The sequence below is a fragment of the Neolamprologus brichardi genome, chromosome 7 (genome assembly GCF_056152115.1).
Source record: "Neolamprologus brichardi isolate AB-2024 chromosome 7, ASM5615211v1, whole genome shotgun sequence".
Classification (NCBI taxonomy): Eukaryota; Metazoa; Chordata; class Actinopteri; order Cichliformes; family Cichlidae; genus Neolamprologus; species Neolamprologus brichardi.
Window position 1 is genome coordinate 51,946,935 of NC_142110.1, and position 67,641 is coordinate 52,014,575.

The 67,641-nt window shown below is 40.6% G+C and overlaps 1 protein-coding gene across 1 annotated transcript; it reads right to left on the reverse strand.

Annotated features, from left to right (window-relative positions):
- Positions 1–6,217: 6,217 nt before the first annotated feature.
- Positions 6,218–59,036, reverse strand: si:dkey-34e4.1 (carboxyl-terminal PDZ ligand of neuronal nitric oxide synthase protein). Its single transcript, XM_006796800.2, has 11 exons — positions 58,525–59,036; positions 56,732–56,803; positions 30,705–30,797; positions 30,540–30,598; positions 29,072–29,180; positions 28,279–28,420; positions 26,761–26,933; positions 22,999–23,160; positions 21,822–22,026; positions 20,718–21,048; positions 6,218–8,640 (listed from the first exon to the last, which is right to left on the reverse strand). The coding sequence occupies exons 1-11, from the start codon at positions 58,627–58,629 to the stop codon at positions 8,076–8,078; spliced, it is 2,016 nt and encodes a 671-aa protein (XP_006796863.2). The 5' UTR covers positions 58,630–59,036; the 3' UTR covers positions 6,218–8,075.
- Positions 59,037–67,641: the final 8,605 nt, after the last annotated feature.

The window sequence follows — 67,641 nt, forward strand, 5'->3', positions numbered from 1 at the left end:
CCGGCACCATTTCAAAAGTACCGGTTTGGCACCGGTATCGGATAAAACCTAAACGATACCCATCCCTACCCAGGATGTGTTTCCAGTACCTGCTATAGCAAAACTAACTGACTGCTTGATATTTATTGTAAAAACATAACACTGTATTATTTTCCAGTAAGAGAGACAGTATGAGTAATTTAACCTACTCTCCAACAGTGAGATTAACTGAGTGGACTCGATTGCTGCCATGTTACAGGTGCAGTTTTCCTGATTAACCAAGCAACAGCTCCCGCAGAACACTCATCATCTAGCTTCCTTTGTTTGGACAACCTTTGTTAACTTAAAATCAAACATCACTTCCAAGTAGTGGTCATCGTAACTTATATTTAGCTTTGCAAAGGGGCCTGGCTTTATCAGCTTGCAGGAGTGCAAATAACAAAGGCTGCTTGGCTTTCAGACCATAGCTGACCTTTTCTGAGCATGCTGCAAATGTGATAGGTATTACTTCGCCTCTGCTTGACCTCATTACCAAAAAAGAGAGAGGGAGGAAAAACATCTGTTAAAGGAAATGGTTTGAAACTAGTGAGTATTTTATCGCCTCCAGGGTCTAGCTGTACAAAAAGCTCACCTAAAGCTTTCGCTCTGATATTCTGCACAGGCTCTTCAAGCAGCACACAGCAGCAGTTTTTTCCCGCTTAACATTCATGTGCTCAAAGCTGATAAAAAGAAATGACAAACAGTAAATGTAAGCTGTGCTACACACCTCCAGACAACCAAGAGACAAAATAATAAATGAATAAAATCTGCATTTTCTAAACTCCCGCGTATGGCTCTCTCATTGTAAAAATAAACCCAAAAAAAGATAACAGGGTTTTACCAGCATTAAGACGTAAGACCATCAACACGCACATTTCAAAAGGTGGACAGTCCAACAGCTTCATGACACTTGTGTTCCAGTGAGCTGTTGTGTGTCTCCACAGTCCCATCACTTTTTCTCTTGTTCCCAGCTCCATCTGTCTGCCTGTTTACATATCTGAAATGTCTGTCTTCCTAATAAAGCCATGACATAGTGAAAGAAGACTCTGGCTACAAAGGACCAGAGAGGAGTGCTCCAATGTGTCTGGTTTGGGCTTTATGTGAAAGCACATATGTTGTAATAAACAAGACCACAGATATCATTCTTGTGCTTGTCTGGATTGAATTTCATGATATTTTAAACTTATTCGTGATCATTAAATCCATTACAGTCACATATCTATTTAGGAAAAAGCCAAGAAATTCAACACTCAGCCTCTCCCTCACTGTGACCTCAGCTCTCCAGCGTATAGGGGGAACTTTGGAGTCACCATATTTAACTCAGCCTCTCCTGATCTCTGCTGCATTGGCTGAGGGCAGCTGGGTACTTTATTCACATGCTGTAGGACAGTCAAAAGTCAAATCCTCTTTGAAATTCAGCGTCAGTGCTCTCTCACTGCATCCTGTTGTTTGCTTGCTGTGATCGGCTCTACAAAAGCAAATTTGACTTAGAAATATATCAGACCTAGTATGTAGTGCCACGGTAAAAAAGCACAGGTTTTTTTTAGGCTTTTACTTTTTAACCATTTTTGTTTTACCTTATAGTTAATATACATTAGCTCTAAACAAACAATTTTATTGGACAACAGGCAAGAGATATGGAGTCCTGGTGTAACCTATATATTACTAAAAATATAACCCTTATACCAGGGGTGGGGAATTCCGGGCCTCAAGGGCCAGGTTTTAGATATCACCTTGAGTAAACACACCTGAATCAAATGATTAGTTCATTACCAGGCCTCTGGAGAACGTCAAGATATGTTGAGGAGGTAATTTAACCAGCCCTTAGTTACAAAGGCCCTTGAGGCCTGGAGTTCCCCCACCCCTGTCTTATACAATGCATACATATTACTTTTAAGATTAGGCTTGAAACTTTGACCTTTAACAAAGGTTGGATCACATGAGCCTGAACCATCCTGGAGCCAGGGTCACTACTTTGGCAGCTGCTGGCCTTTCTGTCTCTTAGCTGTTATAATTTTTCCCAGTATTTCTCCAGGTCAGCCTAGACTGTTGTTATTATCCCTGCCACAACCCAAGACTTACATGCTAGTTACTATAATAAAAAACATAAAGGTTTGGGTACAATGTTATCTGCTTACCTAACTGCTTCTCCAAACTTTCTAGGGGGCCCGTTTCCTGCTGTTCTTCTTTCGTCTTATCTTCCTCCCCTCACAACCAACCAACCAACAAACCAAGCAGATGGCTGCTGCTCCCTAATCCTGGTTCTAGCTGAGTTTTCTTCCTGTTAAAAAGGTGGTTTTCCTTCCCACTGTCACCAAACGGTGGTGAGGTTGTCTGATTGTTGGGGTTTTCTCCGTATTATTGTAGGGTCATTACCTTACAATATAAAGAGCCTTCAGAGGACTGCTATGATTTGGTGCAATTTAAACTGCTGGCAAGCAGGCCACCCGCAACCAGTGACCAATCATAAACTTGTATGCAGGACTGAGAATTTGCATCAGTTGTGTTTTCAAAAATGCTGTAAAAGAGATCACAAGGGCAGTGGAAGACAAGCAGCACACCATGCCCCTATTTCCTGTTACACTTAAAATATTTGACACTATAGAACAACAGTATAACCGGACAATCAAAAAAAGTTTACAGAACATAGTCTGATACCTGATTCAGTTGCACTTGGTAATGACGGGCACCTCAAACTTGACTCATTAATCAAAAACAAGACAAGGGTAAATTTCACAAAGTATTTCACTAAAGAAGCTAAAAGAAGGACCCATCCAAGGACCCAAGAAAACTGGAGCGGTGCTACATTAAAAGGGCGAGACAATTACTTCTGCCTGAAAGCATCTCTTCAAAAATATAAGAGCAAAAGTCATCTGCAGCCGACCTTGGAAGTAATCATCACAAATGTTACCAGGATGTGATAAAACGCAGGGATGTGTACATATTACACTGGTTTGGTTTGCATTGCCATTGTATGTTTACCTAAAAACACTACCCTGCCACAGCTACACTCCAACCAGTGTCGAAATCAATCAAGTTACTTTCTTTTGGATGTGCTTTGTGGTATAGATGGTGAAGCCAACCAAAGTCTTTCCCATACAACTCTTCTCTGCAATTTAATGCACAGTGTACATGTGTAGATTGAGTCCAAACGGTTCTCATATGTTCTCCTTTTTCCGATGTCGTCATTTAGGAACGCGTTGGGTACCCGAAAGCGTAAAATGTTGACGATTTGTCACCTGGTGTAAAATATTAAGCTTAGGAGTGAGAACGTGTTGATATTTTACAGCTTTTCCCATTGATAGAGAACTCTCCCATGGTCATTCATACCAGACCAAAGTAATTTTGTAACAGATAAAAAAAAACAATTACAGACATTTTTTCCCTCACTTTGTCTGAAAGGTGAAAAGTCACGTGACTGCAACCTTCTTTGTGCACGAGCTTAGTGATTTCACTATAAATAACAATAACAAAGAGGAAGTGAGACACTTTTCACATCCTGTGTATATAAAAATGGAGTCACTGAAACCTTTAAAAGGAAAAGAGTTTTACCCTGAAAACTTGTATCCTGCCCTCTGCTTTGAACTTCTTGCTAATGTGTTTGCTACATAATTATGACCCGAGAAAAACTGATGGTATCCAGCAAGGACTTTGATATTACAAATTTGCATTTAAAGAGAGATGACACTATCACACCCTCTATCTTCTCTGTTTACTTTTCTGAGCCTTCTGCCCTGTAAACACTAAATGCGGCTGAACATTTAAACATTAGATTAATTAAAATGCGCTGAATTGCTGTCTTCACATCCCTGTTGTGTTGATGTCAGAATTAAACTGTTGGGCTTCCTCATTCTTGGATGATTGCTTAAAAAAAAGGTAACAAGATCTGATTTGTTTCTTTATCTTTGTTTCTACTGGCAGCTGTTAAAAGCAGCAGGCTTTGCATAATGAGTCGGTCCCTGTGCCTGTGATCACCAGCATCACACACACACACACAGCTTTTATCACTGACCGGCTCGCTCCTGTCCATACACAGACTAATGACTTTTCAGCAGCATTAATGGGCATATAAAGAAGGAGGGACATCTACTTTAAACGGCTATGTAAAGCCGAGGAGCTGGGGCTTTGGCGTGAGGCTGCCTTCCAGCTTCTAAGGGCTACGTTAGATTGATCGCAGATCAGATGCAGTCTTGTATTGAATGGGCTTACTGAACAGGATGGAAACCACCTCTCTGGAGAGAAATAGGAGAGAGAGGAGGGACAAGCTGCACAAGCATCCTGCATTATTGATTATCCAGCGGGGGAATTCCATGTTGAAGGTGAGAATGAAGGCACGCAGGGACACTACACAGCTAATTTCTTATCTCCAGACTGTAGCAGAGGTGGTGTTTGCACTCCTTAGATCAGAGAGGTGCACAGGGAAATAACAGCATTGCCTTCTTTGCTACAGCTACATTACACTGAGGCCCTGAAGGCTTATAAGCCTGTCAGTCAGATGTTTGCACCCTGAAGCGACAGGGCACACTGTAGAAGCGAAGTTTGCAGGCTCGTGGACTAGAGAGAAGAAAAAGCTCACCTTCAAAAGGACACCTTGGGAGCACAACGCCTTGGAGGAAGGGACAGGAAGTGTCGTCAAGCCTTGAAAATGTTAAGTGTGTGGTAAAGAATTTGAGAGGCATGAATTCCTAATGTCAAATGGGACTGTAATGAGATATAATGAATGCATAGCCAAACAGGCCAGAAGAGCGGACGATCTGTCTGTTCTGCTTTCCATTCAAAGCGAGGAGACGAAACCAATAGCACAGTCTTTAATTGGAATCCAGCCGTGAGCTGCTACAGTAGTTCCTCAGAGCCGCACCTGTGCGCTGATATCTTACACCGCTGCGTTACTATTTGCAGTGTAATCTTCTCAAAGTGCCTTCAGCTCTGGCTGTGGTTCAAATGATGTTGACTGTACAGCGGTTACAGGAAATTACACTGAATGAAAAGGCGTGTGAACAAAGATCAGCAGCAGGTTCAAATATGTGCAACGACAGGAAATGTAAGCAGTACAGTAAGCACAAGTTTTCTTTGAACCCCCTCCTTCCATAGCACTCTTCTCCCCTTTCAATTCAATTCAATCCAATTTTATTTATATCAAATCACAACAGTCGCCTCAAGGCGCTTTATATTGTACAGTAGATACAGAGAAAAACCCAACAATCATATGACCACCTTTGAGCAAGCACTTTGGCGACAGTGGGAAGGAAAAACTCCCTTTTAACAGGAAGAAACCTCCGGCAGAACCAGGCTCAGGGAGGGGCGTCCATCTGCTGGGGTGAGAGAAGGAAGACAGGATAAAGACATGCTGTGGAAGAGAGACAGAGATTAATAACAGATATGATTCAATGCAGAGAGGTCTATTAACACATAGTGAGTGAGAAAGGTGACTGGAAAGGAAGAACTCACATCATGGGAATCCCCGGCAGCCTAAGTCTATTGCAGCATAACTAAGGGAGGATTCAGGGTCACCTGGTCCAGCCCTAACTATATGCTTTAGCAAAAAGGAAAGTTTTAAGCCTAATCTTAAAAGTAGAGATAGTGTCTGTCTCCCAAATCCAAACTGGAAGCTGGTTCCACAGAAGAGGGGCCTGAAAACTGAAGGCTCTCCCTCCCATTCTACTCTTAAATACTCTAGGAACAACAAGTAGGCCTGCAGTGTGAGAGGGGCAGTTTTGTAGGAATGGGGTCTAAAAGACACGTTGACGGTTTGGAGGAAGTGATTATTGAAGTTAACTCAGAAAGATCAATTGGAGAAAAAGAGTCTAACTTAACATCAATGGTACTAAAAGTAGCTGTAGATAATATTACATCTGTGGGATGATTATTGGTAATTTTTTCTCTAATGATAAAAATTTTATTTGTGAAGAAGTTCATGAAGTCATTACTAGTTAACGTTAAAGGGATGGTTGGCTCAAAAGAGCTTTTTGTCAGCCTGGCTACAGTCCTGAAGAGAAACCTGGGGTTGTTCTTATTTTCTTCAATCAGTGACGTAAGTGTCAGTAAGATAGGGCTTTCTTATAAAGCAACAAACTATTTCTCCAGGCTAAATGATGATCCTCTAAATTTGTGACACGCCATTTCCTCTCCAGCTTACGAGTCATCTGCTTTAGGCTACGTGTTTGAGAATTATACCACGGGGTCAGGTACTTCTGATTTTAGACCTTAGTTTTCACAGGAGCTACAGTATCCAGAGTCATACATAGTGAGGAGGTAAAATTATTAACACGATAATCGACCTCTGTTGGGGTAGCGTTCAGATAGCTGCTCTGCTCTATGAGCATTGAAGATGATAACAGTGGGTGGATTATATTCTTAAACTTAGTTACAGCGCTTTCAGAAAGACATCTACTGTGATGAAGTCTACTCCCCACTGCTGTGTAATCAATTATTGTAAATGTAAATGGTGTCCTATGTGCAGAAGCTAACAGGAAGTAAAGGTCTAAGACTTTAGTTCATTTCAGGTGATCCACAAATAGCCAGAAACAAAGTTTTTTTTCAGCTGTTTCTCTTTATTATTATTTTTCATCCTCATGTTATTGCTGTTAAGCTCCCTGCCACGTGTAATGTTGGGAAAAGCCTGATTTCTGTGTTTTGCCTGTACACCTGCAACTTTACACTCCCCCCATGTGACCTTGTGTGCTTTACCCCTCATTTCCATTTATATTCACTTTTACTCGCAGAAGGTGGCACTTTATTCGACACCATTAACAAGGCAACAGAAACCTTATAAACGTGAAGTTAAACAGATCCTGCTTTTCATCGTCCGTTGTTCCAATTATTATCTCTAGCATTTTCTTCAACATTTTATGATTTCATTTATAAAATGTCAGACATTTAAAGTAACTCAGTTTATTGAATTTTTCAATCTGGTTTGATCTATGGTGGTACATTTTGGCATTTTCATTTCAACTTCATACAATTATTTCTTTTATAACTAAACTGTTGGGATGAGAGTGCAGTTTGATTCACTTTAAACTACTCGAGGTCATTTTCTCTCAATTGAATGGCAACAATGTTCCCACCGTTTAGGTTAATTCACCCTGAAAACGAAAGCAGATTTGTTGGGTATTCAAGATTTGACAAAGATAGAAGCAAAGAAGAGATAATCCATCTGCCAAGCTGTCTTTCTCCAAGGTCCTCTCTGATTCCCCAATTATCTTCCCATTCAGTATCTTGTAACAGACTCCCCACTCAGACAGGCGCAATCCATTACTTTCACGGTCATTAGCTTCATGTCGAGTTTCTCAAAAAGAAAATGCTTTTAATTCAAAAATCCCCTTTGGTTTTAAAGGATTGCATCCAAAACAAATCAATTGAATACACGGAATACCTGCAGACATTCCACTCATTTTCCCAGCAGTGCTTTAAGGCCCACGAAATGCAAGTAAGAAAAAAAAACATTCTAAAACCCACTAACCTCTGAGAGTACAAAAATATAATGCACAGCACTACACAGCTGTGCGCAGACCCTAACACATCATTTTCCATTTTTACTGACTTTCTTGTTCTTTTCTTTCCACCCACCATTAACCGTCGGGTGCTCCTGCAGAAATCGAGGCTTCTCCCAACATCAAAATCACAAGCATTTGCATGGTCATCGTGTATCTTTAGTTTGTACCACAGTGAACCATCATACAAAATAATCTTTAACGTCGACTACTAGCAAAAATAAAACGTGTTCCCTCGTTGGCTTTGAATTCTACGCTAAATTGACTTTAACAGTGCAAGAGGTGCTACATGTATTCTGCTAAACATTCTAGTCACTAAAAAGTAAATTAGCTCATTATTTTATTACAAAAATACTAAATCTGTCCACAGGCTAATCATCTGTACAATAGAGTACTTTCCAGGAACTGGTATCAGCTACTGTGTGCCTGTACTGTGTCACAAGTGGGTGGAACGATTAAAGGCCCTGAAATAGAGCCCAGTGCAAACATAGGAGGGTCTGATAGTAAATATTAGATTAAAAGCTGATTGCAGAAGATGATAGAAGTTTTCCAGGAGATCAATAGCTCCTAGCTCCGCTGAGGGGCGTTAGGGTCTTCTTGGCTGCTCTCCAGCAGCTCATCCTCAGAAAAGCTGATGTGAAGGCAGGTATCATTCATCGGGGAGGAGAAGGGTAGCGGGTGGCCACAAGTGTCCGACTGTGAAGTGAGGGTGGGGGCTTCAGTGGGATACGACTCAGCGGCTGAGAGAACGGTTTCCCCCCTCTCCTCCACGGGACTGTTACAGCCGCTGGAGGCTGTTAAAAATGTCCCACGGTCCCCGAACAGGTCGTCGTCGTCACGCAGGGGCGACAGCAGGGACTTGGTTTCGGAGCGCACGCCCGAGTCCTCGCTGGTGGAGCAGGAGCTGCTCTCGCCGTTGCTCAGGGAGTGGAAGTCACCGGATGACAGCGAGCTGGGGGTGATGTCAGGGAACGAGACGCTGCTGCTGCGGCTGGGGGCTGCGTCGTTAGAGGTGACCTCTGCGGGCGTGGGCGCAGCTGCGACCTCTGACCCTGGAGACAATGTCCTGCTAGCTCTCTTGCGGTTCACGGAAGGTGGAGGAGGGTCGAGTTTGGGGATTATCTGCCTGCACCTGTCGGTGAGAAAACAGAGGCACCGGTTAGTGAAGCCTTCAACCGGCTAACATGTTTAGAAATTCACAGTAGATTCATGAGCACATTTTCTGTTGTTTTTTATTTTTTTGCTTATTTATATTCAGCATCATTTTCTATTTTATTAGTAGAAGAATGCACCTCGAGCCAGTTTTGCTCCATCAGTCACATTATACTCCATTAACCTGAGTGCACTGTGGTGTAAGCTGCTAATACACGACACAGTGACTCTGTCTCTGGCTCCCTGTTGTTCCGGCTGTCTAGGAACTTATCTACGTCCCACAGCTTCTCTGCTGGGGAAACGGAGGGACGGGCGAAGAAAAAGAGCCAAAGACTGCGGGAGGGTAAGCGTAAAGATGCAAGGAAAAAGCTGCAGGCTTTCCCCCAACACGCAAACCAGAAATAGCTACATTGCTCACTCTGATTTCACCACCATAACATCATGACAAGCACCAGTGCTCACAACCACACTCAATTATAGGCATTCTCTTGGAAAATGATTCCTGACAAACACCCGATAACAAGCCTCACTTCCTCCCCGACTCCTCCCATTTACATTATAACTGTGGCTGCTAACTTCGTTCCCCCGAGAAATCTGGTCCGTGGTTGAATCCTGGGCTGAGTAATGAACTTATGTGACCTAATGATGTATTTACCGTCTCCACACGAGGATGATGATGACAGCTACGGTAATGATGGGGAAAACATCTCCTGAGATAATTATCCGCCATTTCCTACACTAACAAATGGAGCAGCACAACGTAGCACAGGAAGGTAAAAGTCAACCTGAACTCCACTGACTCCAAAGGCACAGGGGGGTATCATTAGTTAGCCAGTGTAGCTGTGGGGATTGCAATGCAGATGAAGAAAAATGTAGCAATGAAAGGGCCGGCATTCAAAGGTTGTGGTTCCCTGAGAATGGAGCCGACTGCTTTAGGATCCCTCGACTTTTCCTCAAAGGACAGCATGTGGTAACTTTTTTATTTTCAGTTAAATGTATTGGAAACTGTTTTTATGGACTGACGCAAAATGTGGCACCTGCATCAACGGTGGCCACAGGCTGAGTTTTAATGAGGTTAGCAGGTTAACATTTGTGGTTTTTCATGAAATGATGTTAAGAAAGTTTTGGTGGAGACATTCATGTTTATACTCAAAGTAGCACACATAGTAAGCCCTAAAGGCAAATTAATCCACTTGATTCTTACTCATATTTAGCTTCTTTTTGGGCTGATAGGTTCACTGTTCACGCACAATCTGCTCAGTTAACGGTTTGACTCTGTAGCAGGTTTAAATGGTGTTATTTTTAAAGTGCTGCCAAGTTGTGGCTTGGATTCCAGCTGGATTGAGCATCAGGCTATTTTCTTTTCCTCTACTTTCTGTCACTATTTTAATTTAGCACTACTCTGGAAGACCAGGACATACAACTGGGATTAGGGTTGTCAACAGAACCGATACTGCTGATATCTTTCAATACCAAAATTCTGAAAATGTGACAGTACTTTTGTGTTTTTGCCTTAAGTACTGTAGCAGGCCTTTGTACTGAAGCTGTGAATCTTCTGGAACTGAACGAGATGAAATATGCCAGGAAGTGTTTTAGTTTATCTTCACTTGCTAAAGAAATAAAACACGAACACACACAAGCACAGGATAAACTACACTTGGAAGATTGTGACTAGTACAGCTGCTGTAATGGCTTTGCCACGCTCATTAATAACAAGGCTGGTATGGAAGTACTTAGTATTCGAGGTAGATGACCAACCAATTCGCCAAAGGCAAAATGTAAAAATGCTGTCATGTCATTGCAAGGGACGAGGAAATAGTTCCAATACTTTAGCGAACCACTTAAAACAATTGACATTCAACAGCATCCAAAGTTAAGTCAGCTATAGTGCTGATTGGCTAAATTAAAGTAAATTATTGCTTCAATAAATGCTTAAGCTAATATTAATGTATATAACATTACAACTTGTAATATTAACATTTTAAATGAATATGCTGCCAACACCATGTCTGTATTTTAAAGTTACAGTGTGTAAAATCTCACCACTAGATGTCAGTAGATTTCTTTACCCTTCCCAATTCAAGTGCACAATCCTAGCTATGGTGGCCACTGTTTATTTGTATTGAGTGTCAGTCTGCTAACCCTTTCTGCTGTGAGTGAAACTTCGACATTTAGCAAATAAGCTCTCATACATTATGAGAATGTAATCAAGTTGTTTATCAGAGCGAAAGCGTGATTTGTAACATAGATGAGCCTAACATTAGCTGGCATGACGTTAGCTCATAACCAGCTGTTGTTGTTGTATAAAACATGTATTATCCTTCACATCTTGAGTCTGAAGAGGTAATTTAAATTGTATTATTATGTAACATAAAAGCTTTCATTCCATATTATGTAGAGCTGCAGAGTATTAGTGATTAAACAGTAGATACTTTGACAAGAAAATACTGAAAATCGGTCACTGAACTTTAAAAATCCAATGCTCAGTTAGTCCCATTAGGTGTACAGAATACAAGATGAGCTAAGGACTGGGGTCAGACTTTTGACTGTGAAATGGCCCATAGTAGCCCACAGTGATCAAGTCGTCCAGTGCTCATTATCCTATAAAGTTGTACAAAGTAAAGTGATTATTATGAGAGTACCTGCAATGACAGTACAAACACAGTTCAAAAGAGAATATGAGTGCTTACTTCTGGTGTGTCATTTGATCAGCAATTAGATTCAGTTGATTTCACTGTGGATTTATCTTTTTTTCACAATGCAGCTGGAAAACTACTACTTCCACTACTTCTAAATTGAGGCAGGGCACAAAGACAAGCACAGTCACAATTCCCGGCTGATCTCAAGCTAACCAGCAGCAAATGACTCCTCAGCAATCTTCTACGCATCCAACTGGAATCTCATATAGGGTGTGATATTAAAGCTAGTTTCGTTGTTGTGCATCTGCCAGCTGCTTTGGATTCCACCCCAGCTCCTCCGTTAGTGCTGTGTGTGACTTAATAAATGTCATATTGGTCAGTGACTGCCACTCGGATCTGTGCTGCAGGTCTTGCTGCTGCTATGGGAGGAATGATCCCCGTTGGCCTTTCCACGTTTCATAAATGCTGATTAATGTAAATTAACTCTGATGTAAATACAGTTCTGTTTTGACTGTAGTGGTCCTGACTGAACTTTAATAATTACAAGATTTCTGATGGTTTCTTTCATAGCTGCTTGTCACACATGCAGCAGAACAGTACGTGAGACCTCTGGTGCTTTATGGCGGTGGATGGTCTTCTCAGATTCTCTCGGTAAATCAAAACATGCATGTGACAAAAACACACACTCACACTCTAAAATACCTCACAGAGCCGACTCTAACAGATCGAGTCTAAGACAGGTACATAAAGATGTGCCGCTCCTCCAGCCCTGCTCTGACAGTTTTACAGCTCAGGCCAAACCTCCACAGATAAAATAATACCACGTCTTGACAAGAACGTTTCCTCTCTTCTGGCAAAACCGGGAGAGACAAAACAATCCAACAAAAGGTGGAAAACAGAGACAAAAGTGCTGTGCATAAAACATTTGTGACTCATTGATTACCTCGATGCTAATGCGGCTTCTAAATTTGCAGAAGCACATTTGAATGTAAATAGAGGTTACGCAGTCATTAGCAGAGAAATCACTGGTGAGACCTACGCACGAGCCAGCGAACACCCACACTGTTCATCCACTGCATGCACAGCCTCATGCTTGTGCCACAGACACATGCTCCACATGCTGGTTACCATGAGTAATACTCACATAGAGGGAGGAGAAGGGGCAGAGAAGAGGAGGAAGAGGAAGAGAGGAAGGGGGCTTAGGCAGTGGCAGAGAGCTCCCCGGGCTCCCAGGGAGAAGCAGGTTGGTGCGGTAAACGATGAGAGGAATGGGGATGGGGACAGGGCGATGAAAGGCATGAGCTGGGGGGTTTAAGGCAGTGGCTGATGATATCTCATTAGGAAATGAGGGATGGTTAGAGGAAGAAGAGGATGAGCAGGAGCGGGTCCTCACACCTGTACCAAAGAGAGGCCACAATTAGACGACAGAGTCGGGGAGCTATGCATGTGGAAGGAATAACAGCTAAAAGATTTTGGATTTGAACATTTCCATCATTGGTACCCTCCGTGGTAATATCTAATACCACACAGTAGCAGACAGGAATGTAGATATTCGGTTGAGCAGCTTGGTGTGGAAGTATTTTCCCCCATTCTAAACTCAGCTTCAACAATTCAATAATAACTTCGGTGTTACATAAGGTGGAAACATGCACTTCCTTGACTAGAGCAAAGGTTTTTCCATCAGTCTGACTTGGTGCGTGGCGCTGAATACAGCTGCAAATGCCAGCAAGAGGTGAAAATCAGAGAGATAGCACATTCAAAATGCTTTGTGGAAAATATGCATTTTACAAAAGTCATCTTTAGCTGACCTGAAATCCAAAGGTAGCATTGCAAAGTACTGCATGACCTCAATTCCGTGTAAAATGTAAATAAATACACAAAGCAAAGCTCTGCAAATCTCACAAACCCATATTTTACTTGCAATATAATGTGGAAAACATAACCAATGTTTAAAATGAGAAAATGTACCAATTTAAACAAAAAATAGGGTCATTCTGACGTTGATAGTAGCAACACATCTTTAAAAAAAAGCTGTGAAGTTGGGAAGGGGCCATGGTCACCATTGTTTAGCAATAGTCTATAAACATCTGGGAACTGAAGAGACCAGGTGCTGGACTTTTGGGAGAGGGATGTTGTCCCATTCTTTTGTGATATATGAATCTAACTGCTCAACAGTCCTGGGTCTTCTTTGTCATCATTTTTATTTCATAATGGACCAAATGTTTTAAATTAGTAAAAAGTCTGGACAGCAGGCAGGGCAGCACCTGGACTTTTCAACTACAAAGCTGTGCTGTTTAATAGCTGCAGTAAGCGGTTTAGGATTGTCTATCTAAAATATGAAATGCCTTCCTTGCAAAACCTGTTTGCACCTTTCAGCACTCATGATGCTTTTGAGATGTGCAAACTGCAAATTATGCAGGCAATAATGCACCCCAATACAATCAGAGATGCAGTTTCTATTCTTTACTCCAGAGAATGCAGTGTCCATGTTTTCCATAATAATAATAATAATAATAATAATAATAATATAATAATAATAATCATTATGTGATCATGCATTTATTACTTCCAGGCTGGACTACTGCAATTCATTATTATCAGGATGTCCAAAAAACTCACTGAAAAGCCTTCAGTTAATCCAAAATGCTGCAGCAAGAGTCCTGACAGGGACTAGAAAGAGAGAGCATATTTCTCCTGTTTTGGCTTCCCTTCATTGGCTTCCTGTTAAATCCAGAATTGAATTCAAAATCCTGCTCCTCACATACAAGGTCTTAAATAATCAGGCCCCATCTTATCTTAATGACCTTGTAGTACCATATCACCCTATTAGAGCACTTCGCTCCCGCTCTGCAGGCCTACTTGTTGTTCCTAGAGTATTTAAGAGTAGAATGGGAGGGAGAGCCTTCAGTTTTCAGGCCCCTCTTCTGTGGAACCAGCTTCCAGTTTGGATTCGGGAGACAGACACTATCTCTACTTTTAAGATTAGGCTTAAAACTTTCCTTTTTGCTAAAGCATATAGTTAGGGCTGGACCAGGTGACCCTGAATCCTCCCTTAGTTATGCTGCAATAGATGTAGGCTGCCGGGGGATTCCCATGATGCATTGAGTTTTTCCTTTCCAGTCACCTTTCTCGCTCTCTATGTATTAACAGACCTCTCTGTGTTGAATCATATCTGTTATTAACCTCTGTCTCTCTTCCACAGCATGTCTTTTATCCTGTCTTCCTTCTCTCACCCCAACCGGTCGCAGCAGATGGCCGCCCCTCCCTGAGCCTGGTTCTGCCGGAGGTTTCTTCCTGTTAAAAGGGAGTTTTTCCTTCCCACTGTCGCCAAAGTGCTTGCTCATAGGGGGTCATATGATTGTTGGGTTTTTCTCTGTATCTATGAAGCGCCTTGAGGCGACTTTTGTTGTGATTTGGCGCTATATAAATAAAATTGAATTGAATTGAATTTAATTAATAATAATAATAATTTCAGTTTGTCCAACCGCAGAACAATTTTACACTTTAATTTAGTCTATTTGAAATGAGCGTTGGTTCAGAGAAGACAGCAGAATTTCTGGGCTGTGTTCACATATGGGCACTTTGTTGAATGTTAGAGCTTTAACCTCTATTTGTGGATGGCAAAATGAACTGTGTTTACAGACAAATACTTTTGGAAGTGTTCTTGAGCCCACGCAGTGACTTAAAAGACAGAATCATGCCTGTTTTTAATGCCTTGCTTCCTGAAGGCCAGAAGATATGGAAATCTAGTATTGATTTTTATCCTTCTTTCTTATGCACAGAGATTTCTCCAGATTTTCTTAGTGTTTTGACAATGTTATGTACTACTGATGATGCTTTTCTCAAATTCTTCACAATTTTACATTATTCTGAACTTTTCCACAATTTGTAGCACCAGGTTTTTGCAGACCAGTGAAACCACTGCCTGTAAAAACCATGTTACTGACCTGTTAACCTAGTTATTCCCCCCAACAGCTGTTTCTTTGTAGTGCTACTTAGTTTTCCAGCCTTTTTGGCTTTTGTCAAATTCAAAAAGCGCTAATACCATTTTACAGAATTTTGTTCGTTTATTTACATTTTCACAGCAATTCTAACATTTTTGGAATTTACTTAAAACTGAAAGGATTACAGTCATTCACTGTGATGGTAATTCTGGCACTGTAAGTTACAATACATGAAAACATGCAGTAATCTGTAAAAACTGGACAGAACACAAAACCTTGAGGCCTATCAATTGCCTTAGAACAGCAATGCAAGTCAACTACTTTAGGCATGCATAAATAATGTCATTCATAGCATATGCACCTACATTACCTCGCTTGAAAATAATTTGTGGTTAAATTAAAAACTTGCAGAGAAAACAAAAGCTGCTGGTGTAGCTACAGTAAAATATCTCCAAGCTGCTGTCGCTTTGCTGCTAGCTTTCTATATGCTACGTTAGCGATCCTGCTAGCAGCTAATGATGCATGGTTTGAACTGAAATGTGCCAGCTCTGACATCCAATCCAATCCAGTTTTTCGAGTCAGGACTGAACTGAGCTCACGACTGGACTCCATTAGATTGGATTGGTGCATTGCTACTTGGTGGCACATGATAAATCTGCAAAGTAGTGATTAATTTTCCTTCCAAAACTCAAAAATATCACAAAAACAAAATATCTTCTTAATAAAAAACTTTCCACAGACAAGTCTATTACTTGAGACATGGTTAGTAGATGGAGTACCAGTGCCTTTTCCCTGAATTTTTTACTACCAAAGATGTGTGACAGCCTTTTCACTGTCTGTTCTTGAACTAATAAATCTCACATGAAAATAAACAAACAGAGCGGAGAGAGGAGCAAAGGCTTTTTAAAACATTTATTTACAACCTAAGTACATATGACTAAATTTTTTAACCATTAAATAAAAAGGAACAAAGCAGTCAATCACGAAGAGAAAGAAGAAAAGAAGTAGGACGTGTAAACTCAAAGGGGACGCTGGGCCTTTGTAAAAGCATCTTGTTTTTCTACAGAAACTAACACTTAACCCCAGTCGAGGGTGTTGGTGAGATGTCCGTGTGGGACGTTTCAGTTTGTAGGTGGACGAACGTGAAAGTCTGCAAAACTTCAAAATTCCACTAATTTTTCTGAAAAGCAGAAACCTGCCAATTAGAGTGCCTGTCAAAGCTCATTCTTACAAACTTTCCAGCTTTGCAGACATCACATTCAGCCCAATCTCAGTCTGAAGGCACGAATGAATCTTGCTGAAAAACTGTCAAAAAACATTACAGTAACTGTTTGTGAAAAACAGCATGTAAATTCAGTGGACAGTATGGGTTCTGCCCAAATGCCTAAAACCATTATCCAGTACGCTCCCATCACATTCGTGAAATCAAATTATCAGCCGGCGAGGTCTGATAGTGCAGCTCGGAAACAGAGACCATGATGTGATGAAGCAGCAAAATGAAGAAAAGATGGAGGAGAAAGGGATATCATGAGATAGGTCAGGAAATGTGATTATGCAACATGCAGTCCTGTCGGAGAGAGTGGAAGAGAATGCAGTGTATACAGTGCAGTGTATGCCACGGGAAAGTATGACTCACTTGTGAATATAAGCTGGCTACTATATGTTTCTGTGTGAGCTCTGTGTGGGCAGGCTGCAGCTTTTAGCAGCATTGTGGCTCAAGGGATGTCAATCTTTGGTCTGTCTACCACTTTGGTCCAGGTAGAGATATCTCACTAACGTATGGATTGACTCAACATTTTGTACAAACGTCCGTGCACTCAGGAGTCTCCGCTCACTTTAGTCATCCTCTTACTCAGCTCAAAGTTGTGGCAACAAAGTGTATTTTAAGCCTACTATAACATCCTGTTTTGATCCCACTCGTGTTGTGTAAAGGTTGACTCACTACACGGCTGGCTATACACTGAACGCTATAAGCGGCAACACAAAGCACCGGGGACAGCTGGTAAACTGAAGAACACACATATGCATTTGTAGGATAATGCATGGTGATTTTGCATTAACAGTGCCAATAGATTCTGTCACTCTGCTTGACCAGTGCTAGATATGGGAGCAAGGGAGGGCGGGAGGGGGGTAAAGAAGAGATGGGAGGGAGAAGATGGCACTGGAGGACCTGTCTAGTCATTCGCAGAACATAAAATTGGGCCACTCAGGCTGTAAACATTGATCCGCTGGGGAAATCCAGAAAACAAAAGCAAATGGAAGCAATAAAATTTGCTATGCAGCGGGTGGGGGAGGGCAGACACAGGAGGAGTCTCACTGCGTCAAAGGTAATGCAAAGGAGTTTGGCAAACGGGTGGGGTGGGGGGGACACAATAACACAAAGGAGATGAAGTTTCCATTTTTCCACTGCCGCCCACACCTCCCCTCTATTTTTCCTATGCTGTAGCAAATTTACAAGATCTGGCTGGGCTACATAAGCTTCATCACATCACCTAATCTAAACAGCAAAAAAGGTCAAAACTGTTTGTTGTGTATTTCTTCTTTTTCTGCTCAGCAGTAACCATTTCATCCCTTTTGTATGTCGTTTGTGTAAGAGCCGGGCATCAAATTTCAAGATTGCTTTTTACATAAAGATGATGTCACTCAGGAGAGGACGCTAACACAAGCCAATACAGGAGGAGGATGAGGAGGAGGGTGGCAGCCAGAGAAAAGTCACTTTGGTGGTAAGTTCCTGAGCTACTTCGTCTTTTAAAATAGAAAATGTGGTGGGGCAGTGAAACAGCGGGAGCGAGAGGGCCTTGCATGCGAGCCGCACACTCCCAGAAGAATTCAATATTCAGATGGAAATGTACAGTAACAGGATGCTTCTCTTTGGAAGACGTCTGAGGTTAACCTTTGTTTTTTCTTTTGCTTATGCAAAAAAAAAAAGATAGTAGAGTTTCAGGTTGTGAATGGATGTGAGTGGGACTGGCTGGGACGAAACCACAAGCTATGAGTCTGGATAAGCACAAGCAATCTGCCAGGTCAACTTCCCATTTTCCTCCTTCACTGTTTTGAAATCATCTTAAAGATGCTCTGTAGAGCCAATTTAAGTGTGTGAATGAAAGGAAAAGGAAACTGGATAAAAAGGAAATTACTAAAAGAGTTTATCCTGACTGAGAACTCTCCTTGATCTTTTGTAGTAAAAGTTTAGAATAGGAGGGGTTTTAAGAGCATTTAAACCTAATTAAAAAGTGATTATACACAGTAGTTCTATATATGTTTCAAGGCGTGTGTGTGTGTGTGTGTGTGTGTGTGTGTGTGTGTGCACATGTGTCACTGGGCGGCATGCCAGAGAATTTAGATGCCGAGTCAAAGGTAAGGTAGTAAAAGCAATTCACAAAATAAAATGTGCAAGTGAGAAATAGAGCCTCGAGGAAGCCTGAAAAGCAAAACACATTAATAATGAATTATTGCAAGAAAACGATCACATTTACTGTCCTTATTCTCTCGATGTGTGGTTTAATGGCTTCTCAACATGAGTTTGTTTCATGAAACAGAAACACGAGGCCAGAGTTTAGAGCTGATGGAGTTTCGTGTGTTTCTCTTAAATCTCATTCCCTCTCACGAGCAACTCCAATCCCCTCTTTGTTTGTCTAACCCGAAACCTTCTCTCCCCCGTGTTCTGTAATCCCCTGACTGCAGTCACACTTTGATTAGCTGGAGGCGTTTTCTGCTGAGTCGAGCTGTTCCCCGCTAATAACACTGAAAGCTAGCGGATGTGTATGTCGCTGCGTAGCCTGGTTACCCCAAACACAAACTGACACAAGCAGCATGCATGGCCATTAAAGGAGCTTAACATTCGGGGGAAATGTTCAGCAAGTTAGACGAGGATATGTGTGCTAAATGTCAATCTATACTCCTTAGTTTAACTTAACAGGAGAAACAGCTAATGCTGTTCAGTCCAAAGTTAGCAAAACCCGCCTGCTAGCGTCGTTAAAGGTTACCAATCCAATCAACTTCTTTGAAACAAAGTTCTGCTTGTTATTACTTTTCAGTTTGTTATAATACTCCACATCCTTCACATTTAACTCTAGAATACTGGTATACAGAGTTAATGGTGACTGCAAGGTGACTAGGTCCTGTGGCTGCACACTAAGCTTAAATCCTCACCACTCTTCCACCGTGCTTGACAGTTGGAATGAGTTCCAATTTGGTTTGTTTTTCACCAAATGTGCCACTGTGCATTAAACCAAACACCCCTCCACCTGTCCAAAGGAAATTTTTGCAGAATTTAATTGCAGATTTGTTTAGGTGCAACTTTGCAAACCTAAGCCATGCTTACGCATTCTTTTTAGAGAGAAGAGGCTTTCTCTTGCCAACCCTTCCAAACAAGTCATACTTTTCCAGCGTTTTTCTAATCGTACAATCATGAACTTTAACATTTAACATGCCAACTGAGGCCTGTAGAGTCTGAGATGTAGCTCTTGGGTTTTTTTGTAGTTTCTCTGAGAATTGCACAGTCTGACCTTGGGGTGAATTTGCTCCTGGGAAGACTGGCAAGTGTGTTGAACATTTTCCACTCTTAAATAATCGTTCTCACTGTAGGATGATGGACAGCTTGTGTGGAAATGGCTTTATAACCCTTCCCAGATTGATGACAGCAACAATTGCCTCTTTGAGATCAGAGCTAATGTCCTTCCTCCTCGCCATTTCGTTAACACACACACTTGAATGCTCAAGACCGGCAAAACTGCCAAAACGTTTGCTTTTAGAGAGGTGCTCACACTTGCTGATGATGAATAAATCAAATGCATTTGATTAGCAGCACCTGGCTGCTAATTACCCTCTTAACTCCTTTAGAAGCAATGAAGGTGTAGATAAATTTTTATGCACAGCATGTGCATTTGAGCTTTTACTAATTAAATAACTACACAGTGCAATATGGCATCTGTAGTTGTTCATCTGAGGTTGAATTTTACTTTATTTTAAGTAAATTTTTGTTCTTATCTCCTGATATGTAAAACGACTGATTGACTATACAAGCCGTATTTCTCTTCTGTCATCATGGACATGTGAGATGGATGAGCAAAATCTCCACGCCCCACCACTATCTGGTGGATACATCGCTGCTGTTATTACCAACAAACAGTGCTATGTTGATCACACTGCTGTGAAGGCACAGACTCTGAACTGTTAGTGGCAGGGCTTTGCCTAGGCTAGATAGCCAAGGAATTTTCATATACCAAATTCCCCCCTCAGGCAACTGCATGTGATGTCCTCCACTCTCTGAATTCTTGTATAAAAGAATTCTCACTCTTATGTATTTGAGGAAGTGATATGAACAATTTCCCAATGCTGGGATAAGCCAATTTGTTGTTTGTAATAGCGTTACAGCAAAACAAAAATTTCCTTTAATATATATGTAATTGCGTCACTCCAGCCACCCAATATTGTCTTTTTCTTTACAATAAACACGAAGACAGCAGTCTTACTTTTCATCCATGCTGGCAGAGTTTCGGGATGTGAACGGGACAATCTCATTGCCGGAGATCTCCTTGTCTTCCACAGCGCCATTTGCTCTGATGAAGGGGTCGAGGTCATTGTTGGCTGAGGCTGGTGGTTTGACGTCGCTCTCCATGTTAAGCAGGTTGAGGTAGGACTCAGCACAGCCCACCTGGGTGGGCGACAGGGGCGAGGTTTCGAACAGCCGTGAGGGCGTGGAGGTGATGAGGTGGTCCAGGGTCTGACTGTAGTGATTCTTCAGATTTAAGGACAGGGACTTTGCTGATGCTGAAACCAAGCCACCTGATGACTGCTGGCCATCTGAGAAAAACAGAAAAAATGGGAGACAAATCAACAAGAGGTATAATGACACGAGTCACCTGTAACCAGCATGCAGACTTTTTAGAATAGTTTGTTAAGATTTCTAACTCTCATTACAGAAAAAGATCTGGTTGTGCACTGATCTCAGGCCAGCCACACCTGAGGTCAGCACGATTTTCTCTCAGCCAACACAACTGGTATAGAGGCTGACAGCTCTGCCTCTAGTTAGTTTACCCATTCTTTTAGCTGAAAAAGAATAAAGAATAAAGGCTGTTTTCACCACCTTCTCACTGAGAAGTAAGATATTGCTGAGGGGAAGTGTTTTTAATCCACTGCGCACAGTATGATTTATGCCACTGTGCGTTACACAGGAATGCGTGGGAGGGGGGATAACACAGTATGGGGTTGATGCATGGTTCTCGATTTTAATTTTCAAGCCTGTATAAAAGCGCAGTAGTCCTTTCAACGTAAAATGTCATCTGTCGGGCTGGCAGACACAGACTCCTTTTCAGTTTGGTTAAATTTCTCCAGGCTGAATCGCTCGACAGTTTATGCTGAAATTTCATCTTCTGTCACCACAAGCACAGATGACAATGCTGGCAGGCGCGGGAAATCGGTGAGTGAGCGTGGCTTGTGTTGTGACTTTCATCCACAGCCCGAAAAAAAAAAAGGAGTGAGCAATCAAGACCGCAGCACATAGACAACCTGACCTGACAGCAAATTACTCAAAAGGCAACATGCTGTTCTCAGCAGTCACCCCTCCAGTTGCCTACCGTGTCCATTAGCTTGCAGCTCCTGTTGCGGCTGCCCTGGGTGTGTTGCTTTCAGGGCGCGGGCCTCCAGCTCTTTCAACTGCTGCACGAGCAGGGTCAGGTGTTGCAGCAAATCCCTGTTCTGCAGCAGCAGCTGGTGGACGCGGGCCTGAGCCTCGATACGAGCGGCGGTCTCTGCTGCCATCTGATCTTTCAGCAGCTGTACCTGGAGAGACAACAAAGGCCGAGGTGTGTTTTGTTTGAGTGGGAACATTTCTGACCTGAGCGTGCAAAATGGAAACATAAACAGTGTTCTTATACATCGCACACGGCATAAGCTCCAGAATTTTACGGAGACAAATTTAGATTTACGTTACTTTCTATATTTATAATAACTAGACTGCAATGGGAAGTGCTGACATTCTGGCTGTTTGGGTCTAAGACTGACTAAGTGGTTGGTGCAGAAGACTTACTGCATTCAGATGTTTTGTTATCATCATTTGTGTGTCTATATTTCAGCCCAGGCAGTGAGATATTAAGCTGCAATAACTGTCCTTCCATTACTGTGTCAGTTCTGCCCTCTAGTGGGACAACATTAATATGAGAAACACAGAGAAGCAGGTAATAAACTGTGGCTGTTTTCTCATTATGCAAATTCGGAGTGTGCTCTGGCATGAAGCAGAGAAAAGTCTACCTTATTTTTGTGCATTATCCATGTATGAAGAATTTTACATCTGAAATCGCAACAAAAATTGTTGCACTGACGTTTCTAAATAGGCCAAAGGAAGTTTAGTCATTTTTGCCATTAGGCAAATTCACAGCATGAGCCAGGATCAACCTAAAAAGTTTATGGCAATAGCAAAAATCATTTATTTTAATTCTGAGTAATGAAATGCCATCTTCAAAGTGCCACTAATAATCTGAAATCCTGCTGGTAGAAGACGATAATAAAAAACATAATAGAATTTTTTTTAAATGTTAGTTATTTATGAAGTGTGAATAGAGACATTTACCACTTAATATCTGACGTGCAGCTAAGTCCAGTTACAGTGAATCTCATCTTAAAGCTCTGAATCTGTATTTTTATTACATGTACAGCAGAGGATTAAAAAGTATTCTGTACTGTGGGCATAATGGCATTTTTGTGCGTGTGTCTAATGCTGTACACCCTGTAAGACTGTGTGCATATGATTCTTACCTGAGCAACAGCCACGTGTGTGTGCTGCTGCTGCTGCTGCAGCTGCTGCTGAAGAAGCTGCAGGTAGTGCTGTGATGCCAGCGGAGTAATAGAAGGAGAGCAAGGGCTTTTGGGAGTAATGCCTTGGGATGTCACAGTGAAGAGGGACCTTCGATTGAAGTCCTAACCCCAGAAAAACAACACAGAGAGAAAAAAACACACTTATTGATGAAAACAGGCAGGCTTGGGACGAAGGTATGAGGTTTGAGCCTTCAGAACCCACGGAGCTGCTAGCTGCATGTCCTAGCTGCATAACATGACCTATTTATAGAACTTGGACAGATTAATGCAATTACCATACTAGCGGGATTCAGACTTTCCTGTTCTGTCCCCAAGACCAAGATAGTCATCCACTGAGCTCCCGAGGGGCCCCTGCTGTAATGCCACTTCTATAAGCTATATGCTCATTACCATATGATCTTCTCGTTTCCTTCCATCCCGCCTCCATCTGTCCGGTAACACATTTTTAACGATTTTCCAGATTTCCTGGAGATATAGGGCATTCCTTAAGTAGCTTCTCACTTCCCCTCCTGCCTTGCACAGTAAGAAGGGCAGATAGGTTGTGGGTTTCTGCATCTGGGGTATTGGCAGTCATCAAGAAATGGAGGTTTTGTGTGTGTCTGTATGTGTGGTGATGGTTTCATGACAGAACATACATATAAAACATAAGATTTATATGTGTATAATTACACCACTTGTTATCACTAAAATGAAATGAAATGAAAAGAAAATGTAAAGGCCACATCTCACCACTAGAGGGCGGGCAGAACACTGTAATGTACTTTCAAGTTCAGGCAGATTTTTATGAGAGGCAGCTCACTGGCATTACATTAAAGATGATGTTTTAGCTCTAATGTATCAATGTATCTAATGTTGCTCTCACAGGTTCTGACACTGACACATAGCAAGTCTGCTTTACCACATTTTAACCAACTATGAGCGACAAACTATAGTGATCATAACTTTATGAACACACCATTTTGTTCATTTTACACAAGAGCTTTCCATTTTAGTCTCTAACATCCTTGCTATTTTGAAGCTGATGGGAATTAATAAAAACAATGTCACATGCTTCAAGCCACCACTGGGATAGGCTATGGCCGGCACCTTAGTAACCAGTAACCAACAAAATGTACAACAAAAAATTAATTTTGTTTACAGTCTGTTTTTTTGGCTAATTAAAATTTGAATCATCATAGTTAACATGGGACACGCTGTGCTACGCAAGTTAGCTAGCTAGAGCTAGAGTGCATCACCTTTGCTACTCTTTTGTTCAAAGACAAACATTTTAAATGTACATTATTAGCTTAAAAAAGTTATGAAAAAGCTTCCAACTGATGAAAATCAGTGTTTGTAGTTGTCTAACAAAATATACACTCAAAAAAGCAAGCTGATTTAACACTTCAGATGGTGTCAGGGGCATTTCTGTTCATTTCTTTCCCACCCTTGTGGTGAGTGTTATCATCCTGGCATTCAAATACAGCCAGTCGCTTTGTCATCTTTACTTTACATCTTTCCTGATATCCAAATCTCTCATTATTCTTTCCCTCATCTATTTTTTTACCAGCTGCTCACTCTCTCTTATTCCCTCCTTGCTTATCTTCATGGTGCAGATGTTGGTGAACCCCTCAATGGGATTACGGTGGCGTTTCTCAGAAAATCAAAGGGAACACGCTGGGTTTCTGGGATTAAGTGTCCCCCTTACCCAGCCAGCAAAAATATTCAGGTTCCTCGCTCCTATTGCACTCTCCCTCTTTTAGTAGCATGATAACAGCTGTGCCTGCCACACTTGGTCCTGGTGACAAATCCAAAAGGAAGACATCATAACACACCAAAGCCTTTGCATCTTTTCCTCCTATTGCTCTCAAAACCATAAAGAAAGATCATCATCAGCTTTTAATTTCACAGGGATTCAAGCTCTGCTACATGTTAAACACAATCTAACCAAAATCTATTATTTCCCACCTCATGCAAGAGTTATCAGGTTATTTTATGTCTCCAATAGGCTGCCAAATAGCATCTTTTATTAGTCATGAAGAGCTGCAGTCAGTGATGTGGTCAGGTACTGCAGTAGATGAGAAAGCACTATACTGTACTTACTTAGTTCAATGAGCCATTTGGCAGTGATATGCCTAGATTATAGTATCAAAACACCACCAGAGCCAAAGCAATGAATCAGAGTTGATGCCCTGCAGCTACAAAGGTAGAAGCCGTTTGATGCAAAAATGAAAGTCATCATTACAGTGTGAAAGCTCCTGCCTCACCCCTGCAGCCAGTGTCAGAAATAAAACAGGAGCTTCCACATGGAAAATGTGGTGGAAATATATACTCCCGTATAAAACACGGGCATTTATAGTACAAGTTTGTGAATGTGAAACTGCAGTGTAAGGGAATTCTGCATGTCAAGTTTAATAAAAATATTGGCATAGTTAAAGAGTTAGTACGCTTTCATAGAAGTGCTTGGGAAATAGTTCCTGTACTCTCCGTAAGTAAGACCTGGCTTGTGCTGCTTCTTTGTGTGATCTTTCAAAACAAACAGAGTTTTTGTTATAACTGAGATTGTGCTTATAAATGATGCCAATTAAGGCAGTTTGTTTTTTAGCTTGTTTCTCATTGTGGCATTAAATTGAAGGGAGAATTTTTAATCAGAGTACAGCATCAAGTCGGTTAATTTGTGGGATATGGATCAGGTGAGTTAGGGGGGTGTTGATCGGTTTCAGCTGCTTTGGTGTTAATGAAATTATCGACAGAGGGGGAACAATGGGACACAAAACAGAAATGGTTTTGTATTCAATTCAATTCAATTCAATTTTATTTATATAGCGCCAAATCACAACAGCAGTCGCCTCAAGGCGCTTTATATTGTTGACTGTTTTGTAGGTGGAGGCCATTGAAATGGTAGCATGAGTCTAACTCCTCCAGGATTCAACATCAATACGTGCCATTGCCAAAAGGTTTGCTGTCCTCCAGCACGGTCTCAATAGCAAGGAGGAGATTCCTGGAGACAGACAATTACTGTAGTAGAGCTGGACAGCGCTGTAGAAGGTCCTTAACCCATCAGCAGGACAGGTAACTGCTCCTTTGTGTAAGGAGTAACAGGATAAGAACTGCCAGAGCTACAAAATGACAACCAGCATGAACGTCTCTGACCAAACAATCAGAAATAGTATTCACGAGGGTGACCTGAGGGCCTGTCATCCTCTAGTGGGCGCTGTGTTCACTGCCTGACACCATGGAGCCCGACTGGCAGTTGTCATGAAATATCAGAATTGGAGCTAAAACTAGTGCCCTGTGCTTTTCATAGATGGCAGCAGGTTCACCCAGAGTACATGTGACAAACATGAAAGGGTCTGGATAAGCCATGGAGAACGTTATGTTATCTGCCTGACTGGTTTGGTGGTGGGTCAGTGATGATCTGAGGAGGCATATCCATGGAGGGATGCATACACCGCTACAGACTAAGTAACGGCACCCTGACTGTCATTAGGTATTGGGATAAAATCCTTGTATCCATCATGAGACCCTGTGTTGGTTACCATAACTTCTGTAAGAAGTAAGACTGTAAGACTGACGGCTTTTCAGAAAGGGAAATATATCATAAAATAAAAACCTGTGTATTAGGTGAAATATCCTGTGCTTCATGAATAATAAAACAACATGTTTCTGTATGTACATGTACCTGATATGTCAAACCTGTTCCAGCTTTGTCTTACAGTATCTTACCATGATGGTCTGTCCAGGCTTGACGACGTTGAGTTCAGCCAAGCTCTGGAGAATTTCGCTCACTGCCTTCTCACACAGAGAGCTGCCAGCTGCAGGATCTTCTCCTCCTCGTCGTCCCTCATGTTTGCTGTCCTGCTCATCTTCCCCTCGCTCTGCCCCCGTCAGTGTGCGACCTGTAGAGGAATACACAAAAATGGATCATCTCCACATCTTGTACATGTTAGACGTTCTCTCACATGTCCAACTTAAAGAGTAATTTACTGAACAAGCGCCCATCAAACAAACACGGCCCTAATTTATATAACTCTATAATAATGCTATTTCAAGCACACACATACCCGCCCGTCATGATTAGCTCTCTGATGTCAGATAACATTTCAGTCACTTTGAAAATTACCCTCATTACATGCAACACTGGCAATCACCCAGTTTTTTTCTCTCCAGTAACCTGAAAGCTGTAATCATGGGAATATTTCCCACTGCTTCCCCCATCCTACCTGCACAAACTGTACTCAGCACGAGGCCTTGGAAAACACTCAAACACTACATATTATCTTAATGTTGTTCCTTAGATTCATTTACATCCCGGTGTAACCAGTCCCGTGCCTGTTACCATTCAATCACTGTTCTAAATGAATCGGATGGTGAGGTTTGACAGTTCAATTTATGCCATGAAAAAGCATGTAATCAGACTGAAGAAAGGCAAATTCAAACCTAAGTGACCAATGTGGCTGATAAATACTCACTTTTCCAGTGTTCATCAAATTTAACGTGGGATGGTTTCTTTTCTTATTTTTAAGCTTGCCTTTAAAAAAAATCTATGTTCTTTAAAGTCCTTAAAAACATACACTGTAGTCCACAATGTACACAAACAGACATGTGTCCAGAAAATCCTAAGCACCAATACTGATTATGCTGGATATCTCCTGACTTTTCCTTTAGTATTATTTTTCATGTCACCCAGCTTTGGTTTATGACCAGAAACTTGCCAGACTGATGACTTTCCCGACCTTCCTCTACTTTTATGTATATATCAACATCTCCATCTTAATCAAGTGTAACCTTAGGTAAAACAGTAATATTATTTTCAGTTTTCTCTTGATATTTTTATGGAAATTTTGCACCAACTGTATATTATAGCATTTAGATCAGATGCAATAGGGCAAGCGCGGGGTACACCCTGGACAGGTCGCCAATCTGGTGCAGGGCTAACACAGAGAGAGAGAGACAACTATTAGTACTCACCTGTAGCCCTATGGGCAATTTAGAATCATCAATTAACCTAACCCCACTAACTGCATGTCTTGGGAGGAAGCCGGAGTGCTCTGAGATAACCCAAACACGGAGTGTCCATGGCCATTTGAGCCCAGGAACATCTTGCTGTGAGGTAACAGTGCTGCTCCATTTTAATGTCATATTTATTATAATAAATAAATAAACGTGTAGATAGTAAGCTGAATTAGAACTGACAAAATTGTGGATCACAAAAATGAGTAAATCTCATCATGTTGTCCTCACCGTGGTTGCTGGGCTCCTCTGTTGACTTGTCACTTTCTCCGTCAGCCTGCCCGTCAGCGTCCTGCTCGGCGTGCTGCAGGCTGAGCTTGTGGCACACCTCAAACGCCTGACCTACTGTTCGCACGATACGCATGGCCTGTGTCTGCCACAGAAAAGAGGAACATTGTGATAGAAATCAATTCTTAGAGCAGAAGTACAGCACAATAAGTCAGCTACACTGATCAGCCTAATACGAGTTTTAAATATGAACTATTAGTAATTTTGACACTTTATGAATTGGACAAAAACAAAATCCCCTTTGTGGCACAATTTGACTGATGTAAAAACAAGAGCAGCAGTAACTTGCAAAAAACTGCGGACATATAAAAAGAAGGAAAGGTAAAGAGATCCTCGTCTCAAATATGCAGCTGTAATCTTTGTCCTTGAGTGCATCTGTTCTGTATTCACAGCATGCTGTGGATCTGGTAAGCCACCGAATATTAAATAAGCCACTACAAATTGAATCTTAAATCAAATTTAAAACCAAATATCGAATAACAGAGCTGATATCATCAGAATGAAATATTCTTGAATGAAACAGCAAAGTGAAAATCACAGAATACTAAACTACCAGACCTGATGTCTTCTGCACAGTGTTTTCTTTCTTCTGCTTCTAAAGGCGGCTATGCCCCTGTAACCAACTCTGCTGGCCCTAACTTCAAATGGCTGTAACTATCATAGTGGACATAGCGGAGATCCATAATAAGCTTTTCATGAGTCTGGTTAGAAGGCGTGTGAGCTAGTCAAACTGTACCTTCTTCTTTGACTTGAAGACGTTGCATCTGAAGGAATTACTGGAGCCATCTCTTGCAATGTAGCTGAAGATCTTTAAGTCCTGGGAGTCATGTGATACGTAGAAAATCCTGAAAATACAACAGTTGATTTAAAAAAACTCTCTCTTGCCTTTTAATATTAGGCATTTGTATCTAATAGCAAATAAATGAGTAGAGCCCCACTGATTTAGCAGCACCAGGATATTTGCCTTTTGCTTATCTGCAAATGATTCAGTATTGGCGTTTATAATGGCTGAAAAATAGACAGGAGAAACACCGTTCAACTACTTTGTCTGTGTTGATGTTGCATAGTTTGTCCACCGGAGGGCACTTTGCAACTTCCCCACTGGCGACGTGTGTTTGGAGTGTCACAAAAAATCAGCAGAGCCAGGCAGAGCATAAATAAGTTAATAAATTAATTCATAAATAACAACTGAAAGGGACTTTTTTTTCTAAAAGAAAAAAATATTAGTGGCTTTAACGTGATCGCAGAACATCGGCTTTGTTATTGGTCTTAAAATCCTATATCATGATGGTGTGGAGCCATTAATCAAGCACAAATAATTCACCTTATTCAGAATCAAGTAAAAGAGCAATACTGTGCTCTACGTGCTTTTTCAAAGACACCTGCTACTGTACTACACTACTGTGGCTTATACTGTACAGACATTATGTCATGGTTGATACTACACTACTGCCAGTGCAGTAAACTGGCACAGGTCAATGTTTCATCTGTTTCTAGCTCCTCTACTGTCAAATGTCTCCACTGGGAAGCAGGCAAACAAATTATAACGACCTACTGCTCAAAAAGCACACTTACACACACAGAAAGGATAATTACATTGAACATCACTAAGACCCTTGGTGAGGTGTGGTTCTACCAAATGAGATCCTCCCACAGATTTATCCATAATTTACATCAACTTGCACACAAATCTTTGACCTTACTCCTACTAGCATCTGATATGCAGTACAATTTTGACACGTTAGAGTTAAATCGCTTGGGAGCAGGTGACATCTTCACCTTGTCAACTGGTGACTGTTTGACAAAAAAAAAATTAAACAATGACAGAAACATGCTTCGCTAACTACAGTGCATGCATAAGCTGTCCCCTATGTATTATGAATGTAGCCTCGTTTTCCATATATAGCCACCCATTATGTATAGCAACGTACACGTGAGGACATGTCAAGCATGCAAAAGCTACATCCACTGGGCCCGCAGTAAAGGACAAAATATCCACTTAGAGGGGTACACTGTATAACCTGTAGTCTACTCAAAGCAATTACTTTGGGTAAAGCATACATCAAGATGCAGAGAGCAAAGAACAGACTGTGCTGAATATCAGACAGCTTTATCTTCTGAGTATATAACTGAAAAAGGGAAGATGAGATTTTATGGCTTGTTTATATATGAAGATATGAACTTGTTTCGAGAGGTGCACTGACCTGTATATTGGATCGTGCATGATCAGCATTTTGCTCTCATCCCATGTCCATTCCTTTCTCTGTGAATGAAAATAAAGAGCTTATATCTCAGTTCTAATATTCTCGTGGAGGTGGTTCATTTCTGAATCCAGGAGAAAACGGTCATTTTGGATTCTGGTAGCTTGCCTTCTGTTTCTTCCTTAGCATCACCTTGACCCCGTCCACAGACACCACGATGCTGACCTTTTTCTTCTTGATGTTCTTGGCCTTGAATTCGTACTGGGAAAGTAAATGAAAAAAAAGTAGATCGGAATATTAATCATGCATACATAAAGAGCATCTTATCTTTTCTGCAGGATAGAAATGTGACTGCTGCAGTAGTGGAGCTTTAACTAAGTAAGAATTAGACTGCACAATAGTGAATGATCATAGAAAATAAGTCTTTTATAGCAATTTCCTAATTCCATCTGTTTGCTTGGAGATGATTATCTGAAGACACGTGCAGGATGAAATCAGATACCTTTGCAAAAATGCTTAGAAACTACATTCACCAGTCACTTTTTACGTACACCTGTTCAGCTGCTCATTAATGCATCTACCGAATCAGTCAATCACGTGCTCAAACCCAACACTGAACGTGATTAGAGGGATTTTGGTTGCTGTAATTCACTTAAAATTCACTCTGACATTGTGTTTCATACTTGTTATACAGTCGCATCGCAGACATATACCAACAACTCCAGTTCTTCACTGCAGTGAGAGATGTCTTGCTTTGGCAGGGTGGCAGCATTAAGAGAACAATCTATCAGCATTAAAACAAAATCGGCAGTGCACTTTAATTTATCAGCATTTTTAATGGCTAGGCAGTTTGCAATAAGAATTCTGATCAAGTCTGATAAACATTTGCAGCCAAGAAAAAAAAAAAACTTCACCAAAGCTCTCAGAGACAGACGAAACAGCCCCTCAGCTGCAATGCAAGTCGAGTACATCGAGTATCGTGTTATAAAGGCTGTGGCCTTGCAGAGCTGAACCACATCTCTTCTTGGAACACAAACTATCCTACTAAATTAAACAACATTTAAGTACAAGGCCTTGGGTATGGGCTTGTCTTCATTCTGTTAGCTGAGAAGTACACAACAGCTGTGTCTGCACAGAGTGACTAACACATTTCCACCTCATCAGCTGGCCAGGCACTCTGCCGAGGAAGTTAGCAAGTCTGGCCTGTCGACTCAGATCAGTTATAAATAAGAAGCAACTCTTGTGAGCTACCAGCTATAATGGCTTACAGTGAGGCCGCAGGAAACATCCATCTTTCATGTCCCAAAATGCCTATATTTTGTGGACTATATTTGGTAACATATGCCTGCAATATGAGATGAAATTCAGTTGCAGAGGGGAAATGTTGAGACCTTACTATCTAGAACAGGGGTCGGCAATTCCAGGCCTCGAGGGCCGGTGTCCTGCAGGTTTTAGATCTCACCTTGGGTCAACACACCTGAATCACATGATTAGTTCGTTACCAGGCCTCTGGAGAACTTCAGGACATGTTGAGGAGCTAATTTAGCCATTTAAATCAGCTGTGTTGGTTCAAGGACACATCTAAAACCTGCAGGGACACCGGCCCTTCGAGGCCTGGAGTTGCCCACCCCTGATCTAGAACATGATTGTGATTAGCATAGAAAACTCAACTCAGCTCAACTTAAACAACTTCCACAGCTCCCCTTCCTCCATCTTAATATAAAAAAAGCCTTCAGCATCATTGAAGTTGCTTATCTAGTTGTACCAAAACCAAAGTACAAAAAATAAACACTTTTGTGGTACCAATTGTTTGGTACTACCTCAATACCCAATTCAGTAAGGCTAAAAAATAATCCTGTGTACTTAAACTTTATTAAAATGTAATCGACAATATTAAAAGATCATTTTAAAGTGCTGACATGGTTTGTTATTGACTGTAAAATAAAGTAAAGTAAAATAAAGTATGTAAAATATTAGCATTCTAGTTTGTTAGCGGGACACAGATTCAAAATGTTAGCTTGATTGGTGAGTAGCCTACTAAAGACTACAAGCTATAACATTAGTTCCATTACATTAGTTTAAGAACTTTATTTAACATCAGTCACTGTAAACATTTTAGCCTGTGGTAAAAAGTTCATTTCACAACAGCAATGCCAGCATTCTCAAAACAAAATATAATGTTTATACGAGGAAAGCAGTGCAAAGTACCTCATTACCTGACTTTCTGAACAATGAGTCAGGACAACGCTATTGCAAAAAAAAAAAAAAAAAATTAATTACAACAATGGAAATAAACATTTAATTGTGGAAAATTGGAAAGATGCGCATGATGTCTCACTGAAATGAAAAACGCACTAAAAAACCAGAATGCACAGAACAGATTAAGTGGCTTTAGAATGTGGACTCTCTTTTCTTTCTTCTGTATATCTGTAAAACTGATGAAAGGTTTAGATTTGGAAAACTCTGTCCCAATGTTTTCATTAGATTTAATATAATTATAACATAGTGGCAAACACTCAGGTATCCAAATGCAGTCAGATTCATATATTTTCTTCTAAATCTCAGCAAAAAATTTGTCTGACAAAAGTAAATTTTCTATATTATATCGCAAATGTGATTATACTTCAGTTTGTTGAATGAGTAAAAAGAATGGAAGAGAAGAGAATATAAGATGTTGGCATGCAAAATAAATGTGAATAAAAGTATAGAGACAAAGAAGGGTAAGAAGCCTATAAATTGCAAGAGAGAACATAGGAGGAGAGGCGAGCAGATACAAAGAGACAACCGGAAAGGAGGTTAAGAGACAACCGTTGTTACGTAAGGACCCCCCGGAAATTGTGACCTTTTAATTCAGCTATACAATGGCAGTAAATAGCAATTAGCTGAGCATTATGAATTCAAGACCTACCAGATATGATTCTGAGTCACATCTGTGTTGTATTTTAACTTTATATATATTTACACTCTGAATGTCTCCAAAGACAGAGTAAATAACTGTTGTGACTCGATGAAGTCATTTTTGTCACCCGTTTCCATGTTTATGTACCGTCGTTCGTGATAATTTTCTGCTTGTGTCTATTTGCCCTGCTCTCTCAGCCCTGGATCCATGGTGATTAAAGTTTCAGTCTCTAATTATACAGAAAGGAGTCCTGAGAGAGCTGATTAAACAGAGAATAGGTCTTTAAAGTGGAAGAGGACAGAGAAATGCACTGCAGAAACAGAAAGAAATTCTAGTCAGGATTCAAAAAAAGAGTACCGTCACAGCCATAGCAGTGCTTTCAGCTAAATACTAGAATAGAATAGAAATATTCTTTATTGTCCCTCATTGGGGAAATTCACTTTCACGTTCCAGCAACAAAGTGACAGGCAGATGGAGCATGCAAGGAATAATAGACTCTACAGGGCAAATTCACCACATGAGAAAAAAAAAACTAGCATGCATTCTTGGTGTTTACAGTCATATTTTGGCATCACAAAGCTAGTGTTTGGTCATAAACCAGAATTTAAATCATTTCTTTATTTTTTGAGAACCACGCTGTGTAAAAAATCACTATCAGCAAGATAGTATACATTCAGACTACACTATACAACTACTATGACAATGATTTAAGCAATTTAGCTTACAAGCTAAAAGTAAGTCCTGAAAGTAACAGAATTAACTTCTGAAAGATTTTTGGGGCTCCAAGACCAAACAGATTATCTGCAACAGATTTCTAATGTAAGACTGAGGAATACAAAAAACCAGAGACCAAAAAAAAGAGCACTGTCACAGTCATAGTGGTGCTTTGAGCTAAATACTAGCATGCAGCAAACTAGCATCACAGTCATACTTTAGCATCATGAGGCTAGTGTCTGGTCATAAACCAGAAATTAAAACCTAAACAACACAACTGCTATGACAATGATTAAAATACTCTAGCTTGCGAGCTATTAGGTATTATTAACTGTGACACTCTTCCAAGTATTTTTTGTCCTGCCTTCCTCCACTCACCCCCAACCTGTCATGATAGCAGCCTATATAAATACTATATAAATAAAATTGAATTGAACTGAAAATTGAATTACCTAAGTACTAACACTAACAAAACTAACTTTGGGGTTTTGGGAGTTCCAAAGCCTAACAAAAATCTGCAATACAAAATAGAACAAAAATATCCTCCATACATTGATCTACACTGTGAGGTCTAATAAATACCAAAACAGGAGACACGAAACTACCTTTATATTGTACTTGCACAAGGATGTGAGAACACTCACACAACTCATTTATAATTCATAGTTTATGCCAGCATTATGCTGAAGCAAAGTGGGATTTTGCAACTTCATCCAAAGTATGAAATTTTTATATTTTCTTTGCTTAAGTGCAAAGTGTTTTGAAATATTAAGGCTTTTTAATGCACTTGCATTGTTATGGTTTTCCCGGTATTGACATCAGAACAAACAATTAAAAGCTCATGACACAAGATGCACGAAGCCGTATGTCAGCTCTGAAAACCCTAAGGATATTCCAGAGAAGAGCTTAGTTCACTTTAGCGCGCTGCTACGGATGCTGAAACTTTCTGAATTAGGGTAGAGAAATTTAGGTAACCAGATTTACAGGCTCACGTGAGAGGAATAAGACCTGAAATGCAATGAAAGGTGCATGACTAATGAAGACTGAACAGACATGCAAAGGCACATGAGCTAAAAATCTCCCTTCAAAGACTCAGGTTTTAACCATAAAACTTTAGTTGCAATGCTGACAGTGAGTGTTGCAGTACTACAGCAATGTAAAAGCTCAAGGCGAACATACTGAGAGCATTTACTTCAGACCGTTCTCAGCCTGGATGTGAGCATTTAAGCCTTCAGACTCATCAGTCTTTCCAGACAGCGTAACAAATTCCAGTCAGCGTTTCCTCTCTGCAATCTATTATGAAAGTGTCAGACAGAATAGTGATGGAAGTTGCTATGTGCACAAAACGAGGAAGGGAAAACTCACTCTCAGTAGAACATTTCACTGTTATATTTTGTTTTGAGCTAGCTATTTTACAACAGAGAAACACAGAGGAAGATTAAACCAAAGGAGAGAGATCAATCACTTTTTATTAGGAAAGTATAAGAAGGCAAGACAAAAAAAAAGGTTACAGAGCATTTTCAATTTGTGAGTAATTAAATATTTAATAGCTTCAAGGCAATGAGAGCCGCAGCCAGATCAGATACTTGAGATTGTTTATCTGACAAACTGCAATGCCCTCAGAATGATACTAAAACTTTGGAAAATAGCTTTAATCTTTAAGACTGATCTATTCATGTGCTTTTAAGGCCTGCAATGTTAGTACACGACTTTGTCCCAGACTGAAATATCTCAGTAGCTAGTGGATGGATTACAGCAGTTTTGACATTCATGTCCAGAAGACAAATCCTGTTACCTTTCCTAATTTTCCCTCGAGCGTCACTGTGACACTACATTTTATCACTGAAACGTCTGCAAGACTTTGACTAGCTATTCTTTAACTGTCCAGGCCAATCAGCTGCACCTTTAGTTCAGTGTTAATGAGCAAATGTTACCATGCTACATGCTAAAAATCTCCATTAAACCATTAGATTACCTTAAATACAGATATCAGAAACATTATAATATTATAGACCCTGCTACCTAAATTAACCCTGTATGGTGATCATGGGATAGATAGTGTTTGTATACAAGTAACGCCCATTTTCACCCTGAATGTGATCAGTAATCTTTCTATTCTTAGTATTCTTACTGTACATATATAAAGACTAAAAAGAGACAAAGATGTGACTGATATCCCTTTTTTCTTGAGAGTCTGCAGAGCAAAGGACAGAGCTCCCAGTCATTATGTGGAAGTAATTACACTGCAGATACTGTAAATAAACCTCCGGGTCCCAAATGGTACCTGCCAGCAACCTCTAAATGAAAGGCCACCGAGTCCTACAGTTAACATTACTCGATTCATGTTTCAAATTCTGGCTTCTGAGAAAATTAAAAGGAGAGTTTGGAAAAGGACATTTTTCCCCCTCCTGCTTGATGTTAATGGACAATTTAAGAATGAATAAATGAGGAGGGTTTTAGGTTGGGCAAACAAAAATCATGGAATGAGAAGGGCGCACCCCCGACTCCCACTCACAACCCCTCCCCGCTTTCAGCAATCCTGAAAAGCAGTGGAATGCGAGGTGCATTGTGGGTCACTCATGCTCCCCGTTGTACCATTGAATCCATACAGGAATCCACAATAGGCCCTATAGATCGCAACCTAGCAACGGCTTCATTATAATTCCCCAGATTTGGGGAGTTCCAAGGAATTTCACTGCTTTTTTTCCTGGATTCAGGGTACAATGAGATGACTGTTGGGAGCAGAACTGAGGCAGGAAGACAGACTAGCTTCCCCAACAGCTGAACATTTAACATGAAAATAAAGATTTTTTTTTGGAAGAGGGGTGGGAAATCAAATTACTGGGAAAAAAATCAAAATTCAATTAAAAATGAAGAAAATGTACTTTGCCACATGAGTTGAACAGAAAGTGGAGCTTAAATCGCTGCTGCCGGTCACTCCTGAGGCCAGACAGGGAGGACAGAGTGACTCTCACGATAGCAGAGATGCCCAGACCTCCTGGCACGTCTCATCGTTAGTCAGCAGAAATGTGTGTGTCGGTGCAATTACCCCGGAAAACGACCTTGGCCTAGATCAGAAATAGAGGGGTGTTTTATTTTTCTTTACCCTGGCGACGTTACATATCTCTCTCTCTATATATATATATAGAGATATATATGTGTGTTTGGAAAAATTGAGGGGACAAAATGAAGAGAAATAACGCGTGTGCTGACTGCTCTCTACTGTGTGATGATATTACTCCTGTTTGCAGCCCCCAGTGAGCAGCAGCAGTCTTTTCTCAAGAGAGAGCGGGTGTTAGCAGAAAACAGAATACTTAACGGCCTGCTCAATAGGGGCTCCTCCATGACAGCGGGCTTACGCGCAAGACGGGAGGCTGTTAAATAACTGCAGCTTTTTTTCTTCAGTAGAACATGGCACAGTGTTGATTGAAGGGCTTTGTTTACGCTGCTTCACCGTCATTTACTCTTCTTTAACCTGACCTCAGCATGTTTATTTTGGGACTTTAGTGACAATCTTCTACCAGGAATACAGGCTTCACCATCTGGTCCCGACTCTCCACCAGCTCCATCTGGGACCTCCAGCTGTTACTTTTCTAGATAAATGGCTTTCATTACTTACACTGCAGGTCTGTTTACAGTGACTGACAGACAGAATTGACCATCACAGCTCGTGCTCGTGCATCTGTGCAGGGGGGAGAGGAAAAGAATGAAAGTCTGGGAAGCGAATACAACGGAGCGCATGGATTGATCGCCATCGTGTCGTTACGTTTGAAACGAAAGCAGCGAGGTCAAGATGAAAACCTTCCGCGGATGGTAAGCAGCGAGCGTGACGTGAGATGTGAGTACCTTTGGAGAGGATTCAACTACACTTGAAGCAGACTTGTCAGAAGAAGCAGCTAAACCCCAGTGCGGGCCAAGGCAGGCACTCCTCGAGCGCTGGCGCCCTTGGAGTGAGAATGGGCGCACGCTTGAGTGAGTCACTGACAGGCAGTGAAAGGACAGCCAGTCCCAGGGCGCTGACGGCAGCTACTCGGGGTTAGTCACATGGGAAGGGAGGAAATACAAAGGAACAACCTGAGCATGCCAAGCACTTGCACTCAATGAGAAACAGGCTGAAGGTGAACGAGGAGCTGAGGCTGTTATTCATGTTATTTCACAACTTAAAAAAACCCTTATCTTAAAAGAGTGAGTTACACACTTCTTTGTGTTTCAGGTGCGCTTTAACACGTTGTGTAAAACAGAGGAATTAATCAGGCATGTCTTGACATCTGGAAAAATGGAAGCGAGGGCGAACTGTACCAACACGCATCTGGTACAGTTCGCTGCATTAACCTCCTAGGACCCAAACTCTTCCACAGCATATATTTGGGCATATTGGGGCCCAATGAATGTAAAAACAAAGAATTACCAGATTTTTTTTTTTTTACCTTATTTTTGTTTTTAAGAAAAATAAGAGCCACATATGAGGATATTCGTTTAAAATTTTGATAGAACAGTAGCAGTATAATGTCCTCGTAAGTCGATATCAGGCCTTTGTAGAGCAAAATTGAGTATTTTGGTCTAAATAACCCAAAATGTGATGTTCACATATGTGGACGCAGGTCCTAGGAGGTTAAGAGACAGTGACAGTGTCTGAAACTTGTGCAGTTTTGTTAAAATTATGGGAATAATCTACATTAAATGTGATACTACGAACACTTGTTGGTGTTTTGAAGGTCATAATCAGACTTATTCCAAAGAGTGTGGGTAAAAATTATTAATTCTTTATAGTTAAACACAGTTCTCAAGGAAAGGAAATCTGGCCCTGATGATGAATCTGAACAACTGAATCCGTTGGTTAGTTTTACCTGCTCGGCATGGTTGACAACAGTGATGGAAATAATAGCCCTCTGTGTCATTTATAAAGCGCACGGCTGTCTGGATACCACTCAGGATCGATTTAGCCAGGGGTTTATATTACAATAAAGACGCCATCTAGGCCGGGGTGTTTCTGTTTAAAAAAGCACCAATGAAAACTGAAACCAAACTGTGTGTCTGAAATGACAGGTGGAGCCACTGGGGCAACAGGGCATCATACAGAAAGGGGGTAAACGAAGGCATCTGGCTGATACAGGGATGCTGAGTGTGACTCTGTCCAAAGCAGTAGTCTGGCAAAGCAGCAGTCAGAGTAATAGGATTACTGGGATGAACGCTGTCAGATCACAAGCCATAAAATCCCCTTAGCACCCAGTGCAGGGGGGCAACCATCAGCGATCTACATCCATACTGTAACAGAGCTTGTACGGTATTATAGGCTGACTAATAAACACTTGTGTATGTAATATCTGACATCTGCTTTGAAAAAAATAAATAAATAAGCTGAGACCCAGAAGAAATTTTTTTTTTATATTTTTAGATTTTTTTGAATAAGGCTCTGATTTCCCCTTCTAGAAATCTGTGTGTTTACACACTACTTTGTATTTAATAATTAGTCATTATTAGTCTCTGGCTCCCTTCCACTGTGTGTAGTTTTTCCTGTCTACCCCCAACCCTTCATGGCTGCTGGCTGCCCGTCCCTGAGTCCTTCTTCCTGTTAAAAGGGAGTTTTTCCTTCCCACAGTTGAAAGTGCTTGCTCATATGGCGTGTTCTCTGTTTTTGTCTGTACCTCACAATATAAAGCATCTTAAGAATAACTGATAACTGATTGTCAAAATAGCTGGTAAAACAGTTTTTTGTTAATCTGTTAAGCATTTCATTTCAAACCCTTCAACAGACTGGCGACCTGTTCAGGGTGGACCCCACCTCTCGCCCTATGGCAGCTGGGATAGACTCCAGCCCCCCTGTGAACCTTAATTGGATAAACAGAAGAGAATGGATGGATAAATGGATACTAATCATTTCAGTAGTTGTTCTCTGTGTGCTGTCTCTTTGTTGGGTTAAAAACAAATCATCTTGGGTGTTGGGGAAACACTAGGTGATGAACCATTTACTAGAACAATGCAAGGTTTGAGGTCAGTGCTTAATCACATGCTAACCCTGTTTTAGGGAGGCAAACATGGGCTGTGAATCAGGGTTGCCCACCATCTGTGCCTTACATGCAAACATCCCCCAAAAAGTCCCCTTGAGGAGGCTTTAAGAGAGTGTGAGAGCTTTTATGAAGCTCAGACGTGAGTAGCTTAAATCTATGACTGAGACAGCTTCTCATGCAGCCCACTGCACCAGCAACAACATGTCTGACAACAGAAGGCAGTGCAAAGTGTGCCACCACATGGCATTGATTGATGACAGCCAGCTGCTTTCTACTTAGTGCTGTCTGCAAATTTCATTCCAACCTGACTGCATTCTTCCACAAGACAGGGTTAACACTGTGTGTAATAATATTTAAGTGAACTGTTTAAATCATTGTACGATTCACACAATACCTGGAATGTAACTACAAATTCAAATGGCAGGGGTCGAGTGGAGTCACAGAGAAAGAGGAGACTGAATCTGGCAGCATTCATTTCTTTACATTAATCATCTTATTTGGTGTTTTCATTTCGCAGCCCTGAGTCTTTGAGGTCCTTCATTAGTAATACACTGCAGAAGATTGGACGCAATCAAAGAGATCAAATACACAGAATGCCTTTTGTGCAGAATCAAAGGACTTGGTGGAGATGAGCAGTGTGCAGTCTGATAACCAGGACTATTCCTGTACTGTCCTTTTCACTTATTACCCAGAAGGTCTACAGCAGACCCACGCTGCTCACACACATACACACTTGTTTGTCGTGTAAAAGAATACATTACCAATTTGGGGGATTTAAACGGTGGGGTTTAAACATGAAAAAGCCAGCAGTCATTAAAACCTCACAATCTGTGATGTATGATGGTGTTTAGAGCCCAGCTGTATTTATATATTAGCAAAAGTTTTTTTTTTCTTCTTAGACAAACAAAAATCTGGAAAAATTGCATATTACTAAGATAATGTGACAGTGCAGTTAAAAAATAATCTTGGGTGTTTTGCTGCAAAGCTAAATGCAGCAGCCTTGGCTCGACTCCAACCCTTTGCTTTTTCTTCCCTAACTCTCTCCATGGTTGCCTGTCTCCTCTCCACTGCGCCATCTAGGTTAAATAAAACAAAAAACACCCAAAAAACATTTTTTAAGAAGAATTAGAAGATTTAGAGAATAAGAAGATTTAGATTAGTCATTCATTCTTCCAGCTTATTTTGAATTAGTTGCTTGTCCTGGTTTTGTGTTCTTGAGCGCCCTCTGGTGGACAAACTATGTAACTGTCATAAATTCGCTGAAGGGTGTTTCTCCCACGTCTTCACTTCTCTTTTTTATTTATTTTTTTATCAGCATTATAAATGTGAATATCAGTATATTGGCATATAACCAATATTTGCCAATATATCAGTCAGGCTCAGTCAGGAGCAACAAGTAACTAGCTTGCTTAGCATAAGCTCTGAGATAACTTGTTCAGAGACAAGAATTGAGATTTCCACACTGGCGCTCCGTTCTACATTACTTAACCATACATTACCAGATTCAGAAGAACTACATTACTCATACACTGATGAACTCAGCTGATTGCAAATAGCTCATATATCCAATTGCCAAGCTCTAATCTGGGGCAATATTAGTTTAGTTTAGCTCCTTAAAGAAGCAAGTCCCCTATGCAAAAAATAGGGAAAGAGAGCCAACATATTAACTGAAGTATTCATAAATACCACATCTAGACATTTGCCAGTGAAATCCCCCAAAACAGAACAGACCCTCTACCGTTCTTGTGCATGAATGCATAAAAATGATTGGCTCTAATTGGCTCTTTGGGGGACGTGATGGAGCAACCACCATAAAGGAAAAAATACATTTGTATCTGATCATGGTGCTAAATGAAGTAAATTACTGACTGATGGCCTTCTGGGTGAATTCATGTTTGTGCTAGTTTTTTAATGACAATCAGTAACTGCAGACGCATTCCATATAAAGTTTATTGGGCTTAACGAGGCACTAGAAGTAAAGGATTTATTCTCTGGAGACAAGTTTCATGGCAATCTACTCATGGGATTTTTCAGTTTGGGCACAAGTGCTCCCCAATGGCTGCTGTGGGAATCTAATTAGATTTTCACAAATAGCCGGCTCTTCAACAGAGACAGAGGTCAGTGATATGACTGACATTTGATATGACTGTGTCCAAAGTTCTTTTACAGATGGTCAGCAGAATGAAATTGCTTGCTGGTATAATGGAGTCAGGATAATTCTGGAAAGCTACAACATGTTCCTGCACTTGTCTGATGTACCTAATCTAGGTGATGGTGACAGGAAATAGAGACAAATAGACATGAAAAAAGAACAAGATCTAAGGAGCTTGGGCTTTATCAAAAGCCACCAAAGACAGGCAGAGAAAGTGAGAAACCAGACCAGTCAAAGATTACACAGAAATTCAGCTGGGATCAAATTATTCAAAGGAAGCACAAGAAAACATGAAAGAGTTCAGAGTTTAGGAAATTGAGATTCCGCTCCCAAAATAAGCTAAAGCCTCCAGTGCATATCATTATACAGCTTGTGGGCTGTCTCTTCCCTCATTATTCATTCAGTTCTTCTGCCCTGATGGCTTGATGCTAGTGAAGATAACAATGAATGCAGCAAACAGTTTCTCCAACTTTCACTGCAGCAGTTTGTTACATAAAATCTGTAAAGGAAATCACAAAACATAAAAGCCTTGATGTTTTTGTCTTCAGTCAGTCTACTAAAAATACAGCAGTTTTTTATTTTATCTGTATTCTATCTGCTTATGCTGCAGGAACACAGTTCTTTGTAAGACAAAGATATTGTTAATAGACAAGTATGAGCCTATATTGGCCAATCACAGAGTGGTATTAGCAGCTACTGTGGATAATACATGTTGACATGATAAACTGGATAAACTCACAGTTCACAAATGGTGAGATCATCCACTAGACTGACTTAGACTATTGTTTAAACACACTCTCAGCACTGTGTGTAATAGAGTATGCATCAAAGCTGGGCAGATTATGTTCATAATCAAGCTTTGTCTAGTTTGTGAACTGTTCAATGATCCAGTGACAATGACGTTTCTGTTTAAAAGAAAGAAGAGCTCTGGCATCCCTACTAAACATCCATTGGTGCCACAGACATCCAATTTAGGTGAGTTCCCAAATTTGCGAGTAAAGGACAAACTATTCAACTGAACTCAATTTTATTTACATAGCGCCAAATCACAACAGCAGTCATGTCAAGCCGCTTTCTATTGTAAGGTAAATGCCCTACAATAACAAAGAGGAAACCCCAACAATCACATGACCTTCCTATGAGCAAGCACTTGGTGACAGTAGGAATGAAAAACTCCCTTTTAACAGGACGAAACCTGTAGCAGAACGAGCTGGAGGCTCAGGAAGGGGCAGCCATCTGCTGCGACCGATTGGAGGCGAGGGGAAAGAGAGAGGATAAAAGATGCACTGTCGAAGAGAGCAAGATATTAACAATAATTAATCATTTTAAAAAGGAACGTTGTGCTCACCTTATGCCAAACAAACGTTTTACTTGAAGTGAACATGAAAAAAGCTGTGATTGAGAGGTTTGGTGCTACAAAGTATTTGAACAATTTGATATATGTTTGCCACAACCTAACATATATATTATATGTTAGACTGTGGCCTCAAAGATATCTATGTTAATACAAAATCTCCCACTGAACATCATTGTTTGAGTATGATAGACTCTGGTTTTCTGGCTCTGCCAATGTGCGATACAGTAACTGGAGAATTATGCTAAATTGCTTTTAGTTTGATCGCATTCACTGGCTTGTGGGTGCCATCAGAGGTACAAATGAGTGGGAACAATAAGTAATGGCAATCTGGCACCTTCAGTTATTAAGTTATTAAATCTGATTGGCAGTTTTATATATCATTTTATAATTTCTCTTGTGCTGCAGGCTGATTCTACCAGCTGATGCCAAGCATACATTCAAATCAGAAGGCAGTGGCACCACAACGTCTTGCCTGCACACGCTCCTCACATGCTTTATCCTCTTTACATCAATCCTGAGTACGTGGATCCAGATGTCAATAAAGCTACGTTCAGAACCTAGCCTGTTACACTTTTTCAATGGGCAGGTTATTTCAAACAGCTGAACAAATATCGCCATGCACATAATATTACATTCACGTGATTATTAAATTTTCAAAGGTAAATAGTATTGCTCAGCAAGTGACATGATACTGGAAATTTAAAGTTTTATCTATTATTAATGAATTGTTGTTTAAATAATAACAAACATAATATTTGTGTGTTTTTCCAAGGCTACAATGGACAAAGGAGTGCATTTGCAATAAGGTCGTTAAGTTTAAGGCGTGGAATATCTTACAGCTACTGGTTGCGGTGTCCATCATCAGTGTCAGGTTGGCTCAGAATTTATAGATTTCAATTTAAGCTGATGACACTTTGTAGTGTAATGTGCAAATTCCACCTTTATACTAACTTTATACTGGCTAGGGTCTGGAAAGCAGTCGTGATAGCTCATGTAAGATCTGCTCATATATCCACAAAGAGCAGTTAGGCTCAGAGTCCCAGTATCACTGGTCAGGTGATCACAGTCTGTCCACAAAGAAGAAACATCTACTAGAGCTCATTATACTGTGGGGCAGCCGTGGTGGGTCATCTAGTCATTGGAAGGTTGCTATTTTAACCCCTAGCTCCAGTCTACATGTTTACATGTGAATTATCCTTGGGAAATATGTTAAACCCTAAATTTCCACCCATGTGAGTGTGTGAGTGAATGTTAGACAAACACAGAATAAAGTGCTTTGTGATTGGGTGAATGAGGCTAAAAATAAGGTGCCTTTTACTTCAATTAAGCACTCGAATGTGCTTTCTATGTATCAGTCCATAATACACATAAATGTGGGACTGCCTTTTGAAAATGCACAGCTTTTATTTCAATTAGATTTGCATAGCAGGTTTAAATGCAACTTAAAACAAGGTATATATTAATTGCAAGTAGGGAAGGGCAATATGGCCAAAATATTTATCATGATATACATTTGAAAATTTTGCGACAACGATATAACTGACGATATAATTGATGTGAGACAAAATACTTTACAACTCCACAACTTTATTAGTGCAAAAAAAACCCCATCAATGTATTTTCACTTAAATAAGCTGTTTTTTATGTGCATTAAAGCTAAAAATTTAACAGTGCAAATGCAAATTCCTTGCTGACAGTTTAACCAAAAGGTATTTCCAGTGGAAATTGGTCGACATATCCTCAGCATAACCATGTATAATATCCACAAAACTTAAGAGGTTATACGCACACAATAAGGCAATATTATGTTGAAGCACAGTACGTATCACTCCGCGAGGCTCCTGACTACGGTAGCCGTAATGCTCCGACAATCCATCAAGCGGTGCGGCTTTGTAGTATCGTACTAAAACAATTTTTGACAGATTTTTGAGCATTGTGTACCACATAAAATCGATTCAAGGTCAGTAAGCACAGCCAGAATCAATCAAAATCAAAGGATTGATTTTAAGTGTGCCGTATTTCCTGCTTGCATGCTCTACCAAAAATTGTGCTTTGTTGTGTATCCGATGGACGAAAGCCAAACCAGTTCCACACCACTGAAGTTGTAGCATTTTTACAAACCAATTCTGGTTCATCCGTTTCATTCAACGATCCGCTTTCGCCCTTCTCATTCTCCGTCGCCGCCATGCTTTTTCCACCATGTGCATATGAAAACAAAGGCACTGCGTTTTACCCATATTCTATCGCGATATTTCATTTTCTTATCATTGCCAAACATTATATCGGTATTACCGTGAACGGTATGATATGGCCCAGCCCTAATTGCAAGCCAGTCCTATAAATCCATACAAGTTAAATATCACTGTCACAGACAAAGGTTAAAAGAGCTCAGCTTTGGGAAGGAAAGAGATGGTGACTAAGATGAGGTGAGATAAAGAAGGAAGGAAATAATTTATTGCTTGACTGACTGATGAGAACACTGAACCACATTCATGTCAGGAGGAGTCAGGAGGAGTGTTGGTTCACCTGAGTTGATGAGTTCAATTCAAACTGGAAATTAGCCATGCTTTAGCTGTGTCTCCAAATATGGAAATCATAAATTTGCTACATTAAAGGTATCAAGACATTCCAAGTAAGCAGTAGGAAGCTGTTAAAGGAGCAAGAGTAAAGTGTAACTAACTGATGGAGGTAAGTTTGCATCAACCTGAGCTTAATCCTTAACTGCTTTGTGCATATTTGAACCAAGGCACATCTGAGACAGGAGAGGAATGATGAGAGGGAGAGTAGTACGGTAGTAAAACAAAAAGAAGATCAGGGTCTTTGGGAACTGAATTGGGGGAATGGAAGATTGAGACCTTCAGGCTTTATATGTAGCACTTTGGAAGAAGATGAGAGAAGTGAAATAAATGTGCAGGCGCGCACACCCACACAAACGCGCACGCGACTCCAAATCACATTTAGAAGTAGGGCAGCCTATCCTGCCAGCTCGAAAGCCTGCAGCACTTTCCTCAATCATTATCCAACAAACGATACTAAAGTACGATAGGCCCAGTTTTATCTGCCTACTCATGCTAAGGAAGAATGCTCCCAGGCAGAGAAGCACAACTTCCAAACATGGCACGTATATTTTAAGTAATATGACAAACGGACATGTGGGAAAATAGACTTTTTTGCTGCGATTATGAAAAAAAGACTTTTAACCTTGTGTGTCTTTAAAAACTGCAGGCACATTCTAGAAAACAGATAGTGCTAATCTGAATATAGAAAACAGCACATTCACAGTTTGTTCTACAATGTTTCTGACTCATCTTTAAAAACATTCATTACACACTTCTCAGTCTTAACTGTACTCTCCTCCACATCGAAGAAGAAAAACAGGTTTGTGGAATGCTTATTAGTTTGTTAAATAAGACTGAAATAACACATTTGCATGAATATTTAAACTCTTGGCAATGACACAAGTTAGACTGGCACATCCTGCTTCTCTCAATGCTCCTTTAAATCATTTGACAACTTAACTGTAGTTGAGCTGTGCCTTATTTAAACCTTTTTTTGGATATAATTGGAAAATACGCCATAAAATTGAATTCCTACAGCACTGAATTAGCATATTGTTCCTGCTAAAAACTGTTGTTTGCCTAGTGAAGACTGGGATGGAAATCCAATTGAGATACTTTGGCATGACCTTAAGCAGGCCATTCATCCTTAAAAATACTCAAATGTGGCTGAATTAAAACAATTCTGTGAAAAAGAGTGGGCCAAACTTTCTCTACAGAGTTGTGAAAGACTCATTGCCAGTCATCCCAAAGGCTTGATTGCAGTCCTTGCTGCCAAGGGTGACAGAACCAGTTATTAGGTTTTGGGGACAATTACTTTTTCATACAGGGCCAGGTAGGATTTGGATAGCCCTTTTCCCTTGATAAATCTAATATTAAAATACGGTTGATGATCTAAATGTAAGTGTGACACAGGGGCACAGCACTGTACAAAGTATTTAAACTGAGCTCAACCTTAAACAGCAACAGCAGTCACCACATGTAACTGAACTATACTACTGCAGGTAACCATTTTTTCATTATGAAAATACAATTTTAAAAAGGCAGTGAAGAACAAGACAAATGTTACGAACCTGTACCTGTCAGATGGTGTTCATCCTCGTTTCTCCTTGGAGAGTTGCACATACGCAGACTGGCTGTTCTGTCTGTCTCAGCACAATGAGTGTTTTAGCAGAGGGGGTAATTTGGTCATTTGTACTGTCCTATCCACCTTGAACTGGTGTCTTTTCTGGCAGGAACCTGGCATATGTGTTCCAACAATACACAGAAGCATATCCACTTGCTGGTTCGTTGACTTTAGTTGTGTTTGTACTCAAGATTAGCTACGGCAGGCTTTGTTGCAGCATTAACAGTGGAAATAGGCAGGCTACAGGACCGCTCAGGTTCTGGCTATACACTTTCAGAGACCATACCACCGTAATGTAAATCATTTTATATCTAAAAATACTTTAGATAGATAGATTTAGAACACACTCCAAATAAGTTTAACTGGTTAATATAATAAAACCCGAATTGTGTGCTGAGGTACAGAGTCTAATGGACAGTGAATGCCTATGGAAAACTGTGCCTTCAGGCTGTGCAGCAGGATTGAGTTCATGGTTTTAGAAATGTCTTTTCCGTTGCTTCGGGTGAGTGTAGGGACATCAGAGTATATAAGACTTGACTAATTGTGGCGCTGAAAGAAACAGCATAGCCTTAGGGATGATGATGAAAGGAGAAGCTTGTGTGTCTGTGCATGTGAAGCTGGTACTGGAGACAGGGACCACTTACTAGCCGTCTGTCCAACCATGTGAAGAAAGACTTGCTATCCCTTTAGGATATTTATTTACCCCACACACCAGGAATATACACCACGCTATCAGACAAAATCAAATATTACATAATATCACTTGTGTTGCATATTTTGAATGTGGAAGAAAGTTTCCGTGAATTCACTTCCAGTGAACGTTACAGTAAAGCTGCTCTCATGAGCACTTCAAACTGTTGCATTTTTACTACAAAATCAACCGAATTCCACTGAATTATACAATCGGTGGATTTTGTAAGGAGACAAAGCAAATCTCGATGAATGCTTCACGTCAGGGTCAGCTTTGGTTCATTCTGAATGATGGTTACATAAGACGAGGATCAAAGGTACAAATAACCTTCAGAATAAAAAGGTTTGATTGTGACAATTTAGAAACAAATTAGTCTCTCTCCTCTGCTCCACATTCTGCCTTGTTTTTCAGCATCCTAAAATTCTGATGACACTTTGTAGTGTAATGTGCAAATTCCACCTTTATACTAACTTTATACTGGCTAGGGTCTGGAAAGCAGTCGTGATAGCTCATGTAAGATCTGCTCATATATCCACAAAGAGCAGTTAGGCTCAGAGTCCCAGTATCACTGGTCAGGTGATCACAGCCTGCCCACAAAGAAGAAACATCTACTAGAGCTCATTATACTGTGGGGCAGCTGTGGTGGGTCATCTAGTCATTGGAAGGTTGCTATTTTAACCCCTAGCTCCAGTCTACATGTTTACATGTGAATTATCCTTGGGAAATATGTTAAACCCTAAATTTCCACCCATGTGAGTGTGTGAGTGAATGTTAGACAAACACAGAATAAAGTGCTTTGTGATTGGGTGAATGAGGCTAAAAATAAAGTGCCTTTTACTTCAATTAAGCACTCGAATGTGCTTTCTATGTATCAGTCCATAATACACATAAATGTGGGACTGCCTTTTGAAAATGCACAGCTTTTATTTCAATTAGATTTGCATAACAGGTTTAAATGCAACTTAAAACAAGGTATATATTAATTGCAAGTAGGGCAGGACAATATGGCCAAAAATATTTATCACGATATACATTTGAAAATTTGCGACAACGATATAACTGACGATATAATTGATGCGAGACAAAATACTTTACAACTCCACAACTTTATTAGTGCAAAAAAAACCCCATCAATGTATTTTCACTTAAATAAGCTGTTTTTTATGTGCATTAAAGCTAAAAATTTAACAGTGCAAATGCAAATTCCTTGCTGACAGTTTAACCAAAAGGCATTTCCAGTGGAAATTGGTCGACATATCCTCAGCATAACCATGTAAAATATCCACAAAACTTAAGAGGTTATCCACACACAATACGGTAATATTATGTTGAAGCACAGTACGTATCACTCCGCGAGGCTCCTGACTACAATAGCCGTAATGCTCCGACAATCCATCAAGCGGTGCGGCTTCATAGTATCGTACTAAAACAATTTTTGACAGATTTTTTCCTAAAATTCTGCTATTAGTTTTTGCAAATTGCAGTACTGAATACAACTTTTACAAAGGATAAAGACAACTTGTCACATCAAAATAACCAGATGCTGCAGAAAAGAATAGCATTCATCCTGTCAGTTTGAGTATATTTAAAAATTTTGTTGGAATGTGTTCATTTGATTGATTTAAAATATATTTAGTAGCACGTGTAATACTAAGAACTGTGGCATTACAAAGGTATTGGTACTGTCTACTAGATTAATTTCACAGTGACTCAAGCTTGGTGACATCAACTTTACAAAATATAGATTTTCTATAGCTAAAATTCTTCTGTGCCACTTTTTAGTGTTACAAGGCTCAAACACAGCAGGTCACGAATTGTAACTTTTTACTGTTAATCAAGAAGACGGTGCCACTGTTCACCCCGGGTAAACAAAAGATGAGTGCACCCTTTCAAAGCTGAGATCACGTCTAATCCACTACACATATAGGTCACCGACTATGCTCTTGTACATCTGCCATTAAGCTAGCATGAATACAAAGTAAAAAAAAACAATAACCTCTCATTATTGTCCATGCCTCTCTGGAAACAGAGTATCCCCCCCCATTCACACGTGGTGACCAACCACCCCCACTTTGCTGTAGATCTACAACTGCCTGGAATTAAGCTGTGCTTTCATTTCTCCCCCGGCTTTCTGGGACATGCAGGGTGTGTAACTGTTTTGCAAAACTGTAACTCAGGAACTGTTCATGTTGAGTCCTGACTGCAGTTCAGTCATACCTGGCCATGTTATGTGATTATCTGAAGTGTTTTAATCTAACTTTGAATCTACTAGAGGCTTTGAGCGAAATGCCTCATTTATGAACGTCACACTCATTCACAGGTGCTATGACTAAGTGGTATGTTTAGGAGCCTTCAGGCACGGCAAAACAGTTGTTATGGCTAGTTGCCAAAATTTGAGCTTTAAGAATTAATGGACGATGGAAACAGACTGGAAGGAAATGAATACTAATATTTCAGTGATTCTCTAAATGATTTCTGCCACTGCCAAATAAGTTGACCAGTATCACAGTGATGCAGTATGTTGTATGACAACTGAGTGAATGAACAAGAAGAATTAAAGAAGATGGTTAAAAACAAACGCACATGCTTTAGACTGCAGATTCCTTCAATTTGTCTGATGACTTGATGGTTTTTGACATAGACTGTATATAAAAGATAGCCAGATCTCCTGGTTCTGGTGTGTTGAAGTATCAGTGTCTTCAAAGGGCTCCAAAGAAATAATTTGAGCGAAGCTGATAGTTGACAAATACTAGCTAGCTTTTTCTTGCTATCATACAAAATATCACAAATTCTAGAACAAATGCTAATTCATCCTAGATAACTTTCGCCACCGTCCTTTTGTGCAATCAACTGCAGATCAGTTTATATTGCTTGTTATAATATTGTCTTGGAAATGTTTCAAAAAGGTACAAAACACAAAAAAAACTTGTAGACTTCCAGTTAAATGGCTCAGACTTGTGCAGGTGTAGCATAGACAGATCTCAGTTAGTGGCCATGGACCTGCAGTATCTATGTTAAGCACATGCTTTTGTTATGAAGGTGTAAATGAGCTGAATGGAAGTCTGTAGGATTTGAGTCATATTTGAAACCAGCCTCACGTGGTGTTTAGAGGTACTGCGGTTTTTGGGGTGTCCTTTTGTTAAACCCTGAAGTTGCAGCTTGATAATTGTTGACAAAATCCTGGGCTGCTGGGAGAAACTGGAAGAAGTAATGTCACGGACCCGGCTCTGGGGACTCGGGGTCCGTGGCCAGTGGGGACTAGGATTGTTGTTATTGTTGATATTATTATTGTTATCGTTATTATTATTTGGTGTGTTGTCTGCACTGCCCCTGTGCACATCTGTATGTAGGCAGGTGGCTGTGTTGCCTGTCTTCTGTGGCCAAGTTACAGGCACCTTCAGCCCTGGGGGCGTGGCCTGACTTGAGGGCTGGCCACACCCGAAGTCCTTGCCGCACACCTGCTCCTCATCTGGGCTCGTCGGTGGAGCTATTTAGAAGAGTGATGGAGCTTCCACCGACGCTGGATTATTGAGTTAGACTCCATGTCAGTGTCGCAAGTACTGTTAAGTGTATGCCTGCTGGAGTGGTGCCATAACGGCTGCGTCTGTTGGTTTTTCCTCAGGAGAGCGGAACACGGGACTGCAGGACGCACGGGGTGTGCGTGGGCACAGGAGCAGAGAGCACGGAATATCAGCACTTGGGAGAAGGCACGACACAGGAGTTGAGGGAGCACTCTGGAGACTTATTGTGTGGTGTACATTTACCCCCACTGTAAATAAATGCACTGTTCATTGCACTAAGTCCAGCGTTTGGGTCCTTTCTCCAACATTCCCCACGGCTTGCCCTGGCAAACCGTGACAAGTAATGACAGTACTACACACCAATATTTACTTATTCAACAATCAGTTACTGTCATGTCAAAAAACCAAAACAAAACAGTTGTTCAACCTACAGTCGGAGTTATGTCTGACTATAAAATAGGCATGATAAACAAAAATCGACAAAGTAAAACTAACTCGTGTAAAAAGTTCTGCTGTACCCCGTGACAGGTTCATCCCCCTCGACAGCCCAATATCTGCATCTGACACAATCATGACAGTTCTGCAAGCTCTCAGAAGACTAACAGAATCAGTGAAGCCAAACTAAAATAGCAGGAACCTGGAAAAAAAAAAGGTATCCTTCCTTCTCGCATGGCAGACAGGGGCTCTTCTCATGAGATGATCCAGACAGTTGCAGAGACAAATGCAGAAAGAAAGAAAGGATGTAAAAACCTGACTGTTGGCGGTCTGGGAAAGGAAGATGCATCCTGAAAGACACGTGCGGGAGGCTTAAAATCCCATTAGGGCCGATCAAAATTCAAAGGGAAGCATGCGTAGCCTGCCCTCAGCCTAAAATCTATTCCTGTCAGCACTGAGTAGATAGCCAGAGATGGGCTAAATCGAGGCAGTCTATTTTGGTAGGGGAAGAGTGAGGGTATGGAAAGAAAACAGCAGTGGAGAGGGGGGTGAGGCGGGTCGGGGGAAAATGAGAGAGAATAGCCTCAAACTTGTTTTTCTTTGTAGAGAGTCTGTGGCCTCCTGTAAATAGCACACGTTTGTCTCCCAAAGAAATTCCATTACATACACACGCCCTTTTTCTGAGGCAGTGAGCCGTGGAAGACCGCAAATCTTTCCGTGTGGATGCAGCAACACCAGCCTTTGTTATTCTGTCTCGTTAATCGATTGTGGAGGTTGTTAGAATACAAGAGGTCTCACTATTATAGAGCACTCAACCTCACACACACACACAGACTCGCAAACTTTCTATGTCACTGGTCACACTGAATGAAGCAAATTCAGACAAAACCAACACAGTATGACCAGTCAGCCATAATGGGAGGACGTCTAACAAAAAAAGCGACTCTGAAAAGATCCACAGGATACAAAATTGTGTCTATTCACTTTCTCTCCGTGGGAATGGCAGGTGTGTGAAAAAAAAACAAAAAACCCCCCCAAAAACTAGTACGACTCCTGCGTTCTGTCAAACCCAGATCCACTGTTTATACAAAGATGATGGTCTGTGCTGTCTGCCCTTCCTCTCTCCCTTCTCATGTTTGCGCCTGCTTTCTCACATCCACTGAGACCAAAGAGATTAGCCGAGGGATATGAAACGACTACGGCTCTGCCAGCTACCGCACAACCCTGCTAGATTCCAGGACTTCCTTCTCCCAAGTCTTTCTCCCGCTGCCATCAGTTCATTCCTCACTCTCTTTAATCATGCTTCGCACCGCGGAGTCTCTGCTCAGTGCCTCAGCCAAACGGCCGCGCATTAAATTAAAGACGAGCCTCTTTGCTTTTGTAAAAAAGGATGAAGTGAAAATCAGGAAGGCTACTCAAAATACATCTATATACAGCTAATTACATTTCACTTGGAAAACAGACCTAAAACATAAACTCCAGGAGTATTTGGCACATATGTGTTGACTTATTCTTTTAGGTTGCTGCTTAGTTTTTGCTGACAAAATCTACATAAAGTAAACAAGTTTGATTAAAAATGGTAGCTTTCTCTAGAAGGTCTGGTGAGCAGGCAACCATCTGTACGTCACACAACTCGGTTCCTCTACAACTGTTGTGGATGCTGGAATACGCTGTTGAGCTTAGAGCCCGACTGATATATCGTTAGGGCTGATATATTGGCCGATATTAGCTATTTGGCAACATATCAGTATTGGCATCTATAACAGCCGTTACATGCAAATTACTAAAGTTAAGAAGTGGTGATGCTGCATAGTTTCTCCACTGCTGGCAACGTAGCAGCTGGGCAGAGTCTAAACAGATAATCCATGTCTTCTGACAATAAAGCAAGATTATTTTTAAACTGCATTCTTATATTGTCCTAAGTATTTCTTCTTCAGTCACCTTTCTCACTCACTGTGTGTTAATAGACCTCTCTGCACTGAATCATACTTGTTATTAATCTCTGTCTCTCTTCCACAGCATGCCTTTTATCCTGGTTTCCTTCTCTCACCCCAACCAGTCGTGGCAGATGGCCCTGCCCCTCCCTGAGCCTGGTTCTGCTGGAGGTTTCTTTCTGTAAAAAAGAGTTTTTCCTTCCCACTGTCGCCAAGGTGCTTGCTCAAAGATGGTCATATGATTGTTGGGTTTTTCCGTATGTATGATTACTACCTTACAATATAAAGAGCGTTGAGGCAACTGTTGTTGTGATTTGGCGCTGTACAAATAAAACTGAATTGAATTAACAAGGCCTCAAAAATAACTACACATAACAAATTCTAGAGAAATGTTTATGCTTCACGAGTGTAAAAGAAAGAATATCAGCCCAAATTTTGGAACAAATGTGTGTATCAGTCTTATGTGTGTTTTACGCCTGAATGGGGCTAGTGCAAAGGCAGCCTCGTGGACAGCCTGTCTACCTGCAGAGAGTGTTTGTTGTCAGATGGAGGCGGCATCAAAACTATGTTTGACGATTGGTCTCTGGGTGATTCCTGCTTGTTCTACGGTTGTTCTGTCAACCATCTGCAGAGAAGAGCGAAGTTCTAAAAGAGCTGAAGTGGGACTGGGTGTTAAAATGGATTTTTGATCTTTGATTACTTTTTTTTTCTATGCAATGAATTGAAATAAGTGCAAAAGAATAATAATCAGGTAAATAGGGTGGTACAGTGGTAACGTGGTGAGCACTGTTGCCTCACACTATGAGGGTCCGTGTTCAGCTGGGTCCTCTCTGTGAGGAGTTTGCATGCTTTCCCTGTGCCTGGGTACACTTCCATGCATGTTAATGCATGTAGTTGTGAACATATGAAAAAAGCTATAAAAATGATACCAAATTGTTTGACAGCCACACTATCATATTTACAGTCATCAGGAGACTATTTGACACAAATCAGAGCTTTAATAATTTCCTATTACATCACATTTTTTTAAATACACTAATAGTTGCAGCTTTAGCAGCTTTCTTTGGCTCTGAAAGGAAGTGAATATACAGATATGCACAACCCCAACATGTATGCATCCGAATGAGAGCACACTCTTAGACATGAACATGAATAAGCACTAATGACAAATTGTGTATTTTTATATGGGAGCTTCATAAATACATAGTAAACAGATCTCACTATGTTGCAAGTGTTGTACATTTTGAAATGTACAAGATGATCTTTTTCTTGTAGCAACCAGCAGCATCTTCCCTCCTTGTCTGTACCTGCAGCCCGTGCTGTATCACCCTTATGATCATGTTTACTCTACACCTTTATTGATTTACAGGTTTGCTGGAATTGTGGTAAATTTAGAGGTGTGTTATCTTCACCCTCCAACAGCTTTCACAGGTTTATAGAGCAACCCTGATTTTTCCAGTTGTAGGGTTGCATTATGTTTATACAAATGCGGTTGTACAAATGTTTATACAAATTTGAAGTTCACACTATTGCAGTGTTTTTAAATTTACCCGAAAAGGGTAAAAAATAGAACCCCCAAGAGATGCTTGCATGAGTATCCTTAAATCTTGTGCATTTTTCAGGGGGGTAAATACACATTATGACTTTTTAGTAGCTCACACACACTCGGCTAAAGCTAAGAGCTTTGTCATGTTTGAACCAAGCACATCTAGTGAGTCACACTTAGATTACAGGACCAGCCTGGCTGTCTGATTTGGCTTTGTGTTAGCTTCCTGATGAAAAAGCCGGCCTTCTGGGGCAAAGATGATACTAACAATGATATGATTTTATAGCTAGGAGGGGGGCGGAGAGGGGGGGGGGTCATCATCTTATACTATAAAGTTGATTTGAGGAAAAAAAAAAAAAACTATCCGCTCAACAGAATGCAAAAATCAGAAGCCACAGACTGAGTTTGTTCAAATATGCTTCCTCCCCATTTTTTAAAGAGGCAATAAGAGCCACACAATCCACCTCAGCTCTCTTACTTTTTCATCCTTGCATTGTTTTCCCACGTCAGAAGCCGTGACACGCTGTCCGGGCACCACATGCGTCACGGTCTCCTCGGAACAAATACCTTCTGACAACAGCATGCTCTTTTTTTTTCTACTGTGTGTGTGATTCTCCTATTATTGTAAAGGTAGTTTCTGTCCTCCATCAAGGCCCACTCACCGCTGGACTCACACACTGATGAGTGTGTGAGTCTGTGTGTGTGTGTCTTTGCTTCCAGGCTTAAACATAGGATGACACTGTCTTTGGATCTTACCCTGATTCTCCTCATGGCTGCCACGATCTCCATCCGACTGTTGGGCCTGGGCACGTCAAGACTACCCACGTACTGCAATAAACACGCAAACACACATACACAAAGCATCAGCGTCAGGTATTATCCCATGGAAAACAGCTGCACAATTAATATTCCTTAGCCACAAACTGAGATCAGTGTATCCAATCCCTCGTGCTTCTACTCCCAAAGCCATTCTGCCTTCACAAGATTAAACGTGCAATTTCTTTTTCCATTTTCATCCTTGGAAGATAAACAGCCTCCCGAAGACAAGTAAGGGGGGGGGGGTTATCAAACGGCACCAAAATTAGGGATCACTTCAATAAAAGAAAAAAGCCGTCTTCACCAAGCCTCCAACATGTGATACTTCTCACCCCCCGGACATCAGCAACTCTAGCAGGTTTTCACTACCGGAGAGATCAGCTAACACGGCCAATCACAGATTTTCTTTGCAAAGTGTCAAACAGGGTGTCTCTATTTAAGACAAAATGTGTTTAATGTATGACAAAAAAAACCCCAAACAAAGCAAAGCTATGCCTTTTTAATGAGCTCTTTGTGGCTTGCATATATTTGAATACGCGCCTGTGTAATTAAGGGGCTCTGGGGACAATGACGCCTTTGATGTCTCTATCATTTTACAGTAAACTGTCTGAGAGCTTCACCAACACTGGCCTTAATTTATTGTTTACTTGGTAAATAGGATTTTCCTTTTTTTTTTAATTTAATGACTCATTGTCTTGTGTAGATTCTGCAGCTCACGGTTTTTGAATTTAGAAATGCATCATGCATGTTTCTTTTTGTTTGTTTGGTTGGTTTTTTGGGGGGAGGGATTCATCTTTTATATCTTACTGTTTTTATTTAACTGAAAAGTGTTGTATATTCACAGTAAATATCAGGTTTGTGCTGAGGAGTTATGGGACACTCAGCGAAAGAAAGGAACAGTGACATCACCCTGCTGCTGAGCAGGCCCAGTGAGATACAAGATACAAGCACCCATGTGAATGAACTTTGGACCAGAAACACTCCCTTTTTTTTTAACCCTTTCGGTTTGCTGATCAAACGGAACAACAAACAGACCCAAAATACAGTTAAAGACGCAGGTGCCTATGACTCACACAGCGATTGGTCCATCAATATGACTTTGTGCAAAGTGCCAGATATTTGCTATTTTCAGCTTCTTTTCCTGTTTTACATAAACGGAAACCGAAACTTTTGAAGTCCTGCACTGTTGATCTGACAAAAACAGCGGGATCTAACATCACTTCCACATCTAGAAAACAGATTTTGTTTTAATTATCTGTTCGCATCTATTGCAAACCATTACTGCTATTATTGGAAATAATCTAAAAAAGAAAAAAAAAAAAGAAAAAAAAGACAAAGCAACCAATGATGAAAGCAATCACGAGCTGCATCTCCACTATAAAAGGAATCATTAAAGCTGAATACGGTCTGGTTTCTTCGCGATCACCTTAATAATTCAGCAAGTTGGGAAAAGCCCCCAAATGCACTCAAAGCATCAAAAAATGATCATCTATCTTTATCGGCTTTTAGACGATTGAGTCATCCCACATCGGCTCTGAGTCCCGTCTGTAACATTTTAGACTTTAGATGTATGCGTGCACTAATACATGTGTGAGGTTGAAGACCTGCAGGCAAAGCTACCATGTGTTCAAACTTCAGCCCAGTGCACCTGCCGCTCCAGCAGGACACAGCAGGCTCATGTAACTCTGAAAACACTGCATATTAAGGAGGTTCGGGCTCTCTCCGGACTTCACCTTGGCTTGGAAATATATCCCGTGCTGGTAAGCCTCCTCGTTGTGGAGCGGCACCCTCGAGTCCGCCACATCATCCACCAGGTTGTACCTGTTCCTGGCGGGCATCGCGGCTTTCCTGACCTCTTTTCCCGGCACAGTAAACACGGTTCAACCGCTAAACAAACCGGGCTCGAAGCGCTACAGTCCCCATGTGTGCGCACGGCCCGGCTCCAAGAGCGAATTCCCAGCGGAAACGCGGTCCATCGTCCCCGCTCCGAGCGTCAACAAGGTCCCGGGTCCTCAAGAAGGACAAAACTGCGCGCCTCTTTTTTTTCTGATACAAAACACCGAAAAGACACTTGAGCGAATTCTTCTACACGCAGTAAGCCTCTGACATACAGGAAAACAACACGGATGTCTGTTTCCCACCGGGGAAATCCAACGTTGTTTCGCTCTGCAGGTGATGTTGCCTGCTGGCTGTGCTTTTTTCCCCCTTTTTTGAATCTCGTCCTGTTGGTGGCAACGCTGCTCTCTCTCTCTCTCTCTCTCTCTCTCTCTCTCTCTCTCTCTCTCTCTCTCTCTCTCTCTCTCTCTCTACAAAGCACAAAGCAGGTCCCTCACTGGAGTGAAGTTCCCAAGCATGACGCAACCCAGGAGCTGGGAGGAAGGCCGACGACTAAGTTGGTCCTCCCCTAGGGACATGAACCTTAGAAACCTTTGGAAACCGAAGGTTGGTCTGCTGCAGAAATAAAACTGTAATTAGCTGCTAATCACATCCGGACTTTGATCTTAAGTGGCTCGAACCAGCCAGACTGCCCGTTCTGTCAGTGTGAAGAAGTTCAATTATGCGTTTAATGCCTGAGATATCTTAAGGGGGAAAAGGTGAGATTTCATCTGTATTTCTCACCAGTTCTTCTACACCCGCTTCTCGGCGCTCATTGAATTTGACTGATAATATTCGCAGCAGGTGTCTTCTACATGATAAAGAAATGCTAATGTAATAAATAAAAAAAATCGGTTGGCACGAGTCTTCGCGACTAAATTTCAACTAACTTACTGTGAACTCTTTGTTAAAATAAACGAAATTTCTAAATTTTACATGTCTATTTATTCCTTATTTACTCTGGTGTAGTATGGATGGCTTGGCTTGCAAAACTTACCTAAAAGTCCAAAATGTGTGCCCTCCTTTACACTTTCCAAAATCATCCAGTGGGCCAGATTTCAGTCTTTGCTGAGCAGATTTTGGTCCCTGGGCCTTATGTTTGACACACTTCATCTAGGCTTTAGAATAGATCCACTTGCACAAAAGTTCTGTTAAATATCATGCAATAGCATGCATTGAATTAAACCCCACTTAAAAGTATGACTGATACAGTTCGGAAAACCATCAGACCACTCAAAACCCTCATGCCATATATCCGCTTATTTCTTATTTCATCATCCAGTGGCCCTGTTGGACCATGAGCCCTGGGCTGTTTTTCTCCACATTAAAGACACTTTTCAGGTCTGATCAGCTCATGCTGCTGATCAAATGGCTGGGATTCACACACATCACATATGTCCGTTTTCATCAGCCCTTTGAGTTTTCTAACCAGAGCCTCTGTGAGTCTGTTCCTATAAGAAGAGCTCAGTGAGCCCCCTTTGCCTGCCTGCAAGATAGTTTTTGATGGTTGCACAGTGGCATGTCATTTTACACAATGTATGGCTTATTGCACCTACATTATAATCAGCCCAATCCTTTTTGGCCACATTATAGAACAGCAATGTTATATTTGTTGCAAACTCTGATGCCCTCTTGGCCAGACGACTCTTTAAAAAAACACTTTTAATGTCAATGAATTGAATTGAGGTTTGCAAATGTGAAAAGGACTGATTACATTTGGAAACAGCATATTACATTAATATTAATAACGTGACATTATGAGTGGGAGCTGAGGCCCCCTAAAAGTTTGAACCTAGAATCGCCCCTGCCTCATATCATTCCTAATAAATAGATTTAACACATGTTTCACACATTGTGAGCCATCAAGTCATTTACACCTGTTTAAATATGCTCTGTCGGTTTTTGTTTTGTTTCGTTGTTTTGTTTTGTTTTTGACAAATACCGGAAATCAGTTTTTGGTTTCGTGATGAGAGAAACAGTGAATAGAGGGTTAATTCTCAGGACGCTCTTATCAGCTGCCGGTATTAACGTTAAGCCCAGTGAGCAGTCTGTAAGAGGAACATCATGTTCAGTAATAAAGCATCAATAATAAAGAGAGCCATCCTTTTGTAGTACGAGTAGTAGCCGCTAATCTATTACATAATTAATTACTGTGTTAAAAACTAAGTTAAATCCTCCAGACGTCAAATGAAATTAGGTCCTAGCGCCCTCTGCTGGCCGTTTACTATAAGTTACTGAATTTTAACGGTAACTTTGCCTTTTTTCCAGCTGTTTTTCAAGAAAAAGTAAACTTATTTTTCTTGAACTTGTCGCCTTGTTCTCCAGAGACAGCAGAGCCATAGACCTATAGAGACTAATCCTTGTAAATCAAAAGAATGACTGAATGAATATGCATGAATGTGAGAAAGTGGAAGCCAGGTGACACAACTAAATCCCACTAAATCGGCACTTAAAGGGCAAGAGCTTAAAAGTGAGAGAAGAAAGTCTTGTGACACACAAGACTTTTTTTCCTCACATAATGCCATTTTAATTAATTGGTGACAGATGGGTAGAATTAACCTGATTCATCAAACAGGCATTAAGCATCTATTAAACCTCCATGTAAGGTCAGTGCTACGGATGGGGCGGGGGGGGGGGAGGAAATCCAAGCAAAGAATCCATAGAGGATGTGGTTAAGCTGGAAATTTTTGGGGGAAAAAACTACTTTGAAGAAATTTCAAAGACAGTAAAATGCAATTTTTCCATTAATGATAAAAAAATACTGCATATATTGGTCATTTAGAAGGTGAGTTTGGATCACACCTGATACAGACACAATGAACTGCATAACCTGCTAGCAGCTAAATCCTTTTGATTGTATTCACGCTTTTCTCTGGTTCTTATAAGTTAAATTGGCAGTCACGATGCTGTATGTGTTTTGAGCTGTGCGTTCCTTTTAAATAATTTAATTAAATATACTTTTTTTTTTGTCTGTCCCATTTGGTTCTTTAGCCGTCAGAATTGTTGTCTGAAGACCAACAAGGTTACCCAATGGATTTACTTTGCCAAATGGATCATCACGGCCTTGCCGTATTGGTCCATTTGATCGACCTTTGTTGATATTATTTATTTTATTTTATTTTCAGTTGTTACATATGGGACAGACATGACTGAGGGATAGGAAAGGGAGAAAGAAAGATGAAGGAAAAGAAAAACAGAAGGTAAGAGGGACAGTGAGAAAGGGCACTTAAAAAGAGAAAGAAGAGAAAACAAATCTCCTGGATCACCTGTTGAGAGAACAAACAAAAAAACCCTAAACAGAGCAACATACTAAACACAACACCATCACGTTAATCTAGCTAAGTGTAAACAGCACTAAATACTAAATATTGAATGTTGTTGTGTAGCAAGCAGGACCGACAGTGCACAATGTGCTTGGAAATAGCAGCCAATAAAGGTGTAGTTTATGTCTATGAACAGTGAACACCCGTGTGCACACCTGTGTGGATCAGCGCGCTTGTATTCAAAAGGTTTCCCCATGTAATGGTGTGCTAGAGGATGTAGAGAGCCATAGCCCCGTCCCCCAGGGCATGAAGCAGGCATGGAGGAGATCCAGGCTCCAGATATCCAGAGGCCCCCTACGTCAGCACAGACCCTCCTCCAGGCCTGCTGCACGCAGCCACAAGGAGAGCACCCTCTAAAAGCAACCAGAGCCACTAACCAGGTTATGACCACAACCCCTGGGTTAAGCCCTCCAGGGATAACGTCCCCAGGGGTTCTCCAGACGCCCTAAGCCCATCCCAACCTCCACATCAACCACAATGGCGAAGGCGGGACCAAACCACGACCCCCCACCCCCGCTAGGTGATGGAGCCGATCAAAGGAGCCCAGAGGGATTGATCTAATGTGGTGGCAGAGGCTGTCTCAAGACTAATGTGATCTATTAGATGGTTTCTATATTGGCTAGAATTAAGATTATTTTTATTTTTCCAGCTCATGAGGACCGTTTTCTTGGCAATGCATAGGGCAGTAAAAACCATGTGGACTGTATTAGTTTCTGTAGTGACATCATCCAATTTGCCCAACAAGCATACTAAAGGGGAGGTTGGAATTTTACATTTGAGACAGTTTGATAAGTCTTCACATATCTCACGCCAAAACTTCTGCACTGGTGGGCAGAACCAATTAGCGTGGATGTAATTGTCTGGTGTATTGCCTTGACAGTGTGAGCAGTTGTTGGAAGATGTAAAGCCCATCTGGAACATCCGATGACCTGTATAGTGCACTCTATGTAGTATTTTGTATTGTATTAATTGCAGACTGGGATTTCTAATCAATTTAAAGGTTTTTAAGCATATCTGAGACCAGAAGTTTTAGTCTAAGCCAACTGACAAATCTGCTTCCCACTTTGCAATAGGAAGGGATATTGATTCATCTATTTTAGAAAGTGTTCTGTATATTTTAGACAATAATTTAGGGGATTTAAGAGTAAGAAAATGTACCGCGCTTGGTGGTGTTTGCAATTCAACTTGACTGAGGTTAAATTTCTTTTTTACTATGGATTTAATTTGTTGATATTCTAAAAAATTTTCTTGTTAATCCCATATTGTGTAACTAGTCTGTCAAATGGAATAAAGTCTGTTCCTTCTACTATATGTTCTAAGTATTTAATTCCTTTACAACTCCATTCTGGAAAATTAATCATATTATTGTTTTGTAATATGTCAGGGTTATTCCAGATAGGTGTACGTCTGCATGGGATTAATGAAGACTCCCTCATTTTTAGAAACTCCCACCATGCTGTCAGAGACGAGCTGATGTTGATGCTTTCAAAGCATTCATGTCTTTTGATGTTTGAACTGATAAATGGTAGGTCTGAAATCTCTAGATTATTGCATAGTGCCTGTTCAACATCTAGCCAGGGCTCATCTAAGAAGGTACGTTTTAACCATCCTGAGATGTACTGAAGTACTGAAACATTTGGACCATATATACTTACATAGCTTTTTGTTAAATATTGATAATTTAATAATAAGGAATCTACCCTCTGGATCTATAACTGTATCGAGTACTGTAAAATTAAAATTTTTATGTATTAAAATTGCTACTCCCCTTTGTCTAGAATTATAACAGGCTGCAAACACATTAGGAAACTCAGGTGTTTTAAGTTCGTTTAAACCTGTGACAGGCCTGTGAGTCTCTTGTAATAAAACAACATCTGCCTGTAGTTTTTAAATATCTTTAACCTTTTTTCTCTGGTGCCAGCTCCATTTACATTCCATGTGACAAACCTTAGTGTGCCCATAATTGTGTGTGTATGTCTAATGATGTACGCTGGGAGCTTCTTTTAGACGGGTGAAGAGAATGTGGAAACATCACTTGTTTGTAAATAGAAAGAGAGAGAAAATGTGTGGTGAGAGGCTCCATAAGTCTGACTATGTGTGTGTATATTCACTAATATGAACAAGCGTGGCTTGCGTGTGTGTCCTATAAGTCTATGTGCGCTGTGAGGCTGTTGTAAATGTGCTGCCGTTGAGCGCATGTGTTTGCGTTACCGTGGTATGTGAATTAGTAGTTTAGGTAGCCCTAGTTATCATTTACAGTCATTCACAGAACACCTTGAAACTAAACACAACTAAAACTAGCCCTTTCTCCATTACAGCTCATCACGTGTGAACATGTGTCTTCCATTTTATTGCATTCTATCTATCGTGTTCCTCTCTCTATACAGTATGTAATTAAAAGTATTGTATTTTTGCTATTATGGTAATGACATCCAGTTAGACAGGGAAGTTCCATCTGTAGCAGCAGCTATCAGAGTGGTGGTTTTTTAATACTTTTGCAGGTTATTATGCAACCTATCAGTCTGTCCGTGTGAGACAAGATGCATTCTCAAAACGTCAGATTAAAATAAGATGGATGGTCAGTGTGCTCTGACTGATAACGTCAAACATGTGTCTTTTCTTTCTGACTGAGCATTAGATAAGATGAGCATTGCTTCTCTCAGGTCTGTGTGACAAATGTGAAGCCACAGCTGATAAAACCCTTCAAGTCTCGCCACTTGGCAGTCATCTTGTCATACGCCTGGGTTTTTATTTTAAAACATTAACTATAGGATCATCAACCAAATTAAATTAAAAAGCCAAATTATATTAAAAGAAAAAAGTTTACTAAATTTACTGGGTGGTGTGGTGGTTAGCACTGTTGCTTCACAGCAAGAAGTCCTTGGGTTTGAATCCACCATCTGGTGGTGCTTGCATGCTTCTCCCATGTCAAAGGAGCTTGCAAAGAAAAGCGTCTGGACTTCTTTAAATCTGGGACTCCCCACCATTTGACCTTAGAACTGAAGAAGCTTCTCGGATGAGAGGTGAAACGTCTTCGAGCAACTTAAAGAAGTCCAGACGCTTTTCTTTGCAAGCTCCTTTGACTACGATGACCTGGATGACTGAGAACCTTCACAGACTTCTCCCATGTCTGCTCTCTGAGTACTCCAGCTTGCTTCCAAACACATACAGTTAGTGGGGTTCGATTAATTGGTTATTTCTAAATTGCCCATGGATGTGTGGGAATGGCTGTTTATAGCTGCGTTAGCCCTGTGGCAAACTGGTGACCTGTCCAGGGTGTATCCAGTCTCGTCCAACCTCCCCAATGGCCCTTAAATGGATAAACACATAAATTTTTAGTAGACTTTAAGTGGTGTACGTCTGTATCATTGCTAATTGGTTGCCAAGCATCCAGCAGAAATCCCATGACGTTATTGATCCCATAAGCCTCTTATTTCTTTTTCCTCTTTTTTAAAAATATTGTTGAACTTATTTGAATATATCAGGCTAAATGATGAGATGGGAGAATAGGCTGACTGACATAGGGGACACAGGTGAACTGCCATTCAACATGGTCAGGACAACAAGAGAAACGTCACCAAAACCAAACCTGCAGTTAAATGAGCTTCCATGTTTACCACCTGAGCTACAAGCTGTGCTTTAGGTCATTTCTATTTGCTTTGTAAATATCTCTGTCCACTGTCTGCTCTTCTGTAATCTTAGTATCTGGTCATTGTGAATATGAAAAAGTTTCACAATTAATGATGTAATAGACTAATGGAGACATTCCTGTTTGATCTTATCCACACGTGGTGCAGCTGATCTGCATATGGCTGTATTAGTGTTATTTCACACTTATCTAATCTGCAGAACACATCAGGTAACTCCTTGTCTAGTCATCCGACTTTAACAGCTGTTATTAAACATAAACCACACAGAAGACTCAGACTGTGACAAATCACAGAGTTCAGATAATGAAAACATATGGAGACATAATTACGCAAGACATAAACAGGCTTGTGATGGGAGCAGGTTTGCAGTGAAGCATCATTGTATGTATGTATGTATATGCTTATACCTTTTTGAAATTTTGCACCTGTTTTTTCTAATCTAACAGTCAAGATGTGGTTGAAGTTTAGCTTTAATTAAAGGGATTTAACAAAAGTATTAAAGTAGTTGATTGCAGCTTCACAACATCAAAAACACTTTTGAGGGAGTAGGTGTATCATTGTCAAATACACCATCATGGATTTAAATACAGAGAGCATAGAACAAGGTGCAAACCACTAGTTACACTTGAGTCCAAGAGTGTCAGACTAGGTAATACCAGAAAACATCTAAAACAGCCTGCACTGTTCTGGAAAAAAATATTTAGAATAGATGAAACCAAGATGAAGTTGTATCAGAATGATTGGAAAATAAAAAAATATGGAGAAGGAAAGAAGAGCTCATGATCCAAAGCGTACTACATCGTCTGTTAGACATGGTGGAGGCTATGTTATGGCTTTTCATTGATGATGTAGCTGCTGCTGGGAGTAGCAGGATGAACTCTAATGTGTACAGAGATATACTTGATCATACAAATGGACAATGAGTCAAAACATGCTGTAAACGCTACCCAAGAGTTTCTCAAGGCAAAGACACAAATTCTTCAGTGGCCAGAAGAAAATAGAAAATAGAATCACATGTTCAAACATGAGAACTTTATTCAGAATTCTCAGAGCAGTTTTACAGATAGCATTATTTATGTGTTGCACATTCCAGGAAGCAATGCAAAATGTAATACTGATGTATTGTGAAATGACTCACTACAAAGGAAATTTAAATAGTAGTTAATAAATAGGTAATTTATTATACAGCTTACTTTAGGGGAAGTGCTGGTAAATCAAGTCAGACTGGGTTTATTTTTCATGAGTTTTTAGATACAAATAATTCAAAGAAAACTAATAAAAAAGCAATAGTGTACGGCAAAATGTAAAAAAACAGGGAACTCTAGAGTATCCTTAATTTCTGTGGTGTGACACTGAGATGTGAAGCATTTCATTTTTCTTTGATCACTGCTTTTAAATTTTAAAGTATACGTGATTTAGATTTGTCCGACATGACAGCAAAAAAAGGGGAAACAATACTTTGATTTTACTGCAAGCTCATGATAGAAATATTAAAGTCAGTAGGCTAAGGCTAAGCAAAAGAAAGAGAAACTATACTTGATTAAATCAAATAGGAGTGCTAGTTTCGTCTGGGAAAAGAATTAAGCTTGTATGTTTTAATAAAACCGTCAAGGTTATTTCCTTCTAACTCAGTTCAGTGTGGTTGATCAACGGTCTGGTTTCAGTTTCCATTCACCTGCAGACACTGATTCATGTTGACAGGGCATAAGAAATATCAAAATCTTGCCACTGTAAAGGGCCACCACTCAAGATCAACCACAGTTACAAACACAGTGGTTTGATTGAGTTGGATGACACATAGCATTATAAAAAATGTTTTTTAAAAAGCCCAAATATTTTTGCTTGTAACAATACAAAAAGCGGAAGCATAAGAGATAACACTGAAATCTCTTTTTAATGATAACAGTAATATCTATCAATAACATCTATGTGACACTGAAACCTTTCTATGAATCATTTGCATTTCCACAGTGTGTCTTTTGTCCTGCCCCTCCCCGAGCCT

Excerpts from the sequence above, each read along its gene's own strand:
- si:dkey-34e4.1 (XM_006796800.2), bottom strand. The coding sequence starts at position 58,629 with ATGCCCGCCAGGAACAGGTACAACCTGGTGGATGATGTGGCGGACTCG. Across the intron at positions 28,421-29,071 it reads TCTTCAAGTCAAAGAAGAAG|ACACAGGCCATGCGTATCGT; the intron begins GTACAGTTTGAC and ends TTTCTGTGGCAG. Across the intron at positions 21,049-21,821 it reads GCTGCAAGCTAATGGACACG|ATGGCCAGCAGTCATCAGGT; the intron begins GTAGGCAACTGG and ends TGTTTTTCTCAG.